At 39.8% G+C, this 66,797-nt stretch overlaps 1 long non-coding RNA gene across 1 annotated transcript; it reads right to left on the bottom strand.

The window, feature by feature from the left end:
* Window positions 1–22,332: 22,332 nt before the first annotated feature.
* LOC114040856 lies at window positions 22,333–35,265 on the bottom strand. Its single transcript, XR_003568849.1, has 3 exons — window positions 34,969–35,265; window positions 34,475–34,805; window positions 22,333–22,467 (listed from the first exon to the last, which is right to left on the bottom strand). It is a non-coding gene; the product is annotated as an uncharacterized LOC114040856 (long non-coding RNA).
* Window positions 35,266–66,797: the final 31,532 nt, after the last annotated feature.

Raw genomic sequence — 66,797 nt, 5'->3', positions numbered from 1 at the left:
AGAGAGAGAGAGAGAGAGAGAGAGAGAGAGAGAGAGAGAGAGAGAGATTTCCTCAGGGCAATGAGAGAAAAAGAGGGGAGAGAAGAAAAGAGATCGAAACAGAGACAGAGATAGATATAGCCCTTCACAGCAATTCACCCTCCTCAGAGACCTTCTATTGTTATTATTGATCTTTTCACCATGTGACCTTGGTTTATCTGGTCACTCTCCCAGAACGCCTGCAGACACTTCCATCTAATCCCCATGAAGAAGCATCCATCGGTGACAAGCTCAGCCTTACCTCATTTGCTTCTGGACCTGATTTGTCTGCTCTCTTCTCTTGGATCACAACCTTTATACTGATCAATGGCTACCCTAAAATTTCCACCAACCTCCAAGGTACCTTCACTACAATTCCTATCCTGAGACAACATTCCAGAAATCCACCTCTGGGCTGCCCATCAGCTCCATCCATAATCTCTGTGAGTCATAGTATTAAAAGATCATAAATTTAGAGTTAGAAGGACACTTAGAAGTCATATGGCCCAATTCCCCTTTTGGTAAGGAAAGTGGGACTCTAAGAGGTTACATGACTTTCCCAAGGTCACCAAATAGTAAGTGGCTGAGCCAGAGTTCTTTATTTGTCAAGCCTAATCACCTCTACTGGCTAGTGAAGCCAGAAGTACAAGATTATCAAGGACCATTCAACACATTGTTTTTGCTAAAAGGTAAGAAAGTGAATAGAGTTCTGATGGACAATTGTAAGCTATATGACTTGGTTGAAGCATATGAACTACAGATTGAAGGCTGCTAATGGATGTTTCTTGGACAGAGCTCCTTAGATATTATTCTTTCTTGTGTTTGACTCTTCATTGCCTATCTTCCTGGGCTCACTCTTACCTTGATCTTTGTTATATAGACCTATTTTTTTTTCTTGGAATAGTCTAGGTCTGGGAAACTTCAACTAGGGCATACAAAGATAAATAATTTTTAAATGAGTAAATGAAAGAATCAAATGTCTCTAATAATCATTGAAATAAACTTCTAGACTCAGGGATGAAAGATGTTTGGAAATGAACTGTATTAATATTCATGTGATAGAGAAAAACACTGAATATTGAAACAAGTTACCTGAATACTTATGTGAAAAGGTGAGCATTTGTTTCTTCTTTGCTTAATAAAACTTGGGGGGCATTTATACTCCCTGTTTTGGGGGAATATATCACAGACTTTTAATAAAGTATGTTATTTAAAATTTTGATATATTTTGTTTTTATATCACTTTCATTTCCCTAGTGAGAGTTATTCCTTATAAAAAAAATAGATAGATAGATAATAAAGAGAAGGAAAAAAGTAGCTTGGCAAAACTAATCAATACATCAACTGGGTTGTGACAGTATATGCAATGTTCCATACCCATAGTCCCCCACCACTGCAAAGAAGGAAGGCACATTTTCTCATTTCTTCTCCAGAGACAAATTTGGTTATTATACTTATTTAGTATTTAGATTCATTTTTTTGTTCTATTCATTTACATAGTTGGAGTCAACAGGTATATTTCTTTCCTATTTCTGCCATTCCAGTATCTCTCAGTTCATCTGTCTCCCCATGCCCATGCTACAAATACTTTTCTGAATTTATCACATTACTCAGAACTCAGAAATTTTGATTGACATATGGGGGTAGTAAGAAATTACTGAAATTGGAAAAGATCAAAAGATCAACTTCCAGAATGAAAAAATTTTTTTTTTTCCATTGGATATTTTGGGCTAGAGAGACAGTGAAAGATAGTAACTAGAGAGCTGACCTCAAAGTGAGAAAAGGGTTCAAGACCTGTCTGAGATGCATACTGGCTATGAGATAACCTCTCAGTATTTCAGGTAAATCTAAGTTGCAGAACAGGCTGATCTGCACTGGAATTTTAACACTGGGAACTCTCTGTCCTAATGAAATTACATGTCTGGAACTGTCCTCCACCCTGCAAAAAAAAGTTTGGCTAAAACATTTTGGTTTTCATCACTTGAGCCATTTTATAGGTGACACTCTGGGAAAGATGAATCAGCGGTACCATTAAAAAATAAAATAGAAGAGAAAAGTGTGCTCAGTAAAAGCTTGGTAAATCCTGAACTGTGGGTACAGCAAAAGACCCTGTTTTCAAAAACTCTCCAGGCTTCCCGTTGCCTCCAGGGTTCATGCATAGGGACCACAGATTGGAAGGACCTCAGCAATCATTTGGTCCAAACCCTTTATCTTATAAATAAGAAACCTGGCTTCTGTGACTTGTCGATGGTTCAACAGGGATTACATAAACAAAATGAGGATTTGCCAACAGGTCCATTATTCTTTCTACTAGAACACATACACAGACTGCTCCAAATTCCTTAGCCTGGTTTTCAAGGCCCTTCATTGAGCCATTTGCCACCTTCTCTCTGCCTTTCTTCAAGTGCTCCTTCTATACCTGTTCAAATCATCCTGTGAGTCTAGTTTGAGCCCCAAATTCTTCATGAGTCTTTCTTAACTACTCTAGCCCACAGTGTCATGACTTTTGAGCTTCCAAGGTTTCTCATCTGTACCCTCCAGCCTGGTACTTGTTCACATACGACTTACATTGTTACCATTGTATTGTATATCATTGTATACCATTTGATTTATATATCTCCTTTTTACCTACCCTATACTCTCAAGTTCCTTGTTGGCAGACTATCTTTTCAGATTCTTATAGGTTTAGAGTTTAAAGAACTCTTAGAGATCATCTTTGTCACCTCCACCTCCCAAAAACCCCAGTATTTTTTACACAGAAGTTTATAACAAGAATTTAATAATATTTTAAGTATTTAAGAATTCTAGGCACAAGGCACCTAGTGACAATGCTAGGTGTTAAGGATATAGATACAAAAGCAAAATAGTTCCTGCCCTCAGGGAGCTTACATTCTTGTGGAGGAATACAATATGTATATAAATAAGTAAAATAGGTACAAAGTAATACAAAACAATTCCAAGAGGGAGAGAGTTCTAATAACTGGGAGGTGATGAAATGGAGTAAAGACTGGTTACAAAATGGAGTTGGTTTGGTGTGGGAATTGAGGGAACCAATCTGATTCTATCTCATGAACACTGACTCCATCTTGTGCTACCACATGTATTATCCTCTATCTTGTTGTTTTTCTGCAAATCACCTATGGGAAACTTAGATGGTATAAACCATCTATTGTTTTATAAATCTAGGTAGATGTGATTAAACAGCATCTCTCAATCCTGGAAAAAGAAAGACCCTGAAACCTACTCACCCTCTCCCAACTCAACCAAAACTTACTCTTTCCCCCCCTCCCAATTTAGAAAGCCCCCAATCTTTCCACCAATTAGATATTAGATTGCCTAATTTTGTGTCCTGGCTTGTATCCTGTTGATTTTTTTCTTTTAGTTAATTAGTCTTACTTGATTAATTGTTTTTCATACATAAAAATCTGTCTCACTCTGTTTTCAGGATCCTTGTTCTGACTGGGGTGTCCATTGACCCATTTATTATGCCTATTTTGCTAATAAATCATGTAGCTTGGATTGTTTCCTTAGTTATTATTCATTACCCACCACAGATGATGGGGGCATTAGTGTAGAAAGTACTATCTGAGATACATTTTAATAGAAGTTTAGGATTCTATAAGATGGAGTGTCAGAACCAGGGAGTGTTGAAAGAGTTGGGGGTGAGAGGCATTCCAAGCATGGGATGCTAAGTACTTGTGCAAAGACATGGAATCAGGATATGGGATTTCACAAGTATGGGGAATGGCTAGCAGGCCATTTAGACTGGAAGGAGAGGAATAGGAAATAAAAATGTGAAGGTAGGTGAGAACAAGATCATGGATGGCTTCAAAGGACTTGTTGAACTGAAGACTCAATGGCATGAGAGGTAACTAATTAGTTTACTAGTTAGAATATTGGACTTGATGTCAGGAAGACCTGAGTTGTCTCAGATACCAGCTGTATTACCCTGGGCAAGTCACTTAACCTCTCATCATCATCATCATCATCATCATCAACAACAACAACAACAGTAGCTGGCATTTCTATAGTGCTTTAAGGTTTGCAAACCTTGTTGATGATGATAAGAGATTAGGTGACTTGTTATGGGCCACATAGCTGGTACGTATCATCTCAGACATCAAGGCCAGTCTCTTATCCACTATGCCACTTAGTGGCCTCAGTTTCCTCATCTGTAAAACTGTCAATAATAATAGCATCTACTTCAAAGTATGATTGTGAGAATCAAATGAGATAAGATATATAAAATGCTTTTCAAAACTTAGAGTGTTATATAAATGATATTTACTATTAATAATGAATTAATTAAACATGTCAAGGGGTCTAATCCATTCAAGGACCCTGGGTTTATTAGTCCCTTAGCATGGCTCCATGAAAACCCTTTGCAAGCTGTCCAGGTCTACCTAGAAAACACGTGTACTTGGCTTCCTTCAAGAAACTGGAACTTCTGGAAGAAAACTTCAGTGGGGGTACTTGAGCTATTCCATGCAGAAAGGTGAGAGGCCACTGGTGAAAGCCTTGCCTACTGGTGATAAATAGAAAGGCAGGAGTGAAAAATGGCCTTCTTCAAATACAATGCTGTCTAGGAAGGGAGGGAGTCCCGAGGAGCTGATCTGGCAGATAGAGCTAAACAGCCTTCTTAATGCATCTGTTCTCGAGGCACTGTTCTTTTTGATAAGAGTCCTTGGACAGAGATAAAGCTGTCTGCATATGTCACATGGAGGGGGGAGCTCAGAAATCTCACCTTCATTCTATAGAACCACATTCAGACACCCATGGTAAATACACCAAAGCTGAAAAAAAGGCAACAATAAATCTGAGGAAGTTCACCTTTTTTTTTTTCTTTTCCTTGATGAAGACATTGAAATTCTCAAAGGTTGAGTGATCTGCTCAATTTTTTTTTTCTGTTTGAATATGTTATTTCTTAGGTGTGGTGTACTCCCTGTGAAGAAATCTTTCTACCAATCTCTAACTACTCTTCAAATTGCAGTCTTAAATAATTTCCTAAGGATACAGAGAAACTGCAACTTTCCCAGAGTCATATGGCCAGCCGGTGTCAGAAGTGGGATTCAGTTCTAGGTCTTCCTGGTTTTCAATGCTGGCTCTCTATTGCCTCTGCCATATTGCCTCTCCATTGTTGAGATAAATTCCTCAAAACAGTGATCTGCGATAAGAAAGAGGACGTGTCCTGTTGACCTAGCCACTGACCCTCATGATCTTATTATTCTCTCTTCATGCAGCCTGTCCACTATTGATTATTTCATTTTTATTATATGAGTATTCCATGATCCCAGTCCTATGCTACATTTTTATGGGGACATAGAAGAAGTTATAGTTTTTCAGGGTTTTATAATCTTTCAGAGAGAGAGAAGACAAATAATTTTGCAAGTACTTTGGCCAGTGGTCAGGATAGCCTGCTCAATAGTACTGGGGACATGTAGGAGAAGGTGTATGTATTACCATTACCAGATGTCGGGGTAAGCCCAAATGAACCTAGAAGATCCAATCTAATTGCAAACTATATAAATAATTATGTCTCCTATATCTTTGTGTTTACTAATAAGAATTATATGTTCAATTTACAGAAGTCATATTAATATATATGTTTGTATGAGGGATGGGTTCTGGACTTGGAATTTCATTGGTACAGAAAACCCCAAATAAGGAGACAACTACCAACACAGGTTGATACTTTCTGCAACTTTTAGTATAAGAAAGCTGCCTAGAGCACTGAGAGGTTAAATGATTTGCCCCAGGTTACAAAGCCAAGTGTGTATTAGAGGTACAGTTTGAACCCAGGTTTTTCTGGCATCAAGATCTGTTTCCCTATCCACTGTGCTGCATTATCTTTCTATGCTTATACTAAACTAGAAATTTCTCTAAAAATTCATTTTCTTTCTAGTACTTACTTAATACCACTATTTCTCTTGGGCAGAATCATTTTTTATTCAGTGATTTTTAGGTTTCTAAGTATCCTATTTTGTTATCTTAAAGATTCCTAATCAACAACCTTGAAGATCTGGTGGAAGAATGAGGACATGCTTATTATTTAAAAAATGATTTTATTGATATCTTTTGTGTTTACACCACCTTCAGTTCTGAATATATCCCTGCCCTCTCTTCTCCCCACTGAGCTATTCCCTTTAGCAAAGAATAGAGAAAGAGATACACATGCAGAAACAGAGAGAGAGAGAGAGAAGCAATTCAATAAAACAAATAAGCAACCAAGTCTGACAGTACATGCAATATTATACACTCTCCCCATCCCTCCCCCACACCTCCACAAAGAAGGGAAGGAGATGCATTTTCTCATCTTTTCTTCAGAGTCAAGCCTGGTTATTATAATTACACACCATTGAGTTTCTGTTGTTGTTTGCTGTGATATTTCTGTAAGTCTTTATGTATGTTTTCCCCATTTGTGTTTAGTTTACTCCCCATCAGTTTATGTTAGTCAATTCATTTTTCTCTCAATTCTTCATAGTCATCATTCATTTCTTATAGCACAATAATACTCCTATTCCATGGTTTCTTTAACCATTCCTCTCCACCTCTGGTCTTGCCATAACAACAATGATAGCAACAAAAAAGCTTCTATAAATATTTTGGGATATATAGAACCTTTCTGTCTTCACCCTCCTTGGGATATGGGTCAGGCAGTGGAGTCTCTGAGTTAAAGGAGAAGGATATTTTAGTGCCTTTTTAGCATGACTCTAAGTTGTTTTCCAGAATGGCTGGACTGAGTCACAGCTCACGAAAAGTGCATTAGTGTGATGCCATAGAGCTTATGGGGCAAGCAAGATAAGTATGACACCAAACATGACAGAAGGGATTAACATGCTGGGTCTCAGAGATAGGTAGGCTAAGGGTTGATTTCCCTAAAGTCTACCACCCCCATTCAGTTATTTGGGATTCTAGGGTTATTTTCTACTCAAGGCTAGACTTATCCATGGGGTACTGGCTGTCTATGTGAAATGATTTTTAGAGGTACTCAGAATGCCCTACCCCTGTCCCCAACTGACCTATAGTAGTATCTGTCATTCTATAATTAGAAAGGCATTGCATTGAGCACCTTTCCTTGTGGGTCCCCCTTTAAAATATTAAATATTAAATATAAAATTAAATATTTTATAATATAAATATATAGAAATAGAAATATAAAATTAAATATAAAATATTAAAATATTACTGGGAAGGGTAACACATTAGATTAATTCACACTATGGTGTTAGGATATCACATTCTTTCCTCTTGGAAGAGACTAGGAGCATTAAATGCCTGAGGGAGAAGAAACAATAGGGGAGAGGGTCAGAGGGAAGACAGAAGCATCAAAGACAAACTACATGGTATTTCATGCTACTTATAGAATGACTCTCCTTCAAAGGAGTCTTGCCAAGAATAATTCTCTACATTCTAAGAGGTTTCCTTATTTCTGATAGTTCAAAGATCATTCAGCACACATTTATTGAAGGCTTGATATGGGAAATATGTTGTTTTAGTTCCTGAGAGGGGTGCATTTGTCTAGGGCACTATGCCTCCTCTTAAGGAGAAGAGGAGAAAAGACAGGAGCCAGATTTATCAGGAGAGAGACCGCAAGAATAGAGGAACATCAGGTTAGAGGAGCATAGTATTTAGAGCTAGAAGAAATGTTGGAGATTATCTGGTCAATCACCTAATTTTATAGATAAAGAACTGGAATCCCTTTCCATAATAGCTTGATGATCTATAGGGGTATCCAATTGTCTCCAGGGAGGGGTAAATTTGCTCATCTCCTGCCTACCAAGTAGTGGAAAAGGAATGTCCCTTGGGAGAGAAGGCTGGCTACTGAAGGGAGTTATTGCCATAATCAGGCAGGCAGGGCAATTGAATTGTGGGAGCAGAAAGACAGTAGCTATTTCAAATAACCCTTGCATAGGGTTTCAACTTGTGTATCCTGACACTAAAAAAAAAAAAAATCCCAAATAGGAAGAAACAGGAAAAGTACCTGAAAAGGCCAATGTGGACATGTAGAAAATTCAAACACTGTAAAAAAAAACCCTTTAAAATACATATATTATGAATAGAAACAAGGACAGGACATTGAAGATGAATGTGATAGACTGGCATGCTTGTGTAAGAATGTCAGAAAGGAGCTGAGGCTTGAAATGAATGACAAAGACAACAAAAAGTTTTTTCACTCATGCAGATGTCTAGAGAGAGAGAGATCAAAGAAGGGATAGGACCATTGCTTCGAGACATATGGGAAGCTTGAGACAGACGAAAGAACATTTGACTATTATTTTGGAACATAGATTTAGAGACCTTAGGGGTCACCTAATCCAGCCCTTTATTTTACAATGACAAAACTTAAGTCTAGAAAGGTCCTGACTTATCTGCTATAACATAAGTAGCAAGTGACAGGGCCAGGATTCAACTAGGGCCTCTGGCCACAAATTCTACCCACTTTCCATTATACTATATCACCTTTAATCATGTATTTTTTTTCCTGTTGAGAAGAATGATCTTCAGCCTGAGAAGCAGAGAGCAAAAATGGCTAATACAGAATTTAAATTTAAGCTAAGTAAAGTGGTAAGAGAACACATAGTTATGCTCAATGAGTTCAAATCCTTAGGCCTTGATAAACTATATTTTAGGGGACTTTGCCCACCAAAACTTGGTGATATGATTGCTAAGCCTCTGGAAAAGATTTTTGAAAAGTAGGAGAAGTATTAAAGTATTAGAGAGAGGCAAATGCCCCAATTATCAGGGAAGATGTAGAAGGGCTACCTGTTCAGGTGTGGGTCCCTTCTGACTCTGCTATTATTCTATAAATTTATAATTTATCCCTATAAGAAGTATATAAAAATCAGAGAGAGTATAGACCTCTAGAATGGTCTTCCTAAAATGGCCCATAAAGTGTGGCTCTAAAGCTGATTATGTTGAAAGAGGTGAGCTAGGTAAGATTCATTAATGACGGAGCACTGCGGCCCTGAGAGGACAGTTGGTAATTCTTCCAAGACTTTTCCTGTGTGTCTTTGAGTATGTGACCAAATTCTCCCGTGTGTTCTTGGGGAAAGTGTGTGTGCTAGTCTATGCTACAAATTGCCTGATATCATGGTTTGGATGATGACTCTGTTAATACAAAATTTCCTAAAAGACTATTTTATGCAGAACTCGCACAAGGCAAGCACTCACATGGAGGTCAGAAGAAGTGATACAAGAACACTCTTAAGGTCTCTCAGAAGAACTTTGGAATCAGTTGTATGACTTGGAAGACGCTGGCAAAGGATCACTCAGCATGGTAGGCCTGCATCAAAGAAGGCATTGTGCTGTATGAGAAAAATAGAATTGCAGTAGTTCAAAAGAAACAGGAGATTTAGAGACATCTCCGATCCAAATGTCCATATGGACTACTTGTATCTGACCTCTGGTAGAACCTTCTGAGCTCTAATTGACCTGAGCAGCCACACTCGGATACACTGTACTTGACTCCAACATAGAGATGTCACTTTGGTCCTTTTCAAACATGAAGGACAACAATCAACCAGTCAATAAGCCTTCCCTTGTTCTCTTAAGCATGTACCAGAAATAGTAGGGACCTAGTAATCAGAGATCTTGTGACCCTTATAATATGTTAAGACACACATCAGAATGCCAACACTCAAATGTCAGTAAACATACTGAGCATGACCTGGCATGCTTTCAACTGGATCCATCCTTTCTGGTAAAACACTTCTATCACAATTACCATTAGCATACAGTAAATGAATTACACCAAACTATAGCACAGAGCAAAGGGGAATGATCATAAGAAGACTTAAAATCCCTTATTTTTCTCACCAACAAATCAATTGTGTTTTTTTTTTTGTTATAGCCTACTCCTGTTTATTTCATCTTTTTTTTTAATTAAAAGATCTATAACTCTGTTTAGTTATATGAACCTCAGTGTCACAGTGCTGTTATCCTCCTACATTCTTCCAGAGGCTGAGTTTAATTAAGTGACTCAGTCAGACACTTGTGAATGTGCAAAAAAAGGCCAGTTCTCAGTGAAAAGACAAGTAGGAAATTTATTTTCCTGGAGATTCAGACCTTGTGCTCTTTCACTGGGACTGAGTTTGGACAGAATGAGTCTTCTAGTGGGCTTTAGCTAGACCCTGCTGCAACCTCCACCAAATCCTGGTTTTTTGAAGAGAATCAGGATAAGGAAATACCCATAGGACAATGGCAAAGTAGAAAATTAACTGTGAAAAACTGTTGTAAAATGGGGTATGGGGGGAGTCCCAAGACATGCAGGCACAAGTCATATCTTGCTTTGACAATCCTCCCATTGATGCTAGGCTGACTTGGCACCCAACATTTGGAGATAAAAGTCATTTGTTGAATGAAGGTCATTACCATGTCTTGAGATACAGTAAGACCCTCGCCATTTGAACAAGCTGCTATCAGGATCCAGGACAAGTCTCTGTGAGGGGACAGAGGGAGCACAGGGAATCATGTCTGACAGCTACTATAGCTAGTATAGGCTCCAACTTTTGATATTGTATCTTTAACTCACAATGCTCCTATATTCTTTGATGATGTCAGTAAAAGTATAGTTAATCCTATTGTTGTGGTCTGAGTTTTCATTCCAGCCCATCAGGAATCTAAGACTCAGCAGGGCTAATTCAGGCCCTTAAGAAAAACTGTCCTCTCTCCTTTCCTGTGGTTTCTCCTTTTCTCATTCCCCCCCCCCCACCAACTTAATACTTCAAACCCCTTCTATTTATAATATCAAAACTTCTTTTCATCTGTCACATTGGTGAGAATCTGAGCAACTGGTTTACAGTAAAGGGTTAATATCTTATCAGATGTACTATCACTTGGGTGGGAAGGGGTTGCATTTTAATAGGGGACTGAGCTTTAACCCAAAGGATCTGCATCTCTAATAGTAGAGCACTAGCCTGGTGGAGGTAAGAGTGGCCTTCCGTGTAGTCCTCACTTACAGCCACCTGGTCTGTCTGGGCATGAGGCCAAACCTATATTTGCCAACCCAGGGAAGCTAGGAATGAGTAGTTTCCTCCCTCTCTGACTGCTCAGCTCAATCTGATTCCACTTTCAAAACTGCATGACTGAGTACCTCTTGAAGCCAGAATCATTGTTGATTTTATAGATACTGTCCAATAGTGGGAATAGATTTCTCTTGTCACATAATAGCCATGACAAGTTTCCATAAAATACCCCTTAAGACTTCTGCAAACTGCTTCAGTTCATAGGCATCCTTGGCATATGGAGCTAAAAGGAAAGACTATTGGAAGACATGGTAAATTCGGACCCGAAGTTTGACAGTAGGTGAGTAGGAATATACCACTTACCCCAGCTAGGCCTGATGTTTATAAGAATGTTAGAAGAAGGCTATTTTAGTCAAACTCATTCTTTCTTGCTATGTCCTTACACAGCAGAATAAAGACAGATATTCTTTTTTAGCATCTCTTCTTGTGGATCTAACATGTCTCTTAAATTCTGGGGAACCCTACGTATCCTCCTCAGTCCCTTTGTCCTTCCTAGGATCCCATGTGCTCAGGGGGTATTTTATTTTCATTACAGCATCAGTTAGAGATTCTGGTATTGAAAATAATGAAGTGGTTTTGCTCTAATGAAGGTTATTATAATAGAATATAGCTATAGGGTTGGCAATATATCAGTCAGAGAAAGGAAGAGCCTTATGTCCAAAGCTTTGTAACAGGACTCATGTAGTAAATGGGGGTTAAAAGTTAATTTAATTTCTCTTAAAGAACAATTACATTTGAGACACTATTCTATCCCCCAAGCTGGCCTACATCTTTTGTTCTTTTCTCTGAGTGGTTAAAATGGTGTCTGATATTCTGCTGGGAGGAAGAACAACACATAGATATCAAAAAGACATCCAATAGTCAAGGTTACTGGTTCCAAATTCTATAATACAGTCATCTGAGAATATATGGATGAATTTTCAATTCTTATGAAGGATGGTCAAGAATTGGATAAACAGAGAAAAAGAAAAGGACATTCTAAGCAGTGATAACAATGTGAATAAATACAGGAAGGTTGGAAACCACAATTATGTATGTATGGATAACAGGCAGTAGTCCATTTTGGTAGGAGTTAGAGTATGTAAAAGAGGACAAAGTTGGACAGAAAGTTTGCAAAAGTTTATTTGAGAACCTTAACTGGTAGGATAAACTCAGATTTAATCTGTGGGCAGTGGGGAGCTGTTGAAGATTTTTAAGTAAGGAGATGATGTGATTGGAGCTTTAACTTTAGATATATTTCCTGATGATGGTGGTGTGGATGGTGAATTGCAAGAAGAAAGCCTAGAGATAAGGAGAACAGTTAGGCAGTGATAGAAATAAGTCCAAGGAAGAATTAACGGGCTCTTGAATTTAGGTGGTAACCTTAGGAATGGAAATTTCCAAAGAAACATATGGAAGAAGTAGAAATATAAGGATATAGAAACAGATTGGCTGTGGAGGGCAAAGGAAAGAGAGATCAAAGATGACTCATATATTTCAAGATTGTATGACTAGAAAGATAGTGGTCTCTTTAGCAGAAACAGGTAAATCCTGAGGAATGTTTGAATGGGGAGTTCATTACAGTTTGGGATACACCAGTCAATAAACACTTATTAAACACCTACTATGTGTCAAGCACTGTGCTAAGTGCTGAAGATACAAATGGGAAAATGAAAGATAGTCCCAGTCTCAGGAAACTTACAATCTTATGGAGGAAGACAAAACACAAAGGCACTTTAAGCATAACACACATTAAACTTAAAGTGTTAGTAGAACCTAGTTGGAAATATGGGTTTAGTCTTTAGGAAAGAGGGCAGGGTCAAGATGTGGGAATAATCCCAATAGAGTTGAGTAGATGAATTTGCCAAGGAAGAAAACGTACATAGAGTAGCAGCTTCTATTGCACTGAAATTGTGAGGAGAATAAACATCTCAGGGAGATACTTCTAAGCACCAGCCTCACCAAGAGAGCTTCACCAGGGGTCATTTGTTCAACATTGCCCAGCTTACAGGTTATAACTCCAATTTTATCTTTCTGCCCATCCTTCACTCTTCCTGCAGTCTTCATCAGTTCCCAGTAGATGGCGCTGCTCCACATTACAGTCCCTTCTGCCATTCTACTCTGGGGAGCTCTTGCATATGGTACCTTTCATCTTAGGCTTCTCATTCTGTACATGTCTGACCCTTCAATTCTCAGCTAGCAACTGATAGTTGGTCACCCTCTCTTAGAGAAAACCAGCTCTCCACACCAAAATCCTGTAGAGAAAGGGAACCCATATGTCCTTATTCTGGCAGAGTACATTTAGAGTTCATAGAGGCATTTGGCAAGGATACTCCACTTTTATTCAATCTAACAAGCATTTATTAAGCATTGAATAAACAGTTCCTGTTCTCAGGTTTTTATACTCTATCAGAGTTTTCCCTTGTGTTGTGGTTCTTGCAAACTTGCATCTCACAGAAAAAAAAAACATGCCCAGAATCTCTTCACCTCTCGTGCCTACTACTAGGATTGTGTTATCAATATCATGATTAGGGTGAAAATGTCCTTGGTAACCCAATACCTAGATGGTTTTCATCCTGCCCACATTCATGCCTCCCAAGAAGACAATGATGGTTTGGTCTAGAAAGGTACCTAGAAGTTTTTCATGTCTGGACATAGGGCAGAAAACTACCTTCTCTCCAGTGCTACTTTTATAATCCTTTCCCCTAAATCTTTTTCTTTTTTTGTTTATTTGTCTTAATTATCTATTCTTCAATTTAATTTAATAAACATTTAGTAAGCATGTACTATATGCCAGGCACTGTGCTAAGCACTGAGGGTACAAAAAAAGGCAAAAGATAGTCCTTGCCCCAACATGCAAACATGTTGCAGTGACTTAGGAGAATAGCCTTCTTCCTTAATTGTCTCTCAGTCATCCATAGTTTTCTCTGAGACAGCTTGGTGAGTTATTCTAAACTATCTGGGGCTGCTTCCTGAACATCTATTGTTTGAATGAGTGAGAGCAGGAGAGTGACATACTCTCCTGGAACTGCTTCAGCAGAAAGAGAAGGATTTGTAGTTCCTGTTATATTAGAACAAAGGTTTTAAAGGATGCATTGGAAGAGGACAGTGCAGGGGTAGGCAGAGGAGAAATGAGCTGGGGGAGGGAGAGGGTTAAGCAAGATAAGGATAAGGATGATAGTTGGGAGGGGGATAGTGGTGGCAAGAAATTTGTGTTTAGCGTAGTGATGGTGGATGACAGAGACGAAAGAGGCAGGATATTGAAAGCACCGATTTGAGGGGAAAAGAATTGCTGAGTGGGCAGCTTAATTTTATTGGAAGAGTTTAAGAATCAGCCAGACCCAGAGTTCCAAAAGGATGATGTTTCAGTGTGATTTCCACAAATGAGAGAATATCATTCAAAGACCAAATCTCAACCAAGCACGGAAAACCTGTGCTAAACTGTCGACCATGCCCAAGGTACAGTCAGCATTAGCCCTAAGTCAAATTGTGGAAGCCAAAAAGTTGGACTTTCCTTCTCTCCCCCGTCTTCATCTATTGCTCTCTTCTTTGTCTCCTCTCAGTGAAGGTATAAGTTGAAGACAGCTTAAAGTTTCATTGTTCCCTAGAGCATTTCTGTTTTTAAAAGGGGACTTCAGGATGGAAAATCTTCCTTAGGAATAGCACCTGTAAAAGGATGTTGGTCCCTTCTCTTGGTCTTTCAAGGCTCCACCTGGAAACAAAAGAGCCAAAGCATGTTTTACCTTAGTACCTTCCTAACCACCCTAAACCTTGGCCTTCCCCCTCCCACTTCTCATGAGGAGTAAATGCCAGTGGGAGAGGACCCCACCTGGGAGACACCATTAACAGGTGCTTCTCACACTACTATTCTAGTTTAAGGCCAATTTGGCCTGTCTTCTCCCTATTTAGTACTTTACCTCTCTATAGCTATTGAATTCCCACCTCTTGCTTCTCTAATCCCTTATTCAGAACTGCTTTCTAATAGGAGAAAACTCCTGTCTCTTGTTATGTTTCCTGTGACTTTGAGACAGTTGTCCTCTGCTATACTCTATTGTATGTTGGATAAAATACTGGAATTGGCATCAAGAAGACCTGAGTTCAATTTCTGCCTCAGGATTCCTCATTGTATGAAATAGGACAAGTAAGTTAACTTTTATATGTGACCATGGGTAGGTTACTTAACTTCTTCCAGTTTCAGGTTCTTCATCAGTAAAATGAGAGGGTTGGGCTCAATGGCCTCTAAGGTCTCTTTAAGCTGTAAATATATGATCCCTTGACCTTTGCTAATCCTCACCTCTAGGGTATTCCACCACATTTATCTTTTCTGTTTCCACCTGCCTATCTGAATTTTGACAGAGGAAGCCAGCAAATTATTCAGATCAGGTCTTACATAAATTAATGCATCAAGATGTATATAAAAGAATGCATAAAAAAACTATATAAAGCTATACAAGAACTTCAACTGCACTCCCCCTACTACATGGCTATTCTTTTATAATTTCTAATCAGTTTTTTAACACACAACCCACCACAACCTTTCCAAGTCATTGACTTTAATTTCATTTCCCCAGCCCTACCCCTTTCAACTCACCAAATAGACCTTCCCTCCTTGATCTGATCAAACCCATTTTGGGGGGAGAGCAAAAAGGAGAGTTTCAAGAAGTCCAGCTTGGATGGAGTCCTCATGAAGAGTAATTGGAGATTAAATATGAAAGGAAATAGATTGTAGACAATAATAGTTTGGTCTAGAATGGTGCCTAGAAGCTTTTCATGTCTGGAAATAGGGTGGAGAGCTACCTTCTCTCCAGTGCTACTTTTATAATCCTTTCCCCTTCTCTTCTCTTTTTGCCTTTCCTTTTTTTTTTGTTCATTTGCCTTAATTGTCTACTCTTCCATTCAATTAAATTCAATAAACATTTAGTAAGCATCTACTATATGCCAGGTGCTGTACTAAGTGCTGAGGATACAAAAACAGGCAAAAGACAGTCCCTGCCCCAACATGCAAACAAATATAAACAAAGCAAGCTATATATAGGATAAATAGGAAATAATCAGCAGAAGGAAGGCACTGGAATTAAGGGGGTTTGGAGAAACTTCCTGTAGGAGGTGGGATTTTAGTTGGGGCTTAAAGGAAGCTATATTCTGTTTTTGTATCCTAGCACAGCTTTGTGCTATTTTATGAAATTGCATCAAATTATATCCACCCAAGTAAATTACTCCTCCACCATCCTGACTGGACCTTCTTCCATTGATTCCTGCTTTGCATCCTGATTTTCTCCATCATGCTGAATGTTGGCTTGTTTTCCCTCTATTGTTGCTTACCTCTCGATTGACTGATCAGTAAACTCTGATCTATTCAGGTTATTTCTGAATTGACTGCTGACCAGCAAAGAACTGTAAGATATTTACAAAGCCCTCAATGTCTTTAGTTTTCTCTTACTGCATATACAGTATTTTATCCTATAACATTCCATCTTTCCTTCACCAAATATTAGGAAAACTCCTATGACTGAAAGTTAGTTACATAATCCCATTTTAGAGCTACAACCAGTGCTTCTAGGAAGCTAGACCTGGTGCCACAATTCTATCATGACCTGAACCTCATGGGGTTTTTAAAACTCTACCTCTCATAATATTTCAATCCCACTGACTAAGTCACCAGGCAAATGGTATGTGTTTATTTTTTAAAGTAAATAAGGGTGGAAGAAGGTACAGTGACTCCTAGCAAGCAAGGGTCTGACTTGAGAGGCCAGGCTCTTACAACTATAGAACATTCATTAATTAATCAATCAACAGACATTTAGTAAGCACCTATTATGTGCCAGGCACATTATGCTAAGTGCTAGGGATACAAAAAAAAAAAGAAGAAGAAAAAGATAGTCCCTGCACTCAAGGAGTTTATAATCTAATCATCAAGTTCAACTCCCTAATTTTATAGAGAAGAAACTTAACTCATTCTTTTGCTTTCTAGGAATGACTAAATCACAGAATTTTATGGTAAGAAAGGATAATCTATATTATCAATTATATGAGGGCCAATTGCAAGAACTAAAGTTCCTAGGTTAATCTACCTTTCTATATAACAGGCTATGGAAGTCATCCTGAATAAACAGAAATACCTTTGTTTACATATCATATGCTTAGTTCTCAATACCCTATAAGGTATGTGCTACAGATGTGAACATACCCATTTCACAATTGAGGAAGCTAGGATTCAGAGAGTATTAGTGACTTCCCCACAGCCACACAAATAAGAAAATATTAAATCAGGTCTATCTTGACTCCAATTTTGGCAGTTTTTCCAGTATGCCACACAACCTCTCAAAATATTGTTGATGTTGTGTGTGTTATCATGGGTCTTATAGTTTAACTTCACCCAAGAATGTGCTGATAAATGTTTAACAATCAGCTTTCCATGAAAAGTGCTCATGACACTTTTAATTGTAATCCAACATTTTCTCCATCACTTTCATAAATCTAGATAATCAACAAAACAATTAATCAAGCCCTATTTTATAGTATTTGCTGACTTTTGAGGTATAAATGTTCACACTAAAAAATTAACTATCAGCTCATGAGCCAGTTTAAGATAGCTCTAAAACATCCCTGACCAATGCCCTCAATTTGCCAATAATATGACTAAGACCCAGAGAGGTAAAGAGCCAGTTAGTAGTAGCAACAAGATTAGGATCTAGAATTCAAAATCATGGACATGGAAGGGACCTTAAAATCATTATATCATTGAATCACAGAGCTAGGAAGGCCTACAGGATAATTCAGTCCAATCCCCACTTGAAGCATTAATCATCTCTTCATTTCCAACAAATGATCATCTAGCTTCTACTTGATTACCTCCAGTGAAGAGGAAGCGAATTTTTCACAGAAGCAATCCATTTTACTTTTGAACAACTCCAATTGCTAATCATTTCCTTATTCAATGGAGCTAAAATAGTTATCACAATTATTTCTCTCACTAGTGCCAGTTCCCTCCTTGAGATCAAGCAGAAGAAATTTAAACCTTTATCTTCATAATAGCATTTCAAATATTTGAAGACAGGGATGATGTATTCAATAAGGTAGAAACTAGACTTATGCATAGGAGCGTAAGAGGGAATAGGACTTCACTTATTATAACCACTACAAATAATCTAATCTCTATTCCTCCCACCCCATTTTAGAGGTGGGATCATTATACAAGTTGACCAACTTGATAAATCCCAACATCAATTTGTTGATATTATAGATCAAGAGCCTTTGTTTAGAGGCACCTCCCATAGTTTGTGAGAGTGTGACACTTTGGTTCCCTGCTGAAAGGTCACAGAATCCCCCATAGGTTTCCAGTGACTACGTGGGATCTCTAAATTGATGGACTGGTTGAGACTTAGAAGGATAGCTTCTAAGGAGGAGCTTCATGGTCTGACTATCTCGGATTTCCTTTTCGCCTTCCTAACTTCCCTATTACTGTCCAAGGTACTACTGTCCTCCCAGTCACCCAGGCTCAAAACCTAGGTAATTCTTGACATCTCACTCTTTCTCACCTTCCATATCCAATCAGTTGAAAATATCTGTTGTTTCTACCTTCATAACATCTCTTTGTATGCCCCCTTCTTTCCTCTAACATTATCACCAGTCACCCCAGTGCAGGTCTCATTACCTCACACTTGGACTATTGTAATAGCCTTTTGTTCAGTCTTCCTACTTAAGTCTCTTCCCACTCCAATCCATCCTCTATTCAGTTGTCAAATTGATGTTCTCAAAGTGGCTCACCATTTCCCTCTCTTTCATTCCCATGAAATAAACTCCAGTGGCCCTCTCTCTTACCTCCAAGAATAAATATAAAATCCTCTTTGGCTTTTAATAACTGACCTGGTCCCTTCCTATGTTTCCAGTCACTACTCTACAATAAAGTGACACTGTCCTAGTGTTCTTCCTATAAAACATTCTATCTTCTGACTCCGGCACTTTCACTAATGGCTCCCTATGGCTGGAATGCTCTCCCTCTGCAGCCCTGGCTTCCTTTAAGTCTCAGCTAAAGTCCTACCTTCTTCAAGAAGTCTTTCCTAGTCCTTCTAAATCTTAATCCCTTCCTTCTGAGACTTGTTTGTATATGGTTGTTTGCATGTTGTCTCTCCCATTAGACTGTGAGCTTCTTAAGTAAGCTCCTTGTCTTCCTTTGTATTCCCATGGCTTAGGACAGTTCCTTGTATATAGTAGGTCCTTAATAAATGCTAGTTGACTGATTGACTTCTTTCCCCTATTTGAAGCTATGTAGAATAGAAGTTCTGGTCCTGAGCAGAGAGGGACCCATGCTTGAGCCCAGTCTTCATTCTCAAGAACTAGAAATGGAGAGACAGAAGGACTTGGAGACAGAGGGACTTGACAATTGCATGTGTTTGCATATGGCCTAAAAGAAAAGATCCTGCAGGTAGAAGTTCTCAGACCAAGAGCTGACAACAACTGGGACATTAATAGATTTCCTAAAGAATCAAATGGCAGAAGCAGACACATTCATGCACACTTTTATCAAGATTAGTTCTTGGACAATGGTCATCAACTCCAAACTCTTGGGTAGAGTAGAGAGATATTACATTCCCTAGACAATGTGATCTCAAAATCTAACCTTCTAGCCAGAGAAGGAAGACATCCTGACTAGTGCCAATGTTCATGGATAACCTCAAATTCAAGAGTTCCCAAATTGAAGAGTGTAAGAATAGGCATTTTGGATGTGTGTGTGAGGGGTGTTCATGGACTTCCTAATCCATCATTCCCCTTGAAGAAAGAAAAGGATCACCCAGTGTACCCAAAATGAGTACCCCTATAGAAAGCAATATGGTAACCCAATATGGAAAGCGAATCCAATGAGTTATTTGAAGAATCTGATGGGAAGGGTGTTACTTGTTCAGCAGCCCCAAAGTGTGTTAGACTCCTGGAGAATCTAAACAATGGGGGTATGACTATGACTGTGTAGGATGCTCTAAGAGTCATATGGAACCAACAAAACGTTAAGGGACTGCCCCCAAATACAACTTCAAGTTCAGTTCCATTTTTAAGGAGAGTCAATGACCTAGTTGAGGGTATTATGTGTTTTTCTATCTTTTTATGGGTTCCTATGTGTACTTTGTACCTGAAACATTTTTGCAGGGGTGAAATAAAGACTATCCTACCTATCTGCTTTGCTACTGTTAGTGCTTGTATTGAAATGAGAACCTTGTCACCCATATTTGGGGAACTATATATAAGCTAAATATAAATTATATTTTGGATATTTCCTAGATTCACTCTAGATGGGGGCAATGAGCCAAATGGAGAAAATGATTCTCATGGGTCAATCCCAGAAGAATTGATTCATGTGAGTCCAGAGGCTTAGGGAGCTTTGGGTTATTGTTTGTATTATTTGAGAAAACTGAGATCCAGAAGAGTAAAGTGATTTGTCCAAGGTCTCTTGACTCCCACATCTTATCTTCTATCCATTTCTAATGCCCTATCTCTTTTCATATTTACCCTGTCACTCACATTCTACTGTAGTATTATTCAGACTGTACAGTATATTTACTAGAAGAAAATAGAAACCAAATTGGCTCATTACATAATTTTATTCCATTAGATGAAAGGTCTCTGTAATTTATTCTCCCTTATTACTTTCTCCTAGCTTGTTGGCTTCTAAATTCTATGTCTATTTCTAACTAAACTGCCTACTCTGAAAAACCTTAACTGGAAAAAGGAAGAAATAATTCATTTTTGACCAGATCTGAGTCTTAGATAAAGGAAAAGATCCTCAAATACAAAATTATATTTAAGGATTTTCCTAACATAAAGTAAGACTAAACAAATGGAAATAGATAACACAATGAAATTCTCTGTTCATGTTTGCTTAGGATGACCAGTTATAGTGCTAATTTCACATGTCCCAAGGTCTAGCCACCTCTTTCATCCTAATGGTCACCATTTGGGGTAAGAAATGCCCCTTGTCGGGGGCAACTGGGTACTATTGACATGGGCGGCAGAAGGTAATGAGATTTAGCAGAGAAAATACTAACTAGGCAATTCACTTCTCTGGATCTCAAATCCCTCATCTGAAAAAAAAATAATAATACACATTCTTCCACTTCCATGGTGTTATTACAGAGAATGGTTATGATAATAAAATGAAGTTAAAAGAGCTAAAAAGTAAGAGAACTCAGGTTCAAATTTCAACTTTGCCACTTACTACCTGTATGAGCTTGGGCCTCAGTTTCCTTTGGAGAGTCTGATGGGAAGGTGTTGCTTGTTCAGCAGCCCCAAAGTGTGTTTGACTCCTGGGGAATCTAAACCATGGGGGTAACTTTATGACTATGGGAGGGACTATTTAGAATGCTCTAAGAGTGATAAGAAACCACCAAAATGTTAAAGGATCACCCCAAAGGCAACCTCAAGTTCAGCCTCCCATAAAACTATGCTGCGATAATTTTACTTGAAGGAACTCTAAAAAAATATACTACCTTTTATTTCCCCATAAAGGGAAAAACAAAGAGATGGCACCAACAATGACTTTAGGGGCCCTTCAGGGAGCAAAATGTATTTGTCACTTCTCCAACTTGACTGTAAATTTCTCGAGGGCAAGGTGAAGGTCTCGTAATCTTGTTATGTGCCTTGCAGATGGGAGGCACTTGATTAATATTTGTCCCTACATATTAATTGATGAGTTGACAGCCACTGCTAACACCAATTAGGGAACAATGAGAATAGCTTCAAGTTGCTCCTACCTTTTCTTCCCATTATCTCCCCAGTATCCAAGAGGGCACAAGCTTTCTCATCAAGCCTTAATGGTGTAGAAATTTCCCTGACTCTAGAAATTTAAGAGGCATGTTCTAATTTATTGCATGTAGAGCTATAAAACCATGTTTTACTACTGAAACTAATTGTATCTGACACTTTCATCACATTAACACACATTAGGCATCATGACCTTTGGATGATCAAGGAAGTTTTAATTTAATAACTTAGAGACCATGGGAGGTCTCAGCAGGCTCAAAGGGGAGGGAAAGAAAGTATAAAAATGATCCATTTTTACCCTAGGGTATGTTTATTTCCTAAATGTGCCAGGTTGACGCATCTCTCCGTAATACCCACTAGCCATAGACTACAAGTCTTACCATGCTTGGGTTGTAGGATGAAAAGGAAGTATTTACTTTCACTTTAAAAGGTACCATTATCCCCTAGGCAACTAGCATACAAAGAAAAGCCAAGGCACAGTCCTTTCTTATACCAGTTTTGAAAATGCTAAATTTTATTTCTACAAATTGGATTGTAAGAAGTCCTGTGCATTCACATGTGAGGAGTATGGCTTAGTGAAGAGTAACAAATCTCGCATCAGAGCACCTTGGTTTGAATCCCAGCTCTTCGGGGATTTACAAGGTCACTCATATGACCTTGAATAAATGTCTTCTCTTGGTCTTGGTTTCTGCATCTGTAAAGTGAATTGATTGGACTAGGTGATCTCAGTTGCTCCTTCTAGCCCCCCAAGTATGACCTTGGGGGTCAATCCAATTCTCTTCTGTAAGCATTTGTTAAATGTCTGCTATGTGCAAAGGAATTCTGGCATAGGCACTAGGGATGTAAAAACAAGATGAGCCCTGCCCTCAAAAAGGTTATATTCTATTTGAACAATATGACAGAGAAGCAAATACAATTGTCCCAAAAGTAACCCCAAGTTTAGTTCCATTCTGAGGCAATTTGGTGGGCTATTTGAAGGCCTACAATGTATGTGTATTAAACCCCACAGAAAATTGAAAAGGTGCAAAATGAAGATGTATATCTATATATCTATATCCATACATACATACATACATTTAGGGAAGGAGTGCTGATCCCTGGGGGAATCAGAGAAAGCCTCTTGTAAAATGTGGTGGTTAAGGTGAGGCTCGAAGAGAGCTAGGACTGTTAAGAGTGGAGGTGAGAAGGGTGAGTACTCTAGGTATGGAGACAGGAGATGAAATATGTGCAGGGAGCAACAAATAGGCCCCTTTGTCTGAAACACAGAATATACAATGAAAGACAATGTATAAGAAGTTGTCCAGATTAAAATTGTGAGAGACTTTAAATGTCAAATAGAAAAATTTCTATTTTGTTCTAGAGATAGTAGAGAGGGAGTGTGATATAGTGGAGACAGAATTAGCCTTGGAACAAAGAAGACCTGAGTTCAAGTCTTGCCTTTGATGCATATGTGATATATGACCCTGGGTTAGTCAATTAATCTCTCAGAGCTGGAGGCAATTTTCTAAAACAATGAGTTGCATCAATGAAATTGAAGGCCCAGGTGGTATCCTCTATTCGAGGGAGTAGGGAATCAGTGAATCAGTGAAGCTTCTTAAATAGGTCAGCACTAAGACCAGAATCGTGTTTCGAGAATATCATTTTGGCAGCTATAAGGAGGATAAAGTTGACAAGAGAGAGGCTAGATGTAGGGAGAGTGATTAGCTGATTTAATAAATCTTTCCCCCACTTCCCCTTCCAATAATGAGCTGCTGACTCTAACTGGGTTCTCTTACAAGTATTTAAGACTTCTAATCTTTTCTCAGCTTTGATGCCAGTGACAGTCTCTATAAGAACACTCAAGAACTTTAACCAAACCCAGAGAAATAGAGGAAGCAAAAGTGATATTGACCAAATTATGCAATATTTCAGGTGAGCAGTTATGAGGGCCTGAACTAGGGTGGTTGCAGGATAAATGAAGAGGAGGGGTGGGTATGAGAGGTGTGGAAGTGCTGGGCCATCTCCAGTTGTCCTGATCCATATCTGGCCACTGGACCCAGATGGCTCTGGAGGAGAAAGTGAGGCTGGTTACTTTGCACAGTCCTCCCTCACTTAAATCCAATTCATTTGCAAGTCATGGCATCATCTTCCTGATGTGATGGTCTTCTTCAAGAAGGAAGGACAAACCATGTACAAACAAAATTATGTGTGGAAGTAGAATCAATAGGAATTGACAAGTGATTAGATATTGGGGGGTAGGGGGAGGGAAAAGAGTCAAGGATGGTCCTAAGTTGTGAACTAGAAGGACTGAAGGTATGACAACAGTAATAGGAAAGTTGGTGAGAGAATTGGGTTTAAAGGAGGAAATGATGAGGTTGATTTTGGACATGGTCAATTTGAAATGGTAACCAGAAATCTAGGAGGAGATGTCTAGCATGCAGTCAGAGATGTGGGTGTAAAGCTCATGAGAGACACGAGACTGGATATATAGAGTTGGCACTCATCTACAATGAGGTGATAACTGCATCCTTGGTAGCTGATGAGGGCATTGTGGGAGTGTCAAGAGAAGATCTAACAATGGGGTATTATAGGTAGGATGTTGAAAATTGAGATGAGTCGTTTTTCAGTAGCAGACCTGTTCACTGTCAGCATCCTTATATAGCTGCTTATACTTTGTGGATAGTTTGGTGATATGTGAGTAACAGGGAGGTCTTCAAAAATTTTGTTTTCTAACTACTCCTATACCTATCATCCCCTTTTGCCATTCTGGTACCATATGCTGCCATTGCAAAGAAGACCAGGGAAGAATTTTCTAATCATATTTTTCAAATGTTCATCTCCAGTGGCAATGCTGGGCTTCTCCCCAGCAGTCTTGGCAGAATAAGAGTACAGAGCTCAGCTGATTCCATCCATCCCTCCTCCAGCTCCCCTTTCAGTAATGAACTGTTGGTTCTGAGTTCTCTTACAAGTATTTGAGACTCCTCAGCTTCCTTGACTCTGACTTCAGTGACAGTCTCTACAAGAACACTCAAGAACTTTATCCACAGCCCAGACAAATAAAGAAAGCAAAAGAGAAATTGACCTGTCTACCTTTGCTTTCCCAGTTATACCAATAAAATCTACATTGGCACATCAATAAAATAAATTAGGCTGACTGTTAAAATCTTTTCAGTTTGCGTGATCTAAGGGCAGGATTAGATTGTTCTAAACCTGTTGCATGGTAATTAAGCCTGAGTCAATACGCTGTTAAAGTTAGCTGGTATTTGCAAGGCACTTCCTATATACCCATCATGCTTTTGAGAAAGCATAGGCCAATAACTGTGCCATAATAATTATTTGCATTTATATAGAACTTTGAGGTTCACAAAGCACTTTATTCATAACAGCCCATGTAAGTGGGGAGAACAATATAATATTCAATAATATCCATTTTACATTTGAAGGAACTAAGGCTCAGAGTGGTACGGAGATTTACCTAAGGCTAAATTAGCTAATATGAAGCAAAACCAAACCTGGATCTCATGTCTTCTGGCTTCAAATCCAGTTCTTTTCTCATTATGCCACATTGCTTCTCAAAAACTCATTAGGGCCAGTAAACTAGGCCACAGACCACCTTTTGAGCCTAACCCATCTGCATATATTCATCTCAGAAGATCAATAGGGAAACTGAGTTTTTCCTATTTTCTGTCAAGAGTTCATGACCACTCTACCATTAAAAAATGTTAACATACTTGCCCAAAGGGACCATTGTATCTCAGAGGAATCATGTGCCTATGTTGTTTTATAACTATCAAAGTACTCTATTTTATTTGATTTTCACAAATGCCCTCTGGGCACAGGTAAGCTTGCCACATTTTAGTACTCCTATTATGCAGATAAAGAAACTGGGGTTATCTATTGATTCCCAGATCTTTTTTCCTCCTTCCTCACTTAGTCTTTCTCTCCACCTCAACTCCTGTCCTCATACTAAGAGACACCAAAATATGTATTAATGTTCTTTCAAATGCTCTTAACTTCTCCATTTTTCAATTTACTCAATCCCTTTGTCTTCTACTCTGCCTCAGCTACATACTAAGATGGCCATACTTTTGATATCACCCCCAAAATGTTCTACTTCCAGGTTTATAAACTCTGAAATTCCTTTGTCTAATCACAATCTTTAATCATTCCATATTTTCTAATAGCTTTTGACTTCTAACTTTAATCTCCATCTTCACTAGGACCTTCAATCTCCCCACGCCTCAATACTTTCCCAGGCATTCATTGACTTCTTAGTGAACCTGTTCAATTCTGTACTATCCTCTACTCATGAACACCTTGACCCCTTCTCAAACCAGTGATTGAACTCCAATCTTGAATTACTCATTATTCACCTCCTTCACTCCTATTCACATATGCTAACCATGCTGATTGGGTCCACCATGTATTTGTTATCTAATCTCAACTAGAGCCCTTATTAGCAGCAAGGCAATCCTTCAACTCCTTCCAATGATTCTGCCTCCCACTCATCATGGCAGGAGGTCCAAACCACATTTGTGTTCAAACCTCTCATAACATTCTTCTCCTTTCACCCTCTGAACTTGCCTCATATTTTGCTGAAAAAAAAAAAATGGAGGGCATTCACTGAGAAATCTTTTTTTCCTTTTCTAATGTCCCACCCCTCTGACATTATCGCCCACCATCTCTTCCTTCTCAAGTTTTAGAAATCTGTTTTGTGCTACAGGAAAATGGAAGGGGAAGGGGATAAGAGAAGGGGAATGATAGAAGGGAGGGCAGATTGGGGGAAGGGGTATTCAGAATGCATGCCATTTTGAGGTGGGGGAGGGGAGAGATGGGGAGAAAATTTGGAACTCAAAATCTTGTGGAAGTTCATGTTGAAAACTAAAAATAAATAAATTAATCAAGATTCAGATGAAAAAGAGACTCTTCTCTTTGCCAAGTCCAACCCATCTATATGTACCCTTGATTCCATCCTCTTCCATCTTTCCAGTAGCTTGCCTCTACTGTCATCTTCACTATCTCTCTAATCTTCAATCTCGTCCTGTCTTTTGGCCCCTTACCTAATACCTACAAACACTACTTACAAATGTTCATGTCTCCTCCATCCTTTAAAAAAAACCCTCTCATCTGATCCTAATATTCCTACTAACTATCATCCTGTATTTCCCTTTTGTACTAAATTCCTTGGAGGGGCAACCAAAGTTACTTTCTCTTTTCTTAAACCACTAAGTCTGGCTTCCAACTATTGTTCAACTGAAATGAATCTTTCCAAAGCTATCAGTGATCTAATAACTGCCAAATCTAATTACCCTTTTTCTATTCTCTTCACACAACTCACTTCCACACACTCTATGGTCCAGTGATACCAGCCTAGTTACTTCCTGCTTGCAAATGACCTAATTCTCCATCTCTTATCCCTGTGCTTTTGCACTGGATTCTCACTGAGCCTGCAAAGCCCTCTCTCCTTGCCTCTGTCTCTTGACATTCCTGGCTTCTTTCAAGATTCTACTGAAATGTTATCTTCTGAAGAAGGCCTTTCTGATCCACTCAGTCATCTGAAGCTTCCCCTTTAAGGTTCCATCTACTCTGTATCTATCTATCATGTATGTACCTCTTATTTATGCATTTTCTCCCTCATTAGTATGCAAGCTCCTTGAGGTCAGAGATTGTTACCTGTGGTTTTCCTTGTATCTTCATTGCTTAGAACAGTGCTTAGGGCATAGTAAGAGCTTAATAAATGCTTGTTGAGTGGTTGATTGATTAAATTGCCCAAGGTCACCTGGCTAGAGATTGAATCTTCTGGTTTCTCAGCCAATGCTCCATTTATTAAACACTGCTCTGCCTCTCAAATAGAATGGAATAAAATGGTTACTTCCTTATGGAATGGACATCACAAACAAATGGATATCAATGAGACCAAATGATCTGAACCAAAAAGAAAAGGAGGAAAAAAAAAGACTGACTGAAAGCAAGGCTTCTCTTTATACTCTGCTAATTTTCACCTCTCAAGTTTCCATTAATGCTGGCCATGTCCACTTTCTTTTTTCCTGTTAGCATGAAACTTCAGATTCTTTTGGACTATCAGTCTGGGATTTGCTTTGCTTCAAACCTGGATCCACAGTAATTAGTGAAGGAAAAAAAAAACAAAACTCATCATAACCATGAAGAAGGGCTTTGGCTTAAGTACAGCAAGCCTGAGGATTTGCCTGTTTTGAAGAAACTGACCTATATACCTGGTTGGGTTCCATCTCCACTTTATTAAAGTTATGTCATGCTTGCCCATGGTAAACAATTTTGTCTGTAGGCTAGGATGACATTACTCAGCTTTACAGAAACATTCATGGACAATTTATGCTGTGTTGACACTGGGATTTAGTGTAACCCTCTTAGATGAGCTACATAATTCACACAGGGAAAAAGAAGACATATGTGCCTAATCCTAGGGGTAATCATTCTGAACTGACAGCTTCCTTTACACCCCTGGGAACCTTAAGCCAAAGTGGGACATCCAGGTAGCCAAAGCAACATTCATGGAAGGGCAATCTCTGAAAAGAAAGCTAGTTAAATCCCCCTGGTGCCAACTCACAAAACAATCATAAAGTTTCCTGGCCCTTGGCACTCTTTTCTACCCTCACTCCCCCTTCAATAATTCAAAAAAGACTTGTGATTTTATTGATTCCAGGTGAGTTTTGTCTCTTCTTTCTAATGGACCACAAAGTTTTGTGTGTTACTATTCCACAAAAATTCAATTCCTGTTGACTAGTCTTTTGATGAGCTCCTCAAAACTTAATCTTATCCTTAGGTGGCAGATACCTTAATCCATCACTGGATCTGTTCACAAAAGAGGTCATTTCATCCCAGATTTTCAGAGTTTGAAAATTGTATGTGCTTCCTTTCCCTAGAGTTCAAATGGTATTTCCTATGAATAAATAATAACATTAACACCAACAATAATAATGACTATAATAATGCCATCATCATCTTCATCATTAGCCTAAGGAAAGAGGGAGAACCACGAACAATAAAGCCTTGAATTTTCCTAGTGGATTTTGGTCTTGGTTGTGAGGGGAAGACATTCTCCATAATGTGAATGGTTGGCTATAGGATAGCTTAATGGTAATCTCCTCACTGAAGGTAATAGATCTTTATGACCATGTATGACATGACTCTTGGAAACTTTTCTTATGGGCCTAAACTTCAGAGATTATGCAACCCCAAAGTCTGACACCCTACTAAGGCTCAATCTTATCTCATTACCCCAACCCTCTATTCTATTCCCTATTGGGTAGCTAGGTAGTATAGTGGATAGAGTGCTGAGCCTAGAGTTAGGAAGACCTGAGGTCAAAGCTGGCCTCAGACACTTTTAATTTGTGTAACCACAGGCAAATCACTTACCTTCTATTTGCCTCAGTTTCCTCATCTGTAAAATGGGTGTAATAATAGTGCCTACCTCATGGGGTTGTGAGGATCAAATGCAATAATAATTCTAAAGCACTTAGCACAGTGCCTAACACATAGTAAGTGCTATATAAATGTTAACTATTATTATTACTATAATCATCATTAGCATAAGACAGTCTGACTTTGTATTAGACTCTGGTTATATTCTCACAGGAACAGCACCTTCTTAAATAAAAATGCTTACTGTAAGCTGAATAAAGAAGGGGGAATAGCACTTCTATCTCAGATGTGATAGTTTATTTTCATACCATAACCTAGAGCCCTAATCTTCAATCATTTAGCACTTATTTGCTATACACTTACTATGAGCTGGTATCATTCTGTGATGGCAGAAGACAGCTAGGTGGCACATTAGGTGAAAAACTGGGCCTGGGGTCAGAAAAACCTGAGTTTGACTCCAGCCCCAGACACTTACCAGGCATGTGACCCTGGGAAAATCTCTTAGCCTCCACCTGTCTCAGTTTCCTCATCTATAAAATGGTAATAATAATAATAGCAGTTTTTGTGAGGATTCAATGAGATATTATTTATAAAGTGCTTTGCAAACCTTAAAGTACTATGTAAATGCTAGCTATTATTATTAATAGCTAATATTTGTAAGGTTCTTTAAGATTTTCAAAGGACCTGATCATTCATTATTTCTCTGGAACCTGTGAAGTAGGCATTGCTTGTGTGTTTACCCTCGATTTATATAGTTTAAAATGATTTATCCAGGTTCACATAATTAGAAAGCATCAGGGATAGAATCTTCTCTGACTCCAAACATAGTATTCCTTTTGCCACACTATACTGCTCCAGGGTATTAGACTTACTAATCTAGGTGTGATCTTAGGAAAGTCATAATAAAACCTCTATTTCCATACCTCTAAAGTAGGGAAAATACAGGGGGTCCCAAAAGTCTTGGTGCAGTTCTAAGGCATTACAACTCAAAACAGCACTAAGATTTTTGGGACACCCAGTAATACATCACCTGCCCTATTGGTCAACTGTAAAAAGTTACATAAAAAGGAACTATTGTTATTATCATATACTAGATTTTGAGGTCAGTATATGTAGCCTGGGCCAATAGAAAGGAAGCTAAATTTGGAGCAAAAGGACCTGGGTTCAAATACCAGGTTTTCAAACTAAGACTTGTATGAACTTGGGTAACCGACATGACCTCTTTGAGTTTCAGTTTCTTCATCTGCAAAATGAGACGGTTAGACTAAATGACCTCTGAGATTCATTCAAGGTCTACAACTACAATCGTCCAGAGAGATCTACAGACTAGCTCTTATACTGAAAGGATTTATGGTATATGTCAAATAATGTCCCGACAATGATATCCTAAAGCAGTCTATGATAGTGTGCACCAATGCTTTAAAAAGATTTTCCTGATGGTATTGAGTATAAATAGATCATAAACATAGTGAAGTTTATTAAGCAGCACAAAATCTGAAAGGGACCTTAGAGGTCATCTAGTACAACTTTTTACATAGTGCACGAAGCCTTTCTGTAACACCTCAGACAACTAGTCAACTAATCTCTGCTTGAACAGTTCCCATGATGAGGGTGATTGCTAATTTCCAAGGCTTTTCCATTCTATTGCTAGACAGCTCTAATTAGAGAATCCTTCCTTATGTGGTTTCAAAACATGCCTCTCTCTGACTTTCACTCATTGCTTTCAATTGTCCCCTTGAGAGAGAAACAGAATAAACTTAAATCCTCTAAACTGGGTAACAGTTTAGACAGTTGCTAAATTTTAATAGCACATTGGATCCTCTGCTGATTCTAAGTTTTGATAAGGAGAGTGGGGAGAGAGCATGAGGCCACTGAGTGGCTTAAAGAGAGATCCCTGGATGGGATGGGATGGGGGGCACACCCAAAGGGGAGAAGAGAAGCATTGAAGAAAAACCCAAAGACAAACCTTGCCTACTTCCCAATTTTGCATGCTTGAATTCAGACTTGGGGAAACCAAGAAGCACTGGGATTATCCTTCTTCCTGGAGGAATGATTTGCATCATTCATGATGGGCAAATGTGTTACATTAGAGCTGAAGTCCAAATCAGTGTGGTTGGCTCCCTATAAAAAGGTTATAGTTTCAGAACCTGATACATCTCAGTAGCTCTGTATGGTACATAATTTTAAGATATTAAATTTGGCAAATTGGTGACATGGGTAGTGGATAGAACCAGAGACAGGAAGGGCTTTATTCCATCCCTGATTCTGATATCTCTGATGCATGACCCTGGGCTAAGTGTAACATCTTCGTACCCTTAGCAAGTCTCCAAGGCTAGAAGTTGAAGATCTGCATTGGCAAGGGGACTTTCCTCATAGGTAGCTCCCAACACTAGTGAAATACTAGGTCTGCTACAAATATAAGCATTCGGCTAGGAGTGCAGATAGTAAGAGAGGTCATTTCAATACCCCCTCCTTTAACCTTCCCAATGACTTGCTAGACATCAGAGCATTAGGATGAACCTTGGAAAAGTGAGGCTTTCACATGGGATGCTGTGCCTCCTCTCCACTCCTTCAACATTAACACAGGTCTCAATCCCACTTAAGTTCTAAGGAAAGTGTTAACTTTCAAAGCTGCTTCATGCCTTTTCTGCTCAGAGCCTAGTTAGGCAGAGTGTTTGTAGGCGAGGTGGGTATTTTTAGCATTAGAGAAGTGCTCTGCTTTTCATTATGGGGAACTCACAGGCCTACTCCACCACAGGCAGAAGAGAGAAATCTAATAGCAAAATGTCCTAAAAGCCAGACTTCTGCTTACTAGCCATGCAGGGATCTCTTAACCAAAGCCAAGTAAATAAAAAGAAAGGATTTAAAACCCAGCAGGAGGAGACCAATCTTTGGCACTTTTCCCATTGCTGGTCTAGAAAAAAAAGCCAACTTCCCTAGACACTGACTTTCCCAGATGACCTTGTGAGTTGAGGAGAATTTCAAAAACATTGTGAAAGGAGGTCAGGACCTCTCCATATCATTTCATCATCAATACGTTAATACTTAATGTGTTGAAATTACTCTGCTCCAATATCGGGGGATGAGAAAATCTGGATATTTGTGAATGAAATGAAAAAAAAAACATTTACTAAGTACTTGCTGTGTTCCAGGTACTATCTGTTAGAAATACAAATATAAGCAAGACAGTCCCTGAACTCAAGGTTCTTCTATCCTGGTGGAGGTAGAAGTAAATGAAGGTCCTCACTTGCTTGTCAGTCACATGATTCTGGGTCCAGGTGGCCCAAGGTTACAGAATAGCATGGTTACACTCACACACCTCAAAGAGGGTGGGGAGTGGGAGGAAGGAAAAAGTGATTCTAGGAGTATGTGATGCTAGACTTTCCCATACTTCAGCTAATGAGTTGATTAGGGTTCATAGATTTGGAGATGAAGGCAACCTTTAAAGTCATCTAGCCCAACAAGCTTTGTTTTACATATGAGAAAATGGAGGCCTGGAGAGTTTAAGCACTTTGCTCATGCCCACACAGCAAGTAAATGTCAACTATCAAAGTTCAGATTAGTCCTTCCCTGACTCCAGATCCAGAGCTCTCTCAACTCTGCCATATTGTCCAAATGTGAGATGTTTAGGGGGAAAGTCTACCTAGTTCCAAGACTTATGTATGGTGTCTTGAGACCTGAAGAAATAGATTCCCAAAGCCTAAGGTTAATGGTCCCAAGCCAGCTCAACATGGGAATGGAACAGGAACTATGAGAATTTCAAGGCTGAGGCTGTAGAAGATAATTGACCAGAGGTCCTAGAGTTAAGGTTGAGGACTAGGATTAATCTATAAGATCCTCTGTTACTGTCTCCTCCCCTCCCCTCAAGTTAGCTAAGAGGTTGGTATACTCTCAGCAGTGGTTTACAGAACCACATTAAACAAAGAAAAGTATTGGCAGCTAGAAAGAGGCACCTGTGAGAGAAATAGGCCCACTGGTGGGGAAAGGGGAAGCAAAAACAAAATCTGAGCTTCCAGGATGCAGGATGCTCATTGTATCCATGACACCATACCTCATTTTGAGTAGCTGCCAACTTTCAAAGTGACACTACCCTGCTCAAAAATCTGGTAATCTTTCTCTTCTGCTTACAAGATAAAATCTAAGTATCTAAAATGACATGAAAGGTTCTTTCCCATAGGATGGACCTCAGCCATCATATTACACCTTGTAAATTCTTTCTCCCACAACCAGCCTCCCCTAACAACAGGCAGACTCACTAATCTTCTCCCTATTCCTCCTCCTCACTCCCCCATTACCACATCCTAGGCATGTCTACATCTGTACTTTGATTCATGCTGTTTCCTAGACTGTATTCCTCTTTCTCTCAAAATAATGCCCAGCCTTCCAAGCCAAACTGAAGTCCCATTTCCTCTATGAAGCCTATACTCACTAGCCCTCCTGAATCTCACCTCCTTCTCTGATCTCCTGTTGCATTTATTTTCACATATTGGATAGGCTGTTCCATATGCCTAAAGTGTACTCACGCCTCATTACTGCTTAGAATCTCTATTTCCTCTCAAAGCTTAGCTTAAAGGCCATCTATTATATGAAGACTTTTCTTATTTCCCCTCCTCCCAAGTTCTAATTCCCCACCCCCTATTAAGTTGTATATACTTATATTTTTATATGTTTGTCTCCTCCCTAGAGAATGTAAACTCCTTGAAGGAAGACACTGCATATAGGGTCATTGGGTTATCATCATCTAGCAAAGTGCCCAGCAATGTGCAGGAGCTTAATAAAATTGATACATATCATATACTGTCTTATATTGCTATCTGTTTTGTGAGTATTGGTTGCTTCCCTATGGAGAAGGCAAATAATGCCTCCAAGGAAAAGATCTAATTGTCACATCTTGAAGAAAACTGGGCCAAGTATAGGGCTGGGACATAGTATAAATAGGGCATAGTAGGAACTGTAGGATCACAGGTTGAGGACAGAACAAACCAACAGAATCCAAAGTTTTTGTGACTTTGGGTAAGTTACTTCCACAAGAGAAGGGAGGCTGGATTGATGATTCTTGGAATCTATGGATTTGCTGAATCCTAATAACCATTTGCTGGGCTATTTGTACAGTCTCACCCAAAGTGTGTGTGTGTGTGTGTGTGTGTGTGTGTGTGCGTGTGTGTGTGTGTGTGTGTGAGAGAGAGAGAGAGAGACAGAGAGACAGAGAGACAGAGAGAGACAGAGACAGAGACAGAGAGAGACAGAGAAACAGAGAGAGGCAGAGAGACAGAGACAGCCAGAGACTGGGGGAGGCTAGGTATGTGAAGGGTATTACTTACTTGCTGGTCAGCCACATGACTCTGGGCTTAGGTGGTCCAGGATTACAGAGAGGGATGGTTGCACTTACATACCTCAGAGGAAGTGGGAGTGGGAAGGAAGGACACAATGACTCCGGAATTACTTGAAAATGTCAAACACTAGATATGAATGATAGACAATTCAGGAATTCAAGTTCTTGTGGGCAGAAATATTTCCAGGAAGCCCGACTTGTAGAACATTCCAACCATAATCATGCATAGCAGAAGGGCTCCTGAATCACTGCTTAGCTTCCCGCACAAAGCTTGGGCTGCCTTCACTTGGCAATTCATAGGGCATCCTCTGGGACTTCCCCTAGTAAGACAAAGAGGGTAAATTAAATAATTATTCAATTAAGCCTGATTGCTAAATGCATCACCGTTGTTCTCTTGCCACTTTAATTTACTGGGCTCTAGCTATTCATTTGGTCACATGCTGGAAAGATTTTATAGTTGTTCATTTATCACCTTGGACTTACCATTCAACAACATGATAGAATTAAGGTTGTATGGTTCAAATTGCAGCATTGCTCAATTCTTTTTCCAGATTGAGAAGTTGTAGTGTTCAGGGTGAGCAGGAAGGAGCAGTCAACGTGCTTGGGAGTAAGCAAATTTTGCTTGGGAAGCAGACGACTTGGAATGAGAGGCAATGTGGCACAGCAGAAAGAGTCCTGGATTTGAAGGCAGAAGATTTGGGTTTGGATCCCTGTTTCTGCCGATTAATAAATGCACGATTATACGCAAGTTCAGCTTAACTCCTTTGGGACTCAGTTTCTTCATCTCTTAAAATAAAAAAAAAACAAGGGGGGTGAATTGGATAACTTCAGGTCACTTAAAGGGTCAAATGCAATGATCCCACGAATGAAGCTAAAGTTAAGGCTATGGTTAGTAGTAGAAAAAAAGTGATAATAACTGGCTAGCTTCTTAATAATGATAATGATGATGACAATGACATATTTATATATGTCACTTTTAAAGTTTTCAAAGGTCTTTACATACTTAAACACATCACCTATTTGATTCTCATGACCCTGTTAATTAGATGCTATTGTCATTGCTTTTTTAAAGTTGAGGAAACTAATTTATTCAGAGTCAAACAGTTACTAATTTTCCAAAGGCAGAATTTGAACCCAGGTCTTCTTGGCTCTTTGCAATATGTTAAACAAAAAACTTTCTCACCCTGCAAGATGCAGCTTTTCTCATCCTGGAACATGTTTCTGCTCCTGTAGCCTCCTTCACTAAATGTTAAACTCCTCCCCAAACCTGCCTTTTTAAAAATTAGCGCCCAAATGACGCTCCCTCCCTCCCTTCTCTTCCTCCTACGCTCCTGTTTCTTCAGACTTCTCTGTCATGTTCACACGAGGTTACCTTCCCTCCTTCCACCTATTTTCAATCCCTTCTATGTATTGTCTTCCCTCGTTGGAATGCAAACCCTTTGAAGGCAAGGTCTTTCTCTTTTTGCTTCTATTTATATCCCCAGGACTTAGCATTGTGCCTGGCATACAGTATTTGCTTAATAAATGTTTCTTGACTTGACTTGAAAAAAAAATTACATCCCTGATGGCTAAACCAGTCAGACACTCTCAGAGGAAGCCAGGGCTTTTTATCATTCTTAACTGCCCCCTTACCAAAGAAACTTCTTTCCCTGGGATTTATATGCACATGATCAATCAAATTAAATATTTAAATGGAATCCAATTTGATGCACTTTGTTTGATTGGAAGCATAAACAGCTTAAAATGTACTGCTAGATGGAATCTGAGCTTTAAAAAAATAAAGATGGGAGCAAGAGAAGAAGACAGGATTTTTATTTTAACATTTGATACAATAAAAACAGTTGCAAAGATTACTGGTTGGTTAACCGGCACCTGCATATGTAAGTCCTAGGCTGCAACACCTCCATCTTTTGCCAGAGCTCATCAGCATGCATCTCTTTATTGCCTTGTAAATTCAGTGACTAGAAAATGGATCAGCAGATTTTAGTTCAGTGCAAATGGAGTAATTGAGTTTATGCTTTGACGGGTTTTGCTTTGTTCTACTATATGAGACTAATGGAAGCAAACAGTAGAGATGAAAGCGGCATTTGGCAGTTGATGCTTGGAGATGCAGGAAGGAGGTACCTGTCCCTTTAACAGAAAGATTTCCAAGCCTCTCACAGTACTATCTCTTTCAGTCCCTGGGTATTTTTGTTTTTCCCATATGAAATCAAGAGGAGGAGAAGAAGGATAGGTGGTTGAGATAGAGGCTCAGGTTTTATCTTTTGCTGCGAATAGAAAAGTGGCTTCAATCAATTCCACAGCATTTATTGGGTGCTTACTGTGTGTCCAGCATTGCAGGATGTTTGATTCATGCATTCATTCAACAAACATGTATTAAGCTCCTACTGTATACAAAGAACTAGCTTAGGTGGGAGGGGAAATATACAAACTTTAGTTAAGATGTGACCCAGCTTCCCTGTGGAGCTTACAATCTAGTGGAGGGCTAAACCTAGTGACTGTAAAGCAGAAAATGTCATAATAGATGTATAAGAGAGGCATAAAAAAAAATGCTATTAGCAACAACCTGGTGCAGTGAATAGATGACCAGCCTTAGAGTTAGGGAGACCTGGTTTCAAGTCCAATTTTTGCTATGTTCAAGTAATACACACATGGGCAATGAACAAACTCTTAGTATTTACGTAACTGTCTAAGACTGTAAGTTGTACACAGATTGCTGATTGGTAAAGAGAATTTTCTCACTGGGAGTTCCTCATACCAATGAAATCATATATCTAGACTCAATCCCCACCCACCCTGAAATAACAAGCAAGGTCTGAGGAGGAAAGTCATTATTGACTGAGAACATACTAGGAAAAATATTTCTTTCAAAAATTTTCTTATTAATACCTTTGTATCTTCATTTGTAAACATATTCCTCTTCCCTTCCCACCCAATGAGACATTCCTTGTATTAAAAGATTTTTAGAGGAATAAAGTAATCAATCAAAATCAACCAATATATTAACCCTGACTATATTTACATGTGTAATCAAGCAATAAACATTTATTAAGGTCCTACTATGTTCCAGGCACTGTGCTAAGTGCTGGGAATATAAAAAGAGGCAAAGGACAGTCTTTACTCTCAAGGAGCTTACAATCTAATGGGGAAGACTACAACAAACAGATACAAAGCAAGCTATATACAGGATAAATAGAAAATAATTAGCAGAGGGAAAGCACTGGAATTAAGAGGGATTGGGGAAGGCTTCCTGTAAGAAGATAGGATTTTAGATTGCACTTAAGAGAAGCTGGGGAAGTTGAACAGAGGAGGAAGAATGTCCCAGGCATGAGGAAACATAGAGAAAATGTTTAGTCAGGGAGTGGAGTGTTTTGTTCCCAGAAAAGCCACTAGGCCAGTGTCACTAGATCAAAAAGTACATGTTGGGGGAGTATGGTGTAAGAAGACTGGAAAAGTAGGAGAAGGGCTAGGTTATTAAGGGCTTTGAATGCCAAACAGGGCATTTTGTATTTGCTACTGCAGGCAATAGGGAGCCACTGGAGTTTATTGAATAGGAAGGTGACATGATCAGATCTGAACTTTAGGAAAATCAGTTTTCCTAAATGGCTGAATGGGGAATAGTTTGGAGTGGAGAGAGACTTGAGGCAGGCAGACTCAGCACCAGGCTATTGCAATAATCAATATGTGAGGTGTTGAGGGCTTGCATCAGAGTGGTTGCAGTGTCAGAGGAGAGAAGGGGGTATATATGAGAGACAGAGAGAGAGAGAGAGAGAGAGAGAATGAATCCTGGATGACCCTTGGATTGTTAGTCTGACAAACTGGGAAGATCGTGTTAACCTCTATAGTATAATAGTATAGTATAATAGGGAAGGGTGAGGGGGGAGGAGTTTGGGGAAAAGATGATGCATTGTATTGGACTTATTCAGTTTAAGATGTCTCCTGGACATCCTATTCCAGATGTCTGAAAGGCAGTTAGAGATGTGAGATTGGAGGTCAGCAAAGATATTGGTGCAGAATAGGTAGATTTGAGAATCATCAGCATGGAGATGGTAATTAAATCCATGGGAGCTGATAAGATCACCAAGTGAAATAATATAGAGGGAGAAGAGAAGAGAACCCAGCACAGAACTGCTGAGGGATACCTATGGTTAGAGGGTGTGGTCTGGAGGAGGACCTAGTGAAGGAGACCAGGAAGTCATGTCAGATAGAGTGGAGGAGAACTAGGAGAAAGTAGTGTCATGAAAACTTAAAGAGAAAGGAGTGTTAAGGAAGAGAGGGTGATTAATAGTGTCAATGCTCCTTGACCTCCATGCAACGGAGCACATGGATTGAGAAAAGGTTGTTAGTAACTTTGGAGGAGTGGTTTTGGTGGAATGATAAGGTCAGAAGCCAGATTGTAAAGGATTAAGAAGAGAGTGAGAGGAGAGAAAGTAGAGGCACCTATTGTAGATGGCCTTTTTGAGGCATTTGGCTACAAAGGGCAAAAAGGATCAAGTGAGGGTTTTTTAAGGGACAGATAGAAATGTTTGTAGGCAGTGGGGAAGGAATCAATAGAAAGGGAGAGAGAGAAAATAAGTGAAATTGTGGGGATTAAGGAAACAGTAATCTATTGGAGTAGATGAGATGGAATGAGATCACTTGAACATTTAGAGGGGTTAGCCTTGGTAAGAAGTAAGGCCACTTCATCATGTGAAAGAAGGGTGAAGGGGAGAAAGTGACAGAAGCACCTGAGTGATAGGAGATGGGGAAGAGGGAGTTCATAGAGAATGACTCCAATTTTTTTTAAATATGAGGTAAAATTCTCACCTGAGAGAGTCAGGGGAGGGAGAGCCGTGGGAGGTTTGAGGAGGAACAAAAAAGTTTGAAAGAACTGCTATGGAGAATGGGAGAGTAAGTTGACAAAGGAGGCATCTTGTATTGCCTAGTAGCAATGAGGGCCCAGTTGAGGTTATGTAGTATCAATTTGTAGTAGACCCAGTCAGAACACTTGTGTGATTTTCTCCACCTTTGTTTAGCAGCACATGTGTAGGAGTGAAGGTGATGAATGGTGGGAGTGATTCAAGGCTGAGACTAGGTTAGGCATAATCAATGATAGGTTTTCAAGAGAAAAGGACAGTGTAGAGTTGAACTGATTCACCAAGGAGTCAAGATAGAGAGAAAAGGAGAGAGTGGATAGTCCAGGGGAGATTGCATGGGAGAGAATTGAGGGGTAAAGAAAAGGGATTAGAGAACATGGTGTGGATGAAGAGTAGGATTTCGTAAGGGAAAGGGGAGAGAGAGAGAAAGAGAGAGAGAGAGAGAGAGACAGAGACACAGAGAGACACAGAGAGACAGAGAGACACAGAGAGACAGACAGAGAGACAGAGACAGAGAGACAGAGACAGAGAGACAGAGAGAGAGGCAACAGATTATGGTCAGACAAGGGGATTTCTGATTTCTTGAACATAAAGGTACTACATTTGTGGAAAATGGCAAGATTATGGATATAGCCATCTTTGAGAGCATAGGCAATATTCCCTACCTAGTCTCCTACCTCTATAAAGAAGGGAGGAAGGTCCATTTCCTTACTCTTCTCATCCCAGGCTTAGAAGAAATAGTTTCAGCAAGAATTATCTTTCAGCTATCTCTTTTTATCTGTAAGTAGCAGGATTCTAAATAGTACTTTGGAGTCTCTTTAAATCCAGGGAAGTGAAGCTGGTTTCTGAGGATATGTCCCTGTCTTTAAAGACTTTATTTACACTTCCACTGTAGAGTGAAGATTTAGATGAAAGAAGTAGTGATCAATGCCAGATAGGAGATAATAATGGGCTTCTCATCAGTCCTTTAGAGTCAGGCCCAATCACTTGCCAACTTTCTCTGCCACTCTCCTCTGTGGACTGTCCATTGCAGCCAAAATGGTCTACTCATCAACACTTCTCGAATATGCCTTGCGTGGACTTTTACTCATGCCATCTGCTCCCTACCAGATTCGCACTCACTCTGCTTTTTCAAGCAGTTCAGTAACTGGCACACAGTATTTCTTTCAACCCCATATCCCTATCTTCATATTTGGAGATTTCAGCATACCCATAGATAAATATCTATTCCCACCCTCCATCACTTAACTCCTATGACCTACATTCCCACTATGCCTTGGTCAGTCACAAGGATGGTCTACACTTTAGACTTCCTCATCATACTGCTGTGTGATGCTGTTTTTGCCACAGCCTACATCAAGCCTAAGTATGTCTACATTTTACACTTCACCATCACACTACTGTGTGATATAGTTTACAATATGGGCTGAACCAAGCATAAATATGATCTTTATCTTAAACTTCTCTATGGCACTGTTATAAGTGACACAAAACTTGGAGGGATAGCTACCACTCTGAATAACATAATCAAAATCTGCAAAGATCTTGACAGACAAGAAATTAGGCTAAAATATAATAAAACAAAATTTAATTGGAACAAAGTAAAATCATACATTGGGGCAGTGGGAAAAATCCCAGGCCTGCAGTAAGGAAAAGTCCTCTTTCTGAGTTCAAATGTGGCCTTAGGCACTCACTACCTATATGACACTGGGCAAGTCATTTGACCTTATTTGCCTCAGTTTCCTCATCTGTAAAATGAGCTGGAGAAGGAAATGGCAAACCACTCCAATATCTTTGCCAAGAAAACCCCAAATGGGGTCACAAAGAGTCAGACGACTGAAAAATGAGTGGACAACAACAACAAAGTCATATATTTAGGATTAAAAAAACTTCACAGATATAAGATAGGGATTGAATGTAGTTTATTTGGAAAAGATCTGGAGGTTTTAGTGTACTTTAAATTCACTTTTAGTCAACAGTACGAAGGGGCATCCAGATAGCCCCTGAATTAACAAGTCATGTCTTGTGGATTTCTTCCACTAGGGTGGAAGATAGAAAAGTCTAGGTTGGTAGATATCATGTGCAGGGAGGGGGTTGGCAGTCAGGCCTGGTGCAGATATATCAAGGCTGTCCATTTAGAGCTTGGCTAGGCAACTGACTGGCCAAAGGTTGAGCTCCAAATCAGAAGGCTGAGCTGGGGTGGTACGAGTGCCAGTTTAGAATCCAGGCCAAGACACAAGTGGGAAATAAGGCAGGGAAGTTCAGAAGGGTGGAAAGACTGCATGGAGCTGTTCCTAGGCAAATTGGAGAACAGACAGATGTGCAGTCGACTGACCAGGTCAGGAGCAAGTAAGTCTTGAGGTTGGGAGGCAAAAGCTGGTCTAAGATTGGAGGTGGTAGCTAGTATCTCTTTCAGAAGAGCAAGTATCTCTACAAATGTTAGCAACTTGATCTCAATACAACTTGCTCTTCTGAAAGAGATACTAGCTACCACCTCCAATCTTGGAGCAGCTTTTGCCTCCCAACCTCAAGACTTACTTGCTCCTGACCTGGTCAGTCGACTGCCCATCTGTCTGTTCTCCAATTTGCCTAGGAACAGCTCCGTGCAGTCTTACTTCTTTTCTTGGGGTGTGGAATGGAAATTTGACCTTAAAGGAAATGAGTTCACCCAGAGGGGCTCAGATCCTTTAGAGCAATAGCTTCTCCTTCCCTGGTCAGGGAATCCTTGACTCTGATACCAAAGACTTCTTCCTAGGCTTTTGTGGGTGAGGGCCTCAGCTGGGCTGGACAGGGTCATTGTTCTCGGATTGATCTACTGGGAATGGAGCTGAGGCACTTGTCACAGGGTATTTGCCTGGAGCCAGGACTGAATAATACCAAGAACTAGAAAGCCTTAATGCCATGCATCCTAATGAGAGCCCTCTGCCTTAGGAACCAAGGTATAATTAGTCTGTTGCCGCTGGAACACGAGGGCACTCCAGTCAAAAATGGTAAGACTAGGACAGAAACGCCAGCTGCTCAGCCCTTGGCAATAACAAGAATATTGGATCATTTTTGTATAGTACTGTTTAACAGTTTACAAAGTGCTTTCCTTACAACAATCCATTGAAATTCATAGAATTGTTATCATCCCTATGTTGGGATGTATGGGGTGCTCAGGAGGATGAGCACTTCTAGCGTGAGGGCCTTCCAGCTCATTTTCAGGGCTGCTTATCCACCTTTGGTGATGCCCACCTGCCATCCAACTCTCACCTGAAGCTCCAAGAAACTGTAGCATTTGTAGTGGCTACAGCCTGGTAAAAAATGTCATCTTGGCAGATGGGCCAAGACAGGTTGAGAGTAACTGATAGACCTCAAACCCATCAGCGAGTTAGAGTTTTGTCTACCCCAAGCATGTGAAGACTTCCTTCTGGTGGAATGGGCAGATGGGAACAATTTGTTCCAATAGTCATGAAGGCAGGCGAAGAGGGCACTGTGGAGCACTGAGAGCTTAGTCAGACATCCAAGATATCAAGGTCATCCACTGCATCCCAGGCCATTGCGGGTTGTCTAGACTTTTGTCTTGCCACTAGATTTTGATGACCTGAAGAGAGAGTAAGGCTGATGACTTTGTGCAAATATACCTCATTTAAATCCAATTCTAGGATTCAAGACATCATCCCATGCTGTCATCAGTCCTCTTTGAAACAAAGGACAAACAATGTATGGATTTGGCATTTCCTTGTCTCTATGCTTCCTTCCTATAGAGTATAAACTCCATGAGAGTAAGGATTGGTTTGTTTGGTTTTTTTGTGTGTTTGTTTGTTTGTCTATTTGTTTGTTTCTGCATTCCTAGTGCCTAACATAGCACTTTTCACATATTAGGCACTTTATAAGTACTTGTTAAATTGAAAGGAATTATTACCTTCATTTGCACAGATAATGGAGAATTCCTTATACCATTAAACCACCATTCTAAACAGCCAGATAAACAGTGATGACAAAGATTCTAGTCTCCCCGCTCCTCGTTAGCCCAGATATCTCTGCACCCGGTCACCACATTTGCCTTTAATCACATCTTAGAATTTTAGACATTAGGATACTTCTAGTCCAACTTTATTTTACAGATAAAGAAACTGAGACCTAGAGCAGAAAGGTAACTTGACCAAAATCATGAAGATAGTAAGGGACAGAGTTGGGATTCAAATCTACATTTTAAGAATCACATTTGACTTTTCCTTCATATAATAAACTTGCACTCCAAAATGATAAGAGATACTATTGATATACTCTCTCCCTGCTCGTGAGTTACATCAGAGCAGGGTACCAATCACCTATTCATTGATAAAATACGGCGCAGTGGATAGAGCACAGGCCCTGAAGTCAGGAGGACCTGAGTTCAACTCCGGCCTCAGACCAAACACTTGACACTTACTAGCTGTGTGACCCTGGGCAAGTCACTTAACCTCAATTGCCAAAAAAATAATCATTGATAAAATATTCAGGAGCAGTTGGGTATCAGAGCAGTGTATTGACTTGAGGCTTGGGAGCTGATTGGATTCCAGAAATATCCCATCCATCGTCAAGTCAATGAGACAGGGTAATCAGAATTGTTTGCCATCCTTTCCCAGGAGTGACCCAATAATGGGGTCCTCCCAGCAGAAGAGGAGAAATCATTCTTCCAGGGAATTACAGAAGGCCCAAAGCTTCATTCTGAATCCTATTTTAGAGAAGAAATAGAGAGAATTCTGCCTTCTTGAAATGGAATTGGACCATTTTAAATTATTGATCCTAAGTGAAGGTCTCTGTAGGAAACAGCCATTATCAGAACCTCCACTCCTGATGAGGCAGTGACATGCATTTAGACCTTGTTGGGAAAGATGATAGTAAAATTCCTCCAGACCTTCCTATTCTTCTTGGTGATTGACTCAAGTTCACCTGTTCACTTCCCAAGTTCTGTTATAGCTCATGACTTCTCAATATGCTTGGTTTGTAGGAGTAGCCTATAAAGTCATCAGTATGGTAAATTGAATTTTGCAGGCATTATCAGATAGGACTGGCTTTACCTATAGATAGTTGCCCACATGATCTGACTGGAGTTGGGGGAAGGGGCATTGAGAAAGTCCATTAAAGCAATGACATTCATTCATAATTTCATCATTAGAGATTTGTTCTTCGGATTTAGATATTGTCCGCTGTGAAAAACCAGCTCTCCTGGGAGGGGTGACATATTGAGGTGCTATCAGTCATTAACACCTCTGTGTGAATTAGTTTCTTAAGTCCTTTATAAATGGCAGCTCCCAAAGAACAAGCTTTGATCAGATATTCAGGGATGGGAGAAAGGGATGGAGAAATGAGAAGAAATATACTAACGTCTTTTGTGGGGACTAAGGCAATTAGAGTCAACATGAAGGCGCTGGGTACTTAGGGAGAACATATAGTGTAGTCAAGGGTTGAAGAAGAGAAAAGAAAAATGGAAAAGCTAATAGGGCCTCCAAAGTCAAACTTCTTAGACTTCCAAGTTTTCTTCTGAGGGCATGTCCCATTGCCAAATGGGCAGCTAGGTGGTGCAGTGAATAGAGTGTGGGGCCTAGAGACAGGAAGACTTATCTTCCTGAGTTGAAATGTGGCCTCAGATGCTTCCTAGCTGTGTGACCCTGGGCAAGTCACTTAACCCTGTTTGCCTCAGTTTCCTCAACTGTAAAATGAAGCAGAAAAGGAAATGGCAAATCACTCCAATATCTTTGCCAAGGAAACCGCAAATGGGGTCACGAAGAGTCAGACATGACTAAAAAATGACTGGATAACAACAATAACCCATGGCTAAGCAATCAAGCTATCCACCTTTAGAAGACTTTTCTGTGCATAGAAGTTGAGAAATGTTTTCTTCCCTATTGGACCAAATGCCATCCTAGCATTCACCAAATTAGAGCTGGAAGGGACCTCTGGTGTCCAACAGCCCCACCTCTATCTGAAAAATAATCCCTATTTCAATATATGCAATACATGGCAATACAGCTTCTGCTTAAACCTCCAAAGAGGATGAATTTGCTATCTCTAAAGGCAGCCTATTCTAATTCTGGATGGCTATAATTGCTGAAAAGGTTTTTTTCCCCCCTGATATCATGCCTAAATTTTCCACTTGCAACTTCCTCCTTCCTTCTGAGTTCTGCCCTGAGGAGCCAACCAGAAAAAGAATCACACTCCTCCTCCACTTGGGAGTCATTCAGATTCTTGAAGACTGTTGTTCTGTCTGTCCCCTGAGTTTTCTCTTCTCCAGACTAAACATCTCTCGTTCCTCTAAATGATCCTCACTCAGCATGGTCTAAAGGTCCTTTTCATCACCCTAGACATCCTCCTCTGGCTCTTCTCCAGTTTATCAACATCCTCCTTTTTCTGTGCCTCCCAGAACTAAATGCCATGCTCCAGATGATGCCTGACCCCCAGGCAGGGCACAGTCAAACCAAATACTGCCACTTCTGGTGGGATCTAGATTCCTGGGCACCAACTAAGCGCTGTACGCTGGCTGGTCCAGGATTGGAAAGTTCAATTTGCAGGGGGAAGGGCTCTTATTTAATTATCAGGAATATGAATGAGGAAGTGATAATTAAATTATGACCTATTCCAGAGCTGGGAATGTCATATCACAAAGAAATTCATGTTGTTCCATTGTAATAAATCAAACTTATTTTGTCATTTGGAATTGCATTTGATAGGCTTTTTATTAACTGCCATACATCTCAAGGTCCCTTGAAACCCAGCTAGTGGCTCTGGCTAGGACTTTCATTAAGGATGGAAGGAGGGTCACAGTCGTGCAAAGCAGATTTAAACTCCTCATAAATATTTTTAACAGGCTTTCTGGCAGAGACATGTTATCATCAAGCTCTGTGCCATTACATGTTACACTGATAAAAATTCTATTTCCAACAGAGTTGTCAACAATGAATGTTTCCCATTTCCAGTGTAGCAACATCACTACAATGGAACTCTTGCAGCAAACTCTCCTCTCTAGCCCAGAAAAAAATGAATTAGAAGGAGTTGAAAGAACTGCTCTGATCCCCAATATCCATAAGACTGAGTGGGCTGTACTTTTTACTTTTTAAAAATGGTATGGTCTTTGAGAAAAAGCTCATTGCTTTGTCTTAGAATCCTGATGTTATATTGATGGTGATGATGATGATGTTAGATTATTATTATTAAGGTGTGCAAAGTACCTTGCATATATTATCTTAGTTGATCACCATGATAACCCTGTGAGGGAGGGGGTATTATCAACTATGAGGAGACAGTTTCAGAGAGGTTAAGAGACTGGCCTAGGGTCACTAGCTAGAATCTGAAGCAGGATTTGAACTCAAATCTTCCTGACGCAAAGCTTCACACTTCATCAGGTTTACTTCATCAGGTTACCTGGCAATTATCTGCAAAGCACTTTCTAGCTTATAAAATCCTCCTTGTTGTTTTTAGGATAAAACACAAACTCTCCAGTTTGGGTCTGACCTAGATTTCTAGATTTATTTAACATTCTTCTCCTTCACAAGAGGCAATGTGCCACAGTAGATAGAGAGCTTGCCTGGAAGCCAGGAAGTCCTGGGCTCAATTTCCTCTTCTGATACATACCAGCTCCATGACTCAGGGCATTTCATTTAGTCTCATGGTGCTACTGGCAACTCTCTAAAACTAGAAGCATTGGTAGGAGTATCCCGGCAGCTAGGTGGTGCTGTGGATAGAGTTCTGGGCCTGGAGTCAGGAAGACTCATTTTCATGAGTTCAAATCTGACCTCAGACACTTACTAGCTGTGCAATCCTGGGCAAGTCACTTAATCCTGTTTGCCTCAGTTTCCTCATCTGTAAAATGAAATGGAAATGGCAAACCACTCCAGTATCTCTGCCAAGAAAACCCCAAAGAGGGTCATAGAGAGTTAGACACAAATGAAATAGCTGAATAGCAACAATAACAACAACAAGAGTGTCCCTGCCTAGAAGTTTCTTATATAAATGAAATCACAGGTCCAATACTTATTCTCTGTGGCCTCTGTTGCTCTTACCCAGATGGCTATAATATCAGCATTTATATATTATTTATATTTTTTATTATATTATATTATTATATATTATATAATATGTTGTATAATATAATATATTACAATATATTATTATATATATATTTATATAATTTATATATTATCACCCAGATGATATCAGCAATTATTCCCATTGTTTCTGTGTAAGAGACAATGCCAACCAAATCGATATCTTTGCTATTGCCCACATTTAGCCTCTCACCTCCTACCTCCATGCCTTTGGCACACACCATACCCCAAGACTAAAATACTCTACCTCTTAGCATCCTTCAAGGATGTTTCCTTCAAAGCTCAGCTCAGCTGCCACCCTCCAGTGGAACTCTTTCCTGATGCTCCTAACTAGAAGTGTTCTCTCTGACTGAAACGGTTTTGTATTTACTTACCTATTTACATATTATGTTCCCTAGTGGAATATAAACTCCTTGAGGACAGGACTTGTTTGCATTTTTGTTATTTCATACCTAGAACAATGCTTTCACACCGTAGGTACTTAATAAATGAGCACTGTTGTTGGACATGCCTTATCTCGTTTGAGTTTCCTAGAGGTTTTATGGAAGTAGGCATTATCATCCCTATTTGATGAACAAGGAAACTGAGAGTCAAGAAGTCTAGATGACTTGTCCATGGTCCTAAGGGGAGTAAATGGTAGAGCCAGGGGCAGAACCCAGCAATTCTGCCTCATAGAATGAGCATTCCTTTGCTCACTCTGGAGCTCTGATGAAGTCTCCCCCCTTGATGCTGCTCAGCTGTGAACTACTTAGGCTCGGACATCACTGAGCAGCTGTGGATCCCTTCCTCCCTTTACAAGAGGAGATGAAATTTGGGGCAGCTAGGTGGTGCAGAGAACAGAGCACTGGCCCTGAAGTCAGGAGGACCCGAGTTCAAATCTGGCCTCAGACCAAACAGTTGACACTAGCTGTGTGACCCTGGGCGAGTCTCTTAACCCCAATTGCCTAAAAATAATAATTAAAAAAGAGCAGATGAAATTCAGAACAATTGGATAAGTTCTCATTTGTTTCAGTGAGGTAAGATCTGCCTGCTGAGAACCAATATTAAATGGTGGGAGGGGTAATTCTGTGTACAGGTCTTAGCCAGTCCCACTGGAAAGGGGTGTTTTCAAGATGAATGCAAGTGGGCAACTTGTATTCAAATGTCTGACTCAAAGCATAAACAGGAAGTGTGGTATGGTAGATAGAGTGCTAGACTTAAAGTCAAGACGACCTGGGTTCAAATCCTGCTTCAGCCACTGAACAGATTTGTGACCCTGAGAAAGTCACTTAACCTCTCTGGACCTCAATTACCTCATATTTAAAATGAGAAGACTGGAATAGATATCTTTAAGCTCCCTTCTGGCTCTAGATCTATGGTCCCATGATCTTAAGTACAGGTCAACAGGTTCATCAGAAGTCATCAAACAGAAGACCAGAAGGCCAGGAGGAGCAAGTGAGAAGAAAGCACTCAAGCTCGCAGCATTCATTAGGTAGCTTAGGAAATGATGAAACACATGAGTCATGCATCAATCAGTCAAGAGGCATTTATTAAGTGCTTGCTATATACCGGGCACTCCACTAAGCTCTGAGGATGCAAAAAAAGTCCTCGCTTTCAGGGAACACACAGTCTAATGTAGGGAGAGAGACAATATATAAACTTTTATGGACAAATAAGCTCCACATATGATAAACTGAAGATAATTAACAGAGAGAAAGCTCTAGAATTAAAGGGATTTGGGAAAGGCTTCCTATAGGAGGTAGGATTTTAGTAGGCACTTGAAGGAAGCCAGGGAAGCCAGGAGGCAGAGATGAGGAGGCCACAGGGAGGAGCAGAGTTCCTATAAGAAGAGAGGCAAACTACAGTGAGGCCAATGAAGAAAATGTCTTTTCAGGGCCCAAGCTTTCAAGGAGAGAGTTTAACATACACAGGTTCTCTTACTAAGTCCTTTTTAAAATATAGCAGAATGCATAGCTGCATACATTCCTTCCACTGACTGTGGCATACCTGTGAGCTGCATGGTCTCAGATGCCATGGAGCACCAGAAGTGACAGTTGGGGACTCACCATTCCCATAAAGAGGCAGTTGTGGAAAGAGGTCACAGCAGAAAGGTTTTGAAGCAAATAACCTGAGTTTGAGCCCTTATTCTGCTACTTACTATCTGTGCAACCTTTGACAAATCTCTTAAGCTCACTGGGCCTCAGTGTCCTCATGTATAAGCTGAGAGTGTTAAAATAGATAACCTGGGGCCACTTCTTGCTCTAAATCTATAATTATGTGATATTTCTCTAGACCAAGGTCCATGCCATTGAGTTTTTGAAATCCTGGTGGGTCATTTCTGGTCTCATAGGATCCAATGGACTAACATCATCCCTTTAATGTGACCCACTTCCAGAATAGACCGCTTCCCATAAATTTGTTCCTTTTCGCCTTCGGTGGCATTCCTCTTAGGCCCCGAGGCCCTGAAGAAAGGCTTTGTTCTTCTATTAAGTGCTGATGACCCAAAGTTTCTATTCTTCAAGTTTGAAGAAGAAGGTCACGCTTGCCCAATTGAATAGGTTTATCTCTATCTTCAAAGACACTTGTGACTCAGTGGAAAGAGACCTGAAGTCAAGACATGAGTTTGAATGCTGTCTTATTAGCTGTGTGATCTTGAGCAAATCCCTTCCCCTCTCTGAGCCTACATTTTTTTGGAGGGGTTTGGGGGAGAGTTCAAGCCAGTTACTGCTTTTACCCCACCATCTTGGCTCCACCCCCCTAGCCTGCATTTTTTTAAATCTATGTAATCAGGAGATTGGACTTGATGGCCTTTAAGGCCCATTCTGTATTTTTGTATTTATTTACTTTATTTAGTATTTTATTTTCTCCCAGTTACATATAATATAATTTTTAAAACTTTGAGTTCCAAATTCTCTCCCTTCCTCCCTCCTCATCTCATCCCATTGATAAGGCAAACAATTCAATATAGGTTATATGTGTCTAGTCATGCAAAACATATCCATAATAGTCATATTGTGAAAGAAAACATAGACAAAAAACTCAAGAAAAAGAAAGTTAAAAAAAGTATGTTTCAATATGTATTAAGACACCATCAATTATTTCTCTGGGGATGGATAGCACTTTTTATCATAAGTCCTTCAGAGTTATCTTGGATCATTGTATTGCTGAGAATGGCTAAGTCATTCACAGCTAATCATCATAGAATATTGCTATTACTTTGCACACAATATATTTTACTTGGTATCAGCCCATGAAAGTCTTTCTAAGTTTTTCTGAGAGGGTTCTGCTCATCATTTCTTATAGTACAATAGTTTTCCATCATAATCACATATAGCAACTTGTTCAGTCATTCCCCGATTGATGGGCATCTCCTTAATTTCTAATTCTTTGCCCCCAGAAAAGAGCTGCTATAAATATTTTTGTACATATGGGTCTTTTTCCTTTTCAGTTTTTTTTTAATCTCTTTTGGGATATAGATGTAGTAGTATTACTGGGTCAAAGGGTATGCATGGTTTTATAGCCCTTTGGGCATATTCCATATTGCTCTACAGAATGGTTGAATCAGTTCACAACTCCACCAGTAATGCATTAATGTCTCATTTTTCTCACATCCCCTCCAACATTTGTCATTTACCTTTTATGTCCTATTAGCCAATCTAGTAGGTATGAGGTAGTACCTCAGAATTGTTTTAATTTGCATTTCTCCAATCAATAGTGAATTAGAATATTTTTATATATGGCTATAGATAGCTTGGATTACCTCATCTGAAAACTGTTCATTATCTTTTGATCATTTATCAATTGGGGAATGGCTCTTATTTTTATAAATTTGACTCAGTTCTCTATATGTTTGAGAAATGAGGTCTTTATCAGGGAAACTTGCTTCAAAATTTTTTTTCACAGTTACTATTACTAACTGTATTTCCCTCCATCCTATTTCCTCCCTCCATTTATTCAACTCTCTCTCTTTCACCCTGTCTCTCCTCAAAAATGTTTTGCTTCTGACTACTCCCTTCCCCAATCTGCCCTCTCTTCTACCACCCACACCTTCTCTTATCCTCTTCCCCTCCTACTTTCCTGTAGGGTAAGATAGATTTCGATACCCAATTGAATGTGTAGGTTATTCCCTCTTTGAGTAAAGTCCCTTCTGGATAGCTAAGTGGCACAATGGATAGAGCACAGGGCTTGGAATCAGAAAGACTCATCTTCATGAGTTCAAATCCAGCCTCAGATACTGGCTGAGTGGCCTTAAACAAGCTTGCCTCAGTTTCCTTGTCTGTAAAACAAGCTGGAGAAGAAAATGGCAAGCCACTCCCATACGTTTACCAGGAAAACACCAAGTGGGGTGACAAAGAATAGGACATGGCTGAAAGAACTAAACAACAACACAGCAAGGTCCATTGTAGCCATTAACCTAGGATACTCTATTTCAGCATCATGTAAACACAGCTAAAACTAATCCAGACAGCTTTGTATCTTGGGGTCCATTATCCTACTACGCCATCAGGTTGCTCGATTTGAGGAGCAAGGCACCCAATAAAAGCTTTTGTTGCCAAAATCTGCACTGTTCCCGAGGGACCGCATCAAGTAACTAAACATTCTGCTCCGAAGTGTCACCTGAGGCCTATGGATGGTTTCAAAACTCTTCCCTCAATGACCTGAATGTCTCCATGAACAATAGAGCCTTTGACAGCATTTCTTCTTTTCTAAGGACTTTTTGCCTTGACTAATTTATACCTCAGAATCCTCTCAGATTTTCTATATAGCTCTTTTATTTATACACAGGGCTTCACGTGTAGAATGATAAAAACTGGGAAATAGAAATGGCCTTAGAGATTATCTAGGCCAACTGCACTTTAAAAATGAGGAAACTGAGGCCAAGAGAGGGTGAGTGACTGGCTTAAGGTCACCTTGCATGTCAGGGGCAGTGCTAGAATTGGAACATAGGTCTCTTGATTCCTCGTCTAGAGCGCTCTTCCCAATCTGTCTTCTTTCTTCCAAGACCAGAACAAAGCATTTTTGTCCCTCTATTCCTTACCAAAAGGGTAGTAATCCTGAGCTCTTACCAAGTCAAACTAATAAGCAGGAGGTTGGCCTTCATCTGATTTGGGAAATTGTGTAGTACTTCCAATGATCTCAAGTTGATAACTAACACAAAAGCTCATTTTTAAAAAGCACCAATATTCTACAGTCTTCAAAGATCTAATGTTGAGAGTTACTCAAAGGCCAATGGAAAGGCATGTGGTGAATCTGAGAATCCTGCAGTACCAACATGTAAATAAATGAGGAAATAGACAAGTGAAGTGGTATAAAGGATGTCATCTGATTAATGTATGACTAAAAAAAATGACAGGTTGGTCATACACTAAGAACAAGGGGCAATCAAAGAGTAGCCCCCATTTGCTCTTTTGGTATACACTCAATGTCAAGAGAACATGAGGAAGGACCTTAGTCCACCGGAAGTGAATTTATGGGAGGACAATGATGAGCCACACGGAAGAGGGCTACATGTGAACATCACTGGAAATAACGCTCACCTTAATGTAACCAATGGAGTAGCAGAACATTCTCCCAGTGTCACCATAGCACTATAAATAATGGAACACTTTAGTCTAAGAAGAATAACAATTGCAGGTGATGCCAAGGGAATGGAAACTGCATGGTGGGTACAAGTAACATGTTGCCAATGATGACTTACATTCAAGAACTGCAGGAGACAATATCTAACAAGTTTCTGACTGGAAAATAAATCGGGCCAGCCATGTGGTGAGAATAAGGGACGACAGAAGTATAGTCCACGTGTGAAATATTATATTAACCAGAGGAAGGTCTCCAGTCAGTTGAATGGATCCTCTCTGGAGCATTATGGAAAGACAGACAAGGCTTACAAAGAATGACATGGGGGTGGCTGGGTTACAATCTACCCCAGTGGAGGGATTATCCAAATGGTTGAGAGACTAGATCTATTAATTATTTAAATATTTTTGTTTGAGTTTATATATTGCATATATGTACATAAACAAACATGCATGCATACACACAAATTTTATATTAATTATATATATATACACATGTGTATATAACTACTCACATACAAAGTCCCATCTGGTCATATAGGAAGCTTACAAGAGATTCTCTCGAATAATGGCAAATCTGATGAACACAAAAGATTGTTTATATTCTGTGAAATGAGTGAAATGAGATATTCACTATAGAATCAAGTCTGCCTGACCTGGTCTTGTGATTAAGATAAACGAAAGAACCATGAGCAAGGGAGGCAATGTGATATACTGGATAAAACACTGGCCTGGGGTCTGGAAGACCTGAGTTTGAATCCCACCTTGGACATTTATTAGGTGTGTAACTGTAACCAAATCACTTTACCTCTCTGGTTTTCTATTTTCTTATCTGTAAAATGAAGGGTTGAACTCAGTGACCTCTAGGGTCCCTTTCAAGTTTAAATCTATGGCCTTTCGAGACTCCTACTTGCCTGAAATTTTAGTTTCCAGTCTATCTCTTTTCAGCATTGCTCTCCCTAAACTTGTTTCAAGAAATTGTAATTAAGGAACCATGACTTTGAAAGCCCCATGTAGTTCCTTGGTGTGCTAACAGCCCTTTAAATCTTGACTGTCTGTAGCAAATGCCACTGTATGTGGGATGCCACTTCAAAATGCTGCGCACTATGCCCTTGTCAATGACATTTGCCATTGCCTTGACCTACTTCTGTGATCTGACCTGAGTGAATTAGCCTTCTTGACCTCAGTCACTGTCCATTACCCTGGTTGTTGACCCTGCTAATGTCACTGTCTCTGGCTTGCTCTCAACAAGCATTTAGATCTTCCTTTCTTGACTAATGTTTGTGAGCAGTCCCTGGCTGACTAATTTGCTTTTGTCTTTACTTGCCTCACTCCTGCCCAGGTCTTCCCCTCCTCTTCCTGACCAGTGGCTTCTAGGATGTACTAACTTTACTTCTTTCCTCTCAATTATATTCCTAAAACAACAACAATGATGGCTAGCATTTACTAATGTTTTAGGATTTACAAAACACTTCACAAATATTATGTCATTTTATTCCTACAACAATCCTGTGAGATAAGTGCTATATTTATCTCCATTTAACAGAGGAAGAAACTAAGTCAGACAGAGGTCAAGTGACTTGCCCAGGGTCACATATTTACTAAGTATCTGAGGATAGATTTTTTTTTTAATTTTTTTTTTTTTTGGTGAGGCAATTGGGGTTAATTGACTTGCCTCGGGTACACAGCTAGTAAGTTTCAACTGTCTGGTCTGAGACTGGATTTGAACTCAGGTCCTCCTACCTCCAGGGCTGGTGCTCTATTCACTGTAGCACCTAGCTGTCCCCTGAGGCCAGATTTTATCTTGTCTTCCTGACACTACCTCCAACAATTTATCTACTGTTCTACCTAGCTGTTTCTACTGTCCTTTTATCTTTCAAGAAATGGTACCAGCCCAAACCCGTAAGGTCCTCTGATCTATCTCTTCCTTCCATTCACCCCAACCCCCATTTCATTAGCAGTTTCAGCACCTGCCCCTGCCCCTGAGCTGTTTCTGTTTATATCTTCTCCACTTCTACTTGTTTCCAGGTGCCCATTGGCCACAGTTTGATGCTTTGGGCACAGAGAAACAACATGGGGAACTGACTATGATGGGTCTGTGCCACAAGGTTAACAAAAGCTGCCTTCTTGAAAGTTTCTTCTGAGTGGTTCCTTCCCTTTCCCAGTATGCTAGCAAGGGACAAAGAGCTGCTGTTACTGGAAAAGAAGGCAGTGCTGATATACACAAGAGTTCCATTTCCCATCCTTCCTCTCTATATTTCCTTGTCATCTGCTACTCCCTGGGAATTCTTCCTCCTCTGCTCACTAAATTTCTGACATTAACCCTGGGCTGGTCTAGAGATGGGTCTTTGGTGGGTGGACTGGCAGTGCCAAAAGGGAAGAGGAGGGAAGATGATGTCCCTCCCTCCTCCTCCCAATCTCCAATGTCCACTGCTGCTCCAACCCCAACACAAATCTTGTCAATGGTGTGCTTAACCCTACCATCTTCAATTCATCATCACTTAGGAGGTGCTATCCACCCCAGGCTCCTCACCACATCCTTGTCCCTACAAGGAAACTTTCAGGCTAGCCTGAGTTCAGTCACTCTTGTAACAAAGTATCCATACAGTCTCAGATTGATTTCTATTGGGATAAGTTAGAATCAGTTCTGAATGAATTATTATACCCTGTTTCACTCTGAAATGTGAAAAACAATAACAGCTTACATTTATAGAACACTTGAAGTTTTATGGAGCACTTTCTTCCTAGCAACAGTAGGAGATGATTAGTGTTCTAGGGACAGGGGTAGAGCCTGTACTCACAATTTCACTGGCGTAGGATATCCCCTCTACCAATGTAGGTTGTCATCTTCTTTGCATCTCAAAGTCTTAAAGAATTATTTAGTATGTTAAGTTCTAAATGGCTTGTTCAGGGTCACAGGTAGGGTTTGAACCTTTCACACCAGTTTTCTATTATCGTGCTTCTCCACCTAAGTAGTATACTCCCCATTTGCTGATGGTAAGACTGAGGCTCCTAGAGATTAAGTGACTAGCTCACATGAACCATTCAGTGCTGGAGCTGGGACTTGAAACCAGGTCTCCTAACTTCATATCCAATAATCTTGACCTCCTTTTGGAGGGTGTGTTATATCGGAAAGAGAGTTTGGAATAGATGGTCTCTGAAATCGCTTCCAACGCTAAGAATCTATGATTCTTCCCACTGCGCTACTTCTGCCTCCTTCATATACCCACAGAGCCACCATTACTATCTATCTGCACCAATGAATGAGAAGGCAGCAGCCAAAGTGAGGGTCCTGACTATTATAATTTCTCAGGATTATCCAGAAGGAACTCTAAGTTAGGGTCCAAGGCCTCTGGTGCTAATGGTAATAGGATCATTTATCTGCCCAGCCTGTGTGACTCTTTGTAATAGGAGGAGTATGACTGTTAATAGGGTAAGGACGACTAAACCCATTAGTTATAGGATAATCAATGCCTCAAGTGTCTCTAAATACCAAATAAAGCACCTATTTATTTAATTTATTTATTTATTTATTTATTTATTCGCTGGAAAGTCAATGAGTTACAAATGACAACTCTGCTTCATTAACTTCCATCTCTCTGTCATGGACAGGAAAACATTGCTGAAAGGAAGCCAAAGTCTGACCTCCCTACAGGGCAGAAGCTGATCTTTCCTTTTTCTCCTAGTCATTTCTTGGGAAAACACAAGTCCAATGAGGGGTGGAAAGATGGTGGTAGAGACAGGTGGGAGAGAGGGATGTGATGTTCAGTTCATAGAAGTAAGTAGGGTGTAGCTCACTGGAAAAGGGCAGTGTATTTGAAAGAAACACATTAGGTCTAGGTTAGGGATCCAAGTTTAGTAATTTGACAGTCTAGCAGGGAAGCTTTGCTGAGAGTGTCAGATGTGCTGGGAGTATTAAGAGAAAGCAATTATCAGAGAAAAGTGAAGGGGGAGGGGACTGGGGACAATGTGTGCTAGAGAGTTGGAGGAAAGCATCCTGGAGGCTCAGGGAAACATTGGGTTTAGGTGTGGTCTGCTTGTATCAGTTGTTCTGCCTAGGCCCACAGCTGTCTAAATTTAGAAGAATAAAATAAAGGAAATGGAGCCAGGCTATCAATGATGAAAGTAGCCTCAATATGGTGGTGATCAGGGGATATGAGAATGCAGGCATGGAGGCAGGACAAGACTGGTAACAGAGGTGGAGTGATATGATGTTGGGTCTCCTGGGATTCTTTTCCTCCTTTGTCTTCCTTGGGGGTGAGTGTGGGGTTTCTGTCCCACAGGAAGAGAAGAAAGGGCAGAAATAGGCAGTGTACCTCTCTTTGAGGAATTCTGACATTACAAAGGGTAGAGAGGGAACTCTAGGAGTGATTCTCAGGACTGAAAATACCTTTGGAGGGTAAGGGTGGGGCAGAAAGGGTGTGGCACCAAGAGCTTGGAAATAACAGAGCAGGGCTGGGAGGGATCAAGAAAAAGAGATGGTTATCACTGGGGATAAACCCCAGTTATGTTTCTGGGAAGAAGCCCTCCATAAGGAAATCATAGATCTTTGAATTATAAGGAATATATATACAGAGAGAGGGAGACAGACAGATAGACACAGACATAGACATAGACACAGAGAGACAGAGAGAATTTAATTCTCATTTGATACCAGGAAGCCTTTCTAGTATTAAGGCTTGTTAAAACATCCCCTCACTGATACACTGTCATTTTAACCTTTTAGTCCAATTATATAAGCTCCAATTATGAGCTTATAGTCCATTTATACAATAATAATATGAGGAATCTCAACAGATTAATCACAGCAGGAACGATGAGTGACTGGCCAGCTGAAGGAATTCAAAAATTCTCCTTCCCAAGTTAGGGAGTAAGGTTTGCCAATCAATTTGTTGTTGCTCGGTTGTTTCAGTTGTGTCCAATTCTTTGTGACCCCATTTGGGATTTTCTTGGAAAAGATACTGGAATGGTTTGCCATTTCCTCTTCTCCAGCTCATTTTACAGATGAGGAACTGAGGCAAGCAGGGTTAGGTGACTTGCCCAGGTATCTGAGTGTCTGAGGCCAGATTTGAACTCAGGTCCTCCCACTTTGAGGGCTGGGGCTCTCTATCCACGATTCCACCTAGCTGCCCCCTTTTACTATGTAATTATGGCCAAACTGACAGAAGAATAGGGAGAACTGAGGGTTAATGCAGGATCATGGGTTTCAGATCATGAGAAGAGATCATTTAATACAAGCCATGTATTTTTACAGTTTAAAAAACTGAATCAGGAACTGAATTAGGAAACTGAATTCCAGAAAGGTAAAATCATTTGCTTGAGGTCATATAGGGGTTAAGTGGCAGAGCTGGGACTAGAGCCCAGCTTGTTTGAATTCAAATTCAGTCTTTAGCCACATTGTGCTGCCTGGCCCCTGAAGACCTACACTTCTTTTCCTCAGTTCTTTCACTTTGACTATCAGATCAAAGTAAGGTATTAGTAATAAACTTCTCAAAATAGAGGCATTCAGAGAACAGAATACAGTTGCTAGATCAGGAGCAAAAGAAGAATCAATCCAATTTAGCATGTATTAAACAACGCATTCTGTTCTATGCACTATAGGAGGAAATACACAACCTTTCCCCTCAAGGACCACATTAACTGGGAATACAAGACATATACCTGTGAAATAGAGGAAGATAAAAGATATCAAGAAAAGCTTTTACATTGGAGATAATAGAGGATAAAGGAGAATGAAAGTTAGTTTAAGGTGCACTCCCCCCCCCGACGGCCCATGACTTTGGATGCCCATATATTAAGCATCTACTACATATCAGGCACTGTCCTAGGTGCTGATAATGAAATACAAAGAATACAATTCCCTACTCTCAAGCTAAAACGCATCAGGGCCATATTTATTATCAACTGATAAACTGAAGTGCAACTAGAAAAGATGTTGTCGTGTATAGGAGTGTTGAATGATCTGTGTGTACCACTGGCATCCTCTCATTGTCAAGAGAAAGTGAGGAAGGCCCATAGCACAATGAGTAGATGACCTCTGGTGAACTTTCTGGGAGGTTATGGACAAGATTCTCACTTATTCCACGGGTAGGGATGGCTTGCAATCTGCATTACCGGAGGAAACATCTACATAATTGAGATGACAGGTTCATCTGAGTAAATTTAATATACAACATGGCTATGATGCTGTGCCATGGATATAATGTTGGCCTTAAAAATCAGGAAGACCTAGACTCAGTCCTACCATTGACACTAGTTCTGTGACCTAGAGCAAATCACTTTAGATTCCTGGTCTCAGTTTCCTCATATGGAAAATGAAGGAGTTGTATTAGCTGGCCTCTAAAATTCTTTCCAGCTTTTATGATCCTATTATCCTAAGCTTAATAACCTCTATTTACATCCAGGCAGCTTCCTAGAACTTATTTACCAAATCACAGTTAAGTCAAAATATGCCTGATGAAGGGATTTCCCACCAGGGGAGTTTTATACATAGCTACAATTACAAGTCTTTCCCTTAAATTGAATAAAATCAAACTTAGCCCTTAAATAGAGGCCTGGAGTAATTCCTTCAATCTCAAGCCATCCAAATCAATGGAGTTAGAAGATCATGTGGGTAGAAGGGTGAAAAGAACAAACGGTCTTCTCCTTCATGAGTTTTCATAACATTGTTCTTTCCGGTTTCTTCTACCTATGTGACTTCTTTATTTTATTCTCCTTTGCTGAATCATCATCCATGTCCTGGCCCCCAACTGTGAACATCACTTATGACTTGGTGTATTGGGTCCTCTTCTCTTCTCTCTGCAGAATCTTTCCCTCAGAGACCGCTTCTATTTTATTATGCAGATACCTCTCCAATCTATACATCCACCTATTTTTTTTGGGGGGGGGCTTCAGGTCTGCATTACCAACTACTGATTGGAATTCTTTAACTGGATATCCCATAGACATTTCATATTTAACATGTGTGAAATGGGACTCATAATCTTGGCCCCTCCTCCCAATGCACCTATCTCCTCCAAATTTACTTATTTCTGTTAATGTCATCACTATTCTTCCAGTCACCCAGGTCACAACCTCAGAGGTGTTCTCTCCTCTTCCTTCTTCTTCAACCTGGACATCCAATCAGTTGTTAAATCTTATAATTTTGATATTCAAAATATCTTTAATTTTTTTACTCCTCTCCATTCATATGGCAAGCATCCTAGTTCAGAAACCAAATACCTCTCCTTTGGACTATTGCAATAGCCTCCTAATTAGTCTCCTTGTTTCCAGTCCTTCCTCTTTTTAATCCATTCCTCACATAGCTGCCAAATTGCTAGTCCTAATGTACAGGTTTGGCTATATGAATTCTCTCTTCAAGAATATTCAGTGACTCCCTATTGCTTCTAGGATAAAATACAAACAATACCATTTGACATTTAAAGATCTTTACAAGTTAACTTCAATCTTTATTCCAGCCTAATAAATAATAATTAGTAAAGAGTAAGTAATAATAATAATAAATAAACTAGTAAGATAATTATCAAATAACAAATTACATTTATAGAAAGTGTTAGTGTTTGTAAACTCTTTATGTTTTCTCCTTTGAACTGTACAAAAACCTGAGAGGTATGTGCTATTATTATCTCCATTTTACAGATGATGAAACAGATAGAAGTTTGATAGTTTTGCCATTGTCATATAGCTAGTAAGTGTCTAGGGCAGGATTCGAACTCATGTCTTTCTGATTCCAAATCCAATATTCTATCTATTCTGTGATAAAATGCTTGTTTATCATGTTTCTTGATATGTTGACTATCTGTAAGTATTGTTACTTATCAATTTCACAAATAAAGAAATTGATTTGAGAGATTAAGTGTCTTACCTATATAGCAGAGTGTCAGAGCTGAGATTTAAACCCAGTTTTCTTCACTAATCCTTTTCTCCTCATTTCTAATCTTTTTTTGTCCAATATAGAAAAAGAATACAGAAGGGGCTGGGGAAAGAGAATGGATGGGCAAAAACTTGACAGGGACTAGAGGTCTTCAAATAGAAGCTTGTTAGGGCTGTTGTTGACACGATTTATGCTTCTGGCAAGAATTGGATTAAATGAGAGAATCTGAAGCCTATGGTCCCCAGCTCTGGGCTGCTTACAATCTGCATTCCTCATCATGTTATATGGTATTTTGTTCTTCCTTTCAGACCAATGTGTAATCACATCAACAAATCTTGAAAAGAGACAAAGATTAGACAGTAGTAACTCAAATAGATAAGGGCAATAAACTTAAAAGCAAACATTCTCTAGACTAGATTCATTGAATTAGCTGACTTCAGAGTTCCCTGGTAACCCTGGGATTTTATGACTCTATGATAATTATTAAAGTACTCAAAGTTTTATGAAACATTTCTTAGAACTCTGTGAGATAGGTAGTACAACGGATTTTTCTTTTCATTTTCTAAATGAGGTAAATGAAACTTAGCATGAATTGTCCTTGATTACCCAGCTGGTAAATGCCAAAAGTGGAATTTAAACACCAGGACCTCTGACTCCAACTTCAGAGTTCTCTCCAATACTCCATTGCTGATATAATATCAAAATGTCTATAGTGAAAGAAATAAGTGATATTGGGTGATCAGCTGGAGAAGAAATGATTTTAAAGAAAGATTTCATAGACAATTTGGGTCAAGTCAGAACTTAAAATGAGCCTAGTTACAGTCTCTTTCCTCCTCCCCATCCCCAACCTTCTATGAAACTAAAGAGAATCATTGTTGCTACCCATTCTTCCTCTTTACCTGTGAAATGGAGATAATCTTTTCTATCAGCTGATCTAAAGCAGGTATATAGGCGGCACAGTCAATAGAACACTGGATTTGGAGTCAAGAAGACCTGAGGCCAAATCTGGCCTCAGACACTTACACTAGATGTATGATGCTGAGTAGGTCACTTAAGCGCTGTTTGCCTCAGTTTCCCTCATCTGTAAAATGGGGATAATGATAGCACCTACCTCCCAGGGTTGTTGTGAGGCTCAAATGAGGTAATATTTGTAAGTGCTTAACATAACGCCTGACACATAATAGACACTATGTAAATGTTAGCTACTATTATTATCTCTTCTGATTCAAAAGCTAAGAACCTATGAATATCGTGAAAGTGTGGAGACCAAAGTGTCCTTCAGTTTTCCAGACTGAGATTTAAAGAGTCCTGGGACAAGTATGATGGGATGTTGTTGTTGCTGCTCAGTCATGTCTGAGTATTTGTGACCCCATTTGGGGTTTTCTTGGCAAGATACTAGAGTAGTTTGACATTTCCTTCTCCAGCTCATTTTACAGATGAGGGAACCAAGGCAAACAGGATTAAGTGACTTGCCTAAGGTCACAGCTAGTAAGAGTCTGAGGGTGGATTTGAACTCAGGTCTTCCTGATTCCAGCCCTGGCACTCCATCCACTGCCACCTAGCTGCCTCAGGATGAAATGGTAAAAGCCAAAAAAGACTTGCTATTTGAAGGTTTTGTAAAAATGTACACTTTCCCACTTTGGCCTTAATTTTCTCACCAGTAAAATGAGAGGCTTTGACCAGATGATGATTAAAAATCCTTTTAAGCTCTCCCATGCTCAAAATCATTCACACATTGCTGTTGAAATTACACATTTTTCTTTATCTTTTCCAAAAGCAATCTAGCAGAACATTCACAGAAGTCACAGTAAAAAAAAATACACAAACCACAAAAATATGTGACTTGGATGCAATAACCCCCTTACTAGGAATATACCCTCAGAATGTTACCTGAACATCTGTTAAATATATTTAGCAGCATTCTGCCTAACTGCAAAGAATGAGAAACAACTCTAGTGCGCAGTACTGGGTGAAAGGCTGCATAAGCTATGGCATACTGCTTGGAATAAGTTTGTAATTCAAATTTCACTTCAGATACTCTTTAGCTTTGTGACCTTGGACAAGTCACTTAAATTCTCTCAGGCTCAGAATCACAGGGTTGTTGTGAGGGTCAAATGAGCTAATGTTGCTAAAATGCTTTGCAAACCTCAAAGGGCTATACAAACATCTGTTTTTACCATTATCGTCATGCTACTATCATAAGAAATTTCATTAATGCAAGGAACTCCCAGGTGAAGAAATGTCCTGTACCAGGTCAGGACCATCTTTGTGACTTCTATAGTCTTAAAGCATTGTGGGGCAGCTAGGTGACACAATGGATAGAGCACTGGCCCTAGAGTCAGGAAGACCTGAGTTCAAATTCAGTATCAGACGCTTACTAACGGTATGACCCTGGGCAAGTCACTTAATCCTGATTGCCTCTCAAAAACAAAACAAACAAAAAAACAGTTGTTTAGAGAGCATGGATAGATCATACCTTCTTTGTAATCACACAGCTAGTATGTTTTACTGAGGTCTTCCTGCCACTAAGTGATAAATATAAGATATATTAGAAAAGCTTGAAGTAATTCAAAATTAAGAAAGTAAGAAACAGTATGCGTGATAACTATGATATTTTTGGAGGGAGAGGTTGAGAGGAACTAGACCTCTGATTTCATTTGTATTAAGGATCTCTCAGTGTGGAAGCTCCTTTTATTGATATAGGTCTGCAACTAGTCTATAATTGCCAGTGTTAAAGCGTTATCTGGGGCATCAAGAGGTCAATCAATTTCTTTGTCATCATAGAGCCAGAATGTGTCAGTGGCAGGACTTGAACCCAGGTGTTCTTGTAGCCATTGTAGTTTATTTATTTTTAGTCATGTCCACCTCTATGTGACCCCATTTGGGGTTTATTTGGCAGAAATACTCAAGTGATTTGCCAGCTCATTTTACAGATGAGGAAACTGAGGCAAACAGAGTCAAATGACTTGCCCAGGGTCACACAACTAGTAAGTGTTTGAGGCTGGATTTGAACTCAGGTACTTCTGACTCCAGGGCTGACATTCTATCCACCATGCCACCTAGTTGCCCTTCTTGTAGCCAAAGCCAGTATTGCATCCACTATAGCAGTGGTGTCAAACTCACATAGAAATGAGAGCCACTAAGTCATTCATAAGCCTCCCTGTGAGCCATATATTGACTTAGAAAGCCAGATATTAACATTGTCTATGGTCTATCGTGTTTTTTTATTTTGTTAAATATTTTCCCCTTTCCGTTTTAATCTGATTCCTGATTTGGGAGTGTGCGGCCACATGAGGCTCAGTGCTGTTGTGTTTGGCATCTACCTCTGCACTAGACCATGCTATCTCTAAATTATGATGACATGAAGAAAATGGTATGTACAAATCCAGAGATGAACGAACACACCGAGACCAGCCAGCAATAGAGAAGGAATAACCAATGAGATGTTATGGGCATATCATCGGTAGAAATCAATGCTTAAATGTGAATCGTCCTAAATATATGTTTATTTGGTTTTGGTGCTGTTTAAAGCTAAGTGCATAATAAATCTTTAAAAGGATACTTTAAGAAGAAGCAACTATAGCCAGGTTTTATAAATGGAGTTAGACACCATTGCAACCTGAAATAACCATGCAACGTCCATAGAATAGCCGAACCTCATTAAGGATTATCTGGAACAATCAATTAACCTTCAAGAGGAGTCAGGAACTGTACCAAACATTCTGAGCTCTGCTGATGAAATCTGCTTTAAAAAACAACCTAAAACTAATACTTGACTTTCTTCTATACCAACATGCCTTTCACTCTCTACAACAGAGCATCACCAGTTTGCTCTCCCTGAATAGCTGAAACATCTCCAAATGCAGTGGGGAAGCTAAAAGAAGTGATGGGTTAAGGCGAGAAATTCTACCTAGGTACTTCCTTTAGAAAATTATAAGGAAGGTGAAATTTGTCTTCAATGCTCCCATCTCCCTTTTGGGTGCCTGCCCACTTCTGCCCACTCGCTCACTTCTGGTACTGAGGACCAGCACACACAGTACATGTTTGCTGAATTTTGGGTCTCTGACCTTGTGCTATATTTACTCTGGGCCTCCTCCAGGTCCCATCTGGATCTCAGCTGATTATTTACTAATGTTCCTTCCCAAAGGTATTAGTTGAAAAAAACTTTGAGCCTCCCAACCTATCCCATCAACTATCCAGGAGACATAAACTCTTCTTGGAGATGGATTGGTTTTGAAGACCCAAAGAAATATGGCAGTATATTTTAGGTAATATCATAAGCTGGCAAAACGATATCTTAGGGCAAAAAAAATCTACCCAGTGCACATCATATCATGAAGTATTAGTTGCTTACTTTCCCTATTGGCAGAGCTGGCCTTGCCACGGACTCAGTAGTGATATAGAAGATCACATTCCAGAGACCCTAATGAAACATATTGAGATAGTCACCATGGACTTCTCTTACTTATGACATCTATACACTCACTTTCCTGTTCATGGAAGGTTGAACTGTTTCTCTCCATTTGAAATGAGCAGAGATTTAGGGCTTATTTTTCCATCAAGGTTTTCCAATGCACTGAAGGACTCTGTGGTCTCAGGGTAGGCCAAAGATGAGCCATGAGTTGTCTGTGATCTGGTGAATGGGGTCAGAAGGGGAGATACCAGAGCAGTTTGGCATGTAATTTGTCATTCTTTTCTCTCCCCACAACCATCCAAACAACAAACCAATATTTTATAGGAAAGTAGGGGAGGTGTTTGGAGAGCAAATTGGAGCCAGTCCCACAGTGGAGTGTAGGAGCATAAGGGGAGGGGAAAGGAGTTCATATAGTGGTGTGGAAAGTGAAGACTAGTGCTAAGACCTGCGAGCATCACCAGAAAAAAAAAATTGGAACAAGTATATTCATGCCATCTGCTCACTACCCTTTCTGCTTTGCAAATGGGCATGGGAACTTTAGTCTTTTTTCCTACTTTCATTCCTTCCCTGCCCTCCTGCAGTCAATGAAACTGGCTTTTATTCAAAGAAGTGTGGAAGCAAAATCTTCACTTCACGGGTCTCTCAGGTCAGAATGATCAGGAGCTTTTGGAGACTCCCCATTCAGCTGATCAAGAGCCAGCCTTGGGGCAAGAGAGAGTATGGGCACTGAAGGGGAGCAGAACCACTCCCCCCTGTGAATGAGTCTATGTAGAGACAGGATCAGACTGTGGCACACAGTGCTGTTTATTTCCAACATCTCTCACATTTGTAGGGTGTGTATATTTTACCCATGTAGTTTACATGTATGCCAACGTGGGTTGTTTAAATGGCTCATGGGAAGCCATGGATAGATATCAATGGAATCTTGCCCACTTCTCTCCAAAGGAGACTTTAATGCCTGCCTTGAGGGGAGTGAGAGAAAGGGCCATGATATTAGCCTCACTGTTCTCCTCAGAGCCAAGATGATAGACTAATTATATCTAGCTGTCCCCTTACATATTGCCAGTCTAGGGGAAAACTGCTTTTTCTTAGTTTCAAGTTGCTCTTTGGTCACTATCCCTCAAAGAGGAAGGGGTATCCCAAGCTTACATCCAAAGGCTTGATCTGGAAAATACTAGTCACACAAAAGACTATCAGAAAGAAGGAAGAGAGTTAACCCATTTAATCAAGCAGATAGCAAACAGTAATTAGAGAAGTTATATATAGATCAGCATAGACAAAACAATACACTGAGGAATTGAGCTTTCCTACTGAGTGAGATATATCTGCTTAACAAAAAGAGTTCCCAGTCTCATCTAAGGGGAAATTCCTTGAAGTCTCTGGGGAGATATACATAAAATTAGAGACATGTTGAGGCACTGGTTTCTGGTTTCTTCTCAACCTCTCTCTCTCTCTCTATTTTTCTCTCTCCATTTCGGTCCTTCCCTCCTCCTCTCTATTCTTCTTCTTCTTCTTCTTCTTCTTCTTCTTCTTCTTCTTCTTCTT

This window comes from Vombatus ursinus, unplaced genomic scaffold (assembly GCF_900497805.2).
Source record: "Vombatus ursinus unplaced genomic scaffold, bare-nosed wombat genome assembly UNPS02000749.1, whole genome shotgun sequence".
NCBI classification, from domain to species: Eukaryota; Metazoa; Chordata; class Mammalia; order Diprotodontia; family Vombatidae; genus Vombatus; species Vombatus ursinus.
Note: the sequence above shows the minus strand (reverse complement) of the source record. Positions and strands in the feature narration are given on the sequence as shown.